Raw genomic sequence first — 72089 nt, 5'->3', positions numbered from 1 at the left:
ACCAGTGCAAATAAACGCCGCAGCAAAACAAGTCCAGAACTGAAACCACTTCAGAAGAGCTCAAGAAACAATATCCTGGGTACCCATAATGCTGGCAAGATGCTTAGAAAGCTTATTAACTTTCTCTTGTTTGGCGCTTAAATCCTCCAGCGCTTGCTGTTGCACCAGAAAGTATGCATCTGGATTCTGCAGGGACTTCCTCGGTCCTTCAGCTTCCTGTCGCAGCACATCTGATCGATGTCTTTCAACTTGAAGTTGAGACTCAAGAAGACGAACTAATTCAGGCAGCGAGTTCGAAGAGCTTGTGCCAGCAGTAGTGGCCAGTAACTCGAACACTACATCAAGATAGGACTTTTGGGTTCTCTCACTGTCATCAAGATAGTTTTTATCAACTTTCTTGGAGACCAACAGGGATGTCTCACTATCTCGAACCTTATCTGCATTACTTCCCTTACCATTGCATAACGGGGTACTGTTCTCCAATATTTTGTCCATATTCTAAAAGAGAAACAAGCAGACACATCACAGGCTTACCATGTTGTATATGAAACTCATTTTGGTAAATCAGTTCAGTAGTAAAGTGGACAGGATAACAGCATGAAACAAACATATATCTATGTACCATGGTCACTTTATGGTCTATATCATTCTAGTTTTTGTTGCCAAATCAAGATAGAGACACGGTTCAAATAATATTTGTTCAACACAAAGCAGAATAGACAGAATATAAGTGTGGGAAACTATAGAGCAATAACAACACTTGTAATGTGCATGACATGAGAACATAACTGTTTATTCAATTGAAACTGAAATCAACATAGAACTAGTTACAACAGCAAACCAGTTAAAGAAACAGGTTTAAAACATACGTGTTGCGCCATTGGAGTTTCAATTCCATCCCTCAAATTTGAAAATAGTTGGTATGAGTAAATACAGTGATGCAAGAGCAAAGGAGTATGAACCATAGCTACAGAACCTGACCTGAGAACAATTCTTCTTCTCCTTTAAGCGTTGAGTTGGGATTCGGAGTGGTGGTCCTCGTGCTTTGGGCACTGCAGTTCCCTTACTAACTGCTCGTGTTTGGCTGCTCTGTGGTGGAGACGGTGCTGTGTCAACTGGAACTGGGTTACTATCTGCTGGGATTGGGGTTAGAAGGGGTGTAGCTGGTTCTCTGTCCAACTGGGTAGGGGTACAATCTGCGAGAGTCTGGGTTATGTGTGGCGAGGCTGGTTCTTGGGAAAGTACAACCGTGGTTCTATCTACATCAACAGTTCTCTCTTGCTCCGCTAGCCTCCGCACCAACGGCCACTCCGACCCCGGCGCCCACCCTCCCTCCCTCCGCGTCGGCGGCCACTCCGGCCCCGGCGCCCACCCTCCCTCACTCCGGCGGCCCCCTCTCCCTGGCGTGCCTTCATGGCCTCCCAGGTCTCCCTTTCGGCGGCCTCGTCTGACTCGGCCTCTCCTTCCCCTCCTCCTCCCCAGTGGCCGGCGCTGCGCTCCATTGTCGTCGTCCCCGACGTGTTGGGCACTGCATTCGGGCCCATCGTCCAAGGAGGCGCCCCCCGCCTGCCGAGCCCTCCGGCCTCTGGCGGATCTGGGTAGAAATCCTGCCATGGCCGGAGCTCTGCCAGCGACCCGTACTGCCCCCCGCCGTGCCGGTCTCCGCCTGGTCGGGGCCCCGCCATTCTGCCCTCCTCCAGGCCGCCGCCGAGGTCGCGAATTTCGCCTGCCCTATACGGGTGCTGCTACAACTGTGGAGACACGCGGCACATCTCCGTCGACTGCACCAACCCGACTTGGTGCCTGCGGTGCAGCGGGGACGGACACATCGCGCGTGGGTGCGTGCACCCGCGCAGCTCCTCCCCGCTCGACCAGCGCTGCACGCCTCCTGCTTTGTGCCTGGGTCTAGCGGCCTGGCCTCCTCCACCACTGCCGCCGCCGCAGGCTGCGGCCGCGCCTCGCTCCGTCACCGTGCTGCTGCCCCCGCCACCCGGCCCCCTGCCAGCTGGCGCCGTCTGCTTGGAGCGTTCCTGGGCGCAGGTGGCCGGTGCGGTATCAGCTCAGGCCACGTCCGCGTCCGGCCAACTTTCGGTGGGGAGCGTGGCGGGTACATGCTTCTCGGTGCCATTCGACCCGTCTGTTTCGCCGCGCCAGGACGTGGACCAGGTGGCGGACTGTTGCTTCATGCGGCTTAGAGAAGACATTGACGTGCTAGAAGCAGAACTCGCACGGGCGGTCGATGTCACCGTGGCGGAGCCAAGGCCTCCGGTGGATCTCGCGGATGCAGCTCGTGCCCTGCATGTGGAGTTCGACCTCGGCCCCAAAGACATGTCGATCCGGTCATTCCATCCACAGGATTTCCTCGTCCTCTGCAAGTCCAAGGCCATAAGGGACAGGATGGTGGCTAAAGGTCACGCTGGCGCGCTGTGCTTCGCGCTCTCGTTGCGCCACTGGCTCTGGCAGGATTGGGCGACATGCATCGTCATGCCGTACCTTGTGCAGCTGCTGCTGGTGGGGGTCCCAGCCAATGCTAGGACCATGCACGCCGCGGATTCTGTTCTGAAGGACCTTGGCATGGTGGTCAAGGTGGCCGGCCGCATGATGAGGCGCAACGACATGGTTGGCTTCCGCGTCTGGCTGCGCACCAACGACCCGGCGCGCATTCGGCCGCCCCGCATCCTCGTGCTAGAAGAACCAAGGCAACGGGAAGAAGGAGTTGATGCTCTTTGGTACCCCATTGACATCATGCAAGAAGAAGGCCCAGTGCTGGTTTCGGAAGGATCTATGCCGCAGCCGCCACCGCCAGCGGACGATGATGTTTACATGGAGGATATGGCCCGGTATGGGGATCTCGGCCTGGGTGGAGCTGCGAGGCCGGGCGGATCCGGTGGCCAGAGACGTTGAGATGGGACCCCCAATGGCCCGGCTGCTGCATCTTCGACTCGGCCGCCGCCGGCGACGAGGGCTGCCGCTGGAGTTTTTCAAACAGATGCCCCTCAGCCGCCCTCTTTCGTGTGCATGGACCCTGGTCCTAGCTGCGTTGCAGTCGTCACAGCAGGAGTAGAGCCCAGCGAATCGGTGGATGGCGGTTCGGTCGCTGGACCAACTGTGGAGGGACACGTGGGGAGTTGTGAGCCGTGCAGCCAGCTGGCCTCGGTGCAAAGTGCGGCAACACCGGAGGAGATCCGACATCGCCTGTGTCGTCTTGCGCGTCTCGACAGCTGCGCAGCCAACATCAGAGCCCAGAGGCTTCAGGATTGGCATCCCCCCGCTCGATCGCCCAGCCGCAGCACTCTTTTGACCGGGGGGAAGACCGGACCATTGCAGCTGCTGCTGCAGTTGGTGGAAGCAGTGGGGCCGACAAGATACCCTTTTGTGATTGGGTGGTGCCGATTCTGGAGGAGGATATCACTCCAGCACCTGTGGGTGGCGATCGTGGTGGGACCGAGGATATTAGCACCCCGGCACTAGCGGACGAGGAATGTGGTGGGACCGAGGAGGCTGGTACGCTGGCACTACTGGATGAAGGTAGCGATGGGGCTGCATGGGATTCCCCCAACTCGCCAATGATGCCGCTCGGCTCGGCTGGGTGGACCCCGTAGCCATGCAAAAGGGAGCTGCTGCTCACGTAGACGTGGGAGATCACATGCAATCACATGAATGGGTATGTGTGAGCCTCTCGCCGGGTTCCACGCGCGGCACCCCCGCCCGGGTGGACCCTGCACCCCGCCCTAACCAAGAGAAGACGAGGAATGAGCCCCACACCTCGCATCTGCACCTGCTCTATGCAGACATTCGGTGCGCACTAACTCCAATCCTTCCCCAGCCACAAAGCAGAGCGCCACCACCAACAAAACAAAGGCCGCGGCAAAAAAGGACGGTGCCCAGCATCACGCCTCGCAGGAGTGCACGCCTCGCAAGGGGTCCGGCCAGGGAATCCAAGGCTTCCAAGCAACAACAAGTAATAATCCGAAAACTATGCCTGGCCAATGAGGCGGAAATCATAAGCAATGAGTCACTGGAGGCCTATGCAGAGCTCTTATCCAAGCCTTTGACGGAGGGACAAGTGGCGGCCATCCTTTCCCTATTCGGCTGGGACCCCTCCATCCTACCCGCTGCGGAGGTGGCCGAGGTGGAGTGATGAGACAGGTGTTGTCGTGCGGACTAGTGGGCCTTGTTTATGGCTACACAACCGCCGAAGCTACTGGTGTGGAACGTGCATGGATTGAACTCGCCGACGCGGAGGAGTGCCATCTTCCAAGTAGTCGCGTCTGCTAACCCTAGCATTGTGTGCTTCAAAGAAACAAAAGTGGAAAATGTATCTCCGGACCTGATCAGGCAATGCCTTGGCAATAAATTCGAGAACTACTACTACTTGCTTGCGGTGGGCATGCGGGGAGGCATCCTCATTGTGTGGGATCATATGGTAGTCACATTATCAAACCCACACACTACTACAAATACTCTGACAGCCTTGGTGCAACCGCATGGGGCCCCAGTGTGGTGGCTCACAGGCGTGTACGGGCCTCAAAGCGATGCCGCCAAAGTGGAATCCTTAGCCGAGCTAGAGGAGATTAGAGACCTGCACGCAGGGCCATGGGCGATCGTGGGAGATTTCAACTTACTCGCAAACCCGGAAGACAAGAGCAATGAGGCAATAAACCATCAGATGATCACATGTTTCAGAGCAAGGTTGAATAGGTTAGAGACCAAGGAGATGTACTTGCTTGGATGACGGTACACGTGGAGCAATGAGAGAAGGCTGCCAACCATGGAGAAGATCGACCATGTGTTCACTACAAACTCCTGGGAGGACTTGCACCGTCCTGCCTGCTTACGGCGCTTGGATCCGCAGTATCTGACCATTGCCCGCTCCTACTTGGCTTGGACGTTGTGTTTCACGTGGTTCGGCGCTTCCGTTTCGAGGCGTTCTGGCCAAAAGCGGAGGGGTTTTTGGATATCGTGGCAGAGGCATGCCACCCGGTTCCATCATCCAGAAATCCATTCAAAGTGTTGGATTGCAAGCTTCGGGCCACTGCCAAGAAATTGCAACGATGGAGCGAGCGATGGATTGGGAACATCAACATTCAAATCCTCATCGCGCATGAGATCATCTTCAGGCTTGATGGGGCAGCGGACAGTCGCATTCTTATGGACCACGAGCATGGGCTACGAGAAGTGCTAAAGAAGAAACTGCTAGGCCTAAGCTCTTTAGAGAGAACGATCTCCCGACAAAGATCTCGCATGCTCAAGCTCAAAGAAGGGGACGCCCACACTGGTTTTTTCCATCAGCATTCTTGTCATAGGCAACACAAGAACGCCATCCTCGCCTTGCAGCATAACGAGGAGATTGTCACAGGCCAAGACAACATTGCTAGAGTGGTCGACGCCCATTATGCACGCACCTTTGGCTCACCCCATCAGTGGACTCATGCGCTGGACTTGGATCAGCTTGATCTCCCAGCCTGGGACATGTCAAACCTGGAGACACCTTTCTTGCCGGAAGAAGTAGAGAAGATCATCAAGGCCATGCCGCTAGACAAAGCACCGGGCCCCGATGGCTTCATGGGCAGGTTCTACGCCACTTGTTGGCCGATCATCAAGGAGGATTTCATGCGAGCCTTGAACCAATTTTTCCATGGAGATATGCGAGGCTTGGCAGCCATTAACCGGGCAGTGGTAACCCTACTTCGAAGAGAGATGGGGCGATGGATCTTAAAGATTACATGCCAGTCATCCTAGTTCATGGGGCCATCATGATCTTTGACAAAATACTAGCAACAAGGCTGGCGGACGAGCTGCCGTTCTTGGTGGGCAACCATCAAAGTGCCTTCGTGCGGGGACGCGCTTTACACGACAATTTCATGCTCGTTCAGTGCACAGCAAGGGGATTACATGCGCTCAAGAACCCCACGATGCTGCTCAAGCTTGATATATCCAAGGCCATTGATACGGTGAAGTGGCCCTTCCTCCTGGAGGTAATGACGCGGCTGGGCTTTGGGAGAAGATGGATTGAGTGGGTATGTGGATTGCTTGCCACCTCGACGATGAAAATTGCAGTGAATGGTGTGCCAGGAGAGACGATATACAATGCATGTGGACTAAGGCAAGGGGATCCGATCTCCCCCATGCTCTTCATCCTTTGCATGGAGCCATTGCAAGCCTTGTTCAAGAAGGCCACACAGCAGGGCATCTTCGCCCCTCTGGCTAGAAGTGGAGTGCACCAGAGGCTGTCCATGTTTGCTGACGACGTCATGGTGTTCTTCAAGCCCACTGTAGAGGAAATACAGGCTTGCAGAGAGATCCTGGCACTATTTTGGCTGCTTCGGGCCTCGTGGTGAATCTAACTAAGAGCGTGGCACTTCCCATCCACTGCTCAATGGAGGAGTTGAAGGCAGCTTGCACCTCCCTGGCCTGCACAAGTGCATCGTTTCCGTGCAAGTACCTTGGCCTCCCGCTATCAATCAGAAAGGCCACCTCCACGCAGTTCCAATACATGGTGGAGCAGTTTGCTAGTCGCCTGCCCAACTGGAAGGCCGCTACCCTACCCAAAAGCGGGCGGCTCATCCTCATCCTCTCTGTGCTATGCGCAATCCCCATTCATGCCATGCTTGCCCTAAATATACCTCCGAAGACCCTCACCGCCCTGACCAAGACTTGTAGAGGTTTCCTCTGGTGTGGTAAGATGGAAGCGCGGGGAGGCAACTGCGCTGTGGCATGGGACTCGGTGTGTCTCCCTAGGTGGGTCGGAGGACTCTGCATACCAAACTTGAGGTGGTTGAACACCGCTATGATGGACAAATGGTCGTGGCTACAACAAACTGATCATACAAGACCTTGGGCTGAATTCCAGATAGCAATCCCAGCGGACTCAAGGGCACTCTTTCAGGCTGCGGCTACAGCTACGGTGGGAAATGGAGATGGCACACTCTTTTGGGAAGACAAGTGGATCAACGGCTACCGAATCCAGGACCTGGCACCCATGCTCTACTTCAAGGTACCAAGAAAAATGAGATCTACCCGAACGGTCGCAGAGGCACTCATAAACCACTCATGGGCATAGGACATCGGGCCAGAGCTCACGGCCGACATGCTCCGTCAGTTCCTGGATATATGGCAGAGAGTAGATGGGGTGGCCCTGCAAGAGGACGCGCAAGACAAGGTGCAGTGGGCATGGGAGAAGGATGGCATATTTTCGGCGCGCTCGGCATACGCGGCCAAGTTTTCGGGACTCGAGGTTGCACCAATGGCGGAATTCACATGGAAGTCACGGGCGCCCCTACAGCGTCGCTTCTTTGTTTGGCTAGCCATTAGGAACAGGTGTTGGACCTCTGACCGCCTTGCTCAAAGGGGACTCCCCCACCAAAGCTCGTGTCCACTGTGCGGCCAACACGACGAGACTATCACCCACATCATGATCGGATGTGCCTTTGCGAGAGAGGTCTGGGGCAAGGTGTGCCTGGCCTTGGGACGACCAGACCGCGCTCCAACAGCGACAGAGTCACTACCAGATTGGTGCATCTGGCAAGAGGAAATTGGGCAACACTAGAAGCTGGCTAGAAAAATATGCATCTTGGTCCTATGGGAGTTGTGGGCACACCATAATGCAGTGGTCTTTGATGGAGCGGCGCCATCCACACTCGCGGTGCTCAAGAGCATAGGAAGAGAGGCCAGTGCTTGGAAGCAGGAAGGACTACTGCGAGGGGAAGTTGAGGCGTTCTTCGTTGGCCTTGCATTGTGGGAGAGTAGCGAGTAGTCCTCATTAGCGAGATAGGCAGGTGGGCTGACCGTCGGGTCATTTGTACATAACATTGTAATATCAAGTGTGGAGGGTTTCTACCCTTTCCTTCTATAATATATGATACGCAAACTCGTGCGTATTCGAGAAAAAAATCTTTTCTGAAGACCGTGTTGTTACTCCTTTAGATACTGCCATCACCCTCTCCAATTCAAATGGCTGATAAACAAGAAAAGTAATTGAATGTACAGACATTGTATCAAGTCAGGTGCAATGGATAGTGGGGAATAAAAGAGGGCATGAAATAATTCACATTTATGCTGTCTAACCAAACAGGATAGCATGACACAATTTCACATATATGATGGCTAACTAAACAGGATAGCATGACACAATTTCACATTCTAATGGCTAACTAAAAAAGATGGAAAGACATAGTTCAAAATATGATGACTATGTAAACAGGATGACATGATATAACTATATAATGTGTTTATTAAATAGGTTGGCATGCCATAATTCACATACATGCCGCATATGGAAACATGATAGCATGATATAATTCACGGATAGAATGACATAATTCAAAATATGATGACTGTAAACACTAAACATGATGAGATGATATAACTATATGATGTCTTTATTAAATGGGTTGCCATGCCATAATTCAGATAGATGTTGTGTATGTAAACATGATGGCATGATATAATTCAAATATATGATTTCTATAGTAAGCAAGTAAGAAGATGGCAATCCATATATGATGTAAAAACTAAGCAATGCAAGACAACGTGCATGACATGGGTAATATAACCCTGCCAAGTTTGAGCATAGACCTCAGGGGGGAATAGGACTGGTCATTAGTCTCTGAATCCTCCTCTGAGGAGCTCTCTGTAACCAGCAAGATGTTTGCTTCAGTAGGTAGCATTGTTTGCTCTGAATACCTTGTTTCCACTCCAGATACTTCCATCACTGCTTCAAATGGCTGATGCACAGGAAGGGTAGTTGAATATACAAACGTTGTCGACAAATGGAACACGTAATACAAAAAAATGATAGCATGATATAATTCACATACATGATGATTGGATAAACAACATGGCATTGCATAATTCACATATATAATGCCTTTGCAACAAGATAGCATTCCATAATTCACATATATAATGTCTTGCAACAAGATGGCAATGCATAATTCACATATATGGTAATTAGACACTAAATAGGTGGCATTCACACAAAGCATGTCTAAACTAATCAAATGACATAGCAATGCAAGACACCATACGCACGATATGAGCAACATAACCCTGCCAAGTTAGAGCATACACCTCGGGGGGGAATAGGACTGGTCATCTGTCTCTGAATCCTCCTCTAAGGAGCTATCCATAACCAGCGAGATATGCGCTTCGTCAGATAGCATAGTCTGCTCTGAAGACCTTGTTTTCACTCCAGAATTTTCCATCACCGTGTCAAATGGCTGATGCACACGAAGAGTAGTTGAATGTACTAACATTGTTGACAAATGTAATACTCAACGAAAAAAAGGGTGCCCTGATATAATTCACATATAAGATGACTGGCTAAGCAGGATGGCATTGCAAAATTCACATATATGATGCCTGGCTAAACAAGATGGCGTTGCATAATTCACATAAACGATGAATAAACTAAACAGATGGCATTCACACAAAGCATGTCTAAACTAAGCAGATGACATATTTGATGTATAAAGTAAGCAATGCAAGGCACCATATGCATGATATAACCAACATCAGCATGCCAAGTTAGAGCGAAGACCTCAGGGAGTAAATAGGAGTGGTCTTCTCCTTCTGAATCCCCCTCAGAACAGATATCTTCCTCTCGATTACAATCCGAAATGGGTGGAGGGGGCTGCCTTTGCGCCTACCATGGAGCGACGTCTGCATGAAATTTTATTGCCACGCAAGGCTTGTCTCTTTTGCTCTACATGTTCAGTTCCATTGTGTACAATAACTGACATGCATAGGAATAAAACATAGTGAGATTATGTAAGGAGTGCATGCAGAAATCCAGAGTGATGGTAGCAACCTGTGGATAGACCCAAAACCAATGATAGCAGGAAGATAATGGCTTTAGTTAAAAAATACAGATAATGGCTTCTTTACTATTTGTTTCCCACCCAACATGAAACTCATAGTAGACACCAGAGATTAACCAGATAGTAGATAGATACTATTGATTGCGGCCCCGATATGTACCCCACAACCACTTAAAAACTCAAGTTTGACCATTAATTTCGAGCTGACTCAGAGTCTAATCGGTGAACAGGATGATAAAGTAGCATGTCATATTAAGCGATGCATAACGTAAGCAGACACGAAAGAGTGTGACCTCTCTTGTAGACCCGTGTAGTCCTCGAGGTCATCTTCTCGGTTGATGATGGTAATGCAGTTCTCATGGCTGTCACCGGTGGGGAAGAAGATCTGAGGCGGCGAAAGACAGTCTGGAGGCCGGATCCTTGCTGTGCTAGACCCTTCTGTCATTGGAGCAGCTGAGCTGGGGTGGATGATGGCCCAGTAGGAGCGGGACAAACCACACAAGGTTTTCTTTGACAACTATCTGTAAGAGAAGTAATTCTGTAAGGGCTCGTTTGAATTGGAGGATTCTAACAACGCAGGGATATGAAATACACAGTAATAGGATAGGAATGCACGTGCAAAACAGAGAATTTAAAAACACGGGATTTCTGCCAATCTGGGTGTTTGGTTCACAAGAATTGGAAGATCACAGGATGCTTGAAGCATGGTGAGATTAAGTGAAACCACAAGAAAATGTACGGTTATAATGCTATTATGCAACTATCTCTTAGTCATGTGCTTCATGAATAGGAATTTGAAAAGGAGGACAAGTGGGTATTAAAATTCCTACGGTTTTTCTTTCAAGGAGACACTAAAGGAACAAATCCTACAGTTTTCCTTTGCTCCATTCCTTTGAACCAAATGAATGAATAGTAGTACCATAGGAAACTTTCCAATTCCTATGTTTTTACTACACTTTTCCTTTCAAGCACTGGCGATTCTAGTAGGCAGGCTTGAGCAAGGAAAAGCCTACACTCAAAAAATATTTTTGTGCTACTTCTACTACTTTGGACCCAGGCCACTACCCTACTAGCTCCACTCCCAGGCACATCGACAAATGCACAGCTCAAACACGCAGAGATAAATAATGATGGCATTCAAGAGAGTCCATCACCGATAGCTAAGTTGCCTGGTACCTCACTGCTTGTCATATAGTAGGAGAAACTAATTGTATTTCACGTTACTACGTGTGCTCAGTGGACAATATATATAACATGTAGAGTAAAAAAGAGATGCAACAAGTGTACAACCTCTTTGGCGAAGCCATGTCGATCTCAGCGTGATTGGGTTGGTCGGTGAGGATGATCCGGCTGACTAGGCTGTCGGAGGAGGGGAAGAAGATCTTAGGCATCTTGAGATGGAGCCCGGGGTACTGCTCCGCTGTGATGGAGGGTTTCGTCATTGGAGCAGCTCCGATGAGTTGTACGATGCCGAGGCTGAAGCAGGACAAGAGAGACAACGTTAACCTGAGTGGAATTCTAATAGCATCTCCAATAGATGATGTAAAATACATAACCACAAAGTGCTAGATGTAAAATACATCAGCCACTCATCTCTGAACTTAATGTCGAAACTGAATTTAACTGTCGAAACTGAATTTTACTGTCGAAACTGAACGCACTAGTAGCAGAAAAGCAGTAGCAGCAGCGCATGCGAGAGCTGGGGCAGCTGGTCATGTAGCAGCATCAGGGTGAGGCTACACGTCAGTCGACTGAATTTTTCATCTCTGGTCAGTCGATTTTCCAGCCATTGGATACGAAACCAAGGGCCTGCAGTTCATCTTCAACCTCCACTCCCTTGAGCCGCCAGCCGCCACTGGCCAAACCGCTACCCGCCGCCGCCCGCGGCCGGCAGTGCGCCGCCCCGAAACCACTCCCCACCGCCGGTCCGCCACTGCCCCGGCCACCCCTCTAGGCCCCCCCGTGCGGAGCTTCTTCTCCGGGAATCCCCACGCCACCACCCCACCACCGCCGGCGACCACCGCCCCCACCCTGAACCCTAAGATAGATAGTGGGGTACCTCTCCGGCGAGCCCCCCTCCCCGTTGCGGCTGGTTCTTCCTTAACTCCGGCGAGCCCCCCCCCCCCCCCCCCACCCCCTGAAAATCGACTAACCCAAAAGTCGATTCAGTCGACTAAAGTGTAGCCAAATCGGAGCAGCATCGCAAGCAAGAGCAGGAGCGAGAGCATCAGCGTGAGCAAGAGCAAGAGCAATAGCAAGAGCAGACTAGGCAGTGGACCAAGAGCAAGAGCAGAGCAGCAGTGCGAGCGAGAGCTAAAGCAGCAGTAGCTCCTACTGATGTGGACTTCGCCACCGAGGGAGCGACGCCGTGGAGGAAGTGGCCGGTGACGCCACTGTGGATGGAGCCGCGCCATGTCGGCTCGGGACCGAGCGCCGGCAGCACCGTGAGATCGAATCAAGAAGAAAATGCGGCGATTAGTGTACAACCTCTTTGGTGGCACCGATTAGGCCTCAGCTTCATCTGAGGAAACGGTGATGATGCTGCTCTTCCGGTGGTGCAGGTGAAGACGGCGGTGTGGGAATGGAGGTGGCACGAAAGATGAGGGGAACGTCGGGGCAGCTCCTTGGAGTTGGAGGACAGGGTGGCTGAACTGGCAGGACGACGAGATCGACGACGGATCCTCATCCAATACGGTGGATGACGGACGTCGAGGTGTTGTTGTGGATGACGTCGTCAGGGAAGAGGCTCCGGCTGGGTGGCGAACGGAGGAGGGTGTGGGGCTTCGCGGGTTTTCGCGGCCTCGGTGTACGAATGGGTGTGCTGATGGGATGGGAGTGGGGAACCATGGCTTAGGGACGCGCTTGTCCAAAATGTGGGGTAAGTTACGAAAGTACCCCCATCGATTTGCGCTAGGCGGTTCTTTCGGTTCAGGGGTATCACGGGCATTTCGCATGTTGGGATTTCGCGGGAGGTGGGAGTTTTCACGCGCGTTGCAATTTTGGGCAAGGCACAGGTTGAGATGGAGGGAATTTTCGGAGCACAAGGAGACAAAGATATATCTTAAATATTTCGGGGTAACAAGGCGCGGGTTGAAATTTCCGAACAAGCCTAACGTGTACTATACCAAATCAATTCGCACTTCCGTCGACAAAAAAACAAAAAGAAATCAATTCGCACCACACAAGAGAGTCTAGTCTCGTGTACGGTACCAAATCAATTCGCACTACAAATGCCATTCAAAACTTTGAATTCAATGTTCAATTAAAATATTTCGCTACGTGTATAATGCATGCAACCTGGTAGTCAAATGAACGTTTTAGTGCATTCCAAACATATATACTACCGCTTCAATATGAACTAAATTTGAATTCGTTTCTCTATTTGAATAAGGCCTACAGTAATGATTGTTTTGAAGTCAAACCATTTTAATTTGTTTCTCTATTTTAATAAGATCTACAATCATCATTATTGTCAAGTTAAACCATCATTTGTGTATTATCTTCACAGCACACCACATGATTACTGTCGAGTTAGATATGAACTATGTGTACTATATGAACTCAAACTCGATTTTTTGAATCCACTTTATATTGATTTCAAATCACGGTACATTTAGAGCTCTAGCTAGATCTTCATAATCTAAACCATGTCTCATATGTATAATGTGTTTATCACATAATGTATGGTGCCCCGCCCCCTACGCCTACAAGTATTTAGATGTGAGTTGCAAACGCCACACATTACCACAAATTCAAATAAAATGTGAGATTGTTCGATATATAGTATTGTTTAGATTGTTCGATATTTAGTTGTAAGCTGCAAACGCCACACATTATCACAAATTCAAATAAAATGTGAGATTGTTCGATGTATATTATGGTTTAGATTGTTCGACATTTAGCTGCGAGTTGTAAACGCCATGCATTATCACATTATGTATAACATGTGCAAAACCACAACACGTGTATAACCGCTATATTCATGCATGCATATGTTTATAACACTATGATCTCCTATATAATATATAAATCCACTTTCATATCAAATTATGATCTTTGTTAGTCTCTTACACCCACACAATCCTCTAACCTTCGTAGCTAGCACTAACCTTCTCTCGTGCATGCACACGCCCTCCCCCTCCCTCGGCATTCTATCCATCGGGCACATTCATTTTTTTTCTTTAGGTCGTTCTCCCACAGTCTCCACAACTCCTTTCTGACACACACCGATCGATAAACCTCTCCAGCGATGTCTGCCTACAACATACACACACCTTCCATCTCCTCCTTTCTGTTTCCATGCCTCGTGTCTCTCATACGGTCCCACACACATGTAAACTCTTGCCCCTCTTTTCATCGATCTCACAATCGCACACTCCTCCCCCTATCTAGCTAGTAGCTCGGCCTCTCGCACCACCTCCTAGCTCCATTCTCTCTGTCTATCCGTCTCGCTGGGCCTTATTTGCCTCTAACAAATGGATGTACACTGACCGATCTCCCTCTATACATATAGCTAGCTAGGTCCTTATAACTCGTTTTCCCCACGCGTCGATCGATCTACCTCATTAGTAATGTCTCTCCCTTCCTCCGGCAAACAACAATTGATCTACCGATCTAGTTAGGTCTGCTTACCAAACACATGGTTCCCCTTCATCATCCTTGCATGCGTCTCGACACATCTATCACAAACAGGCACACACACAAACACATCCCCACTCTTATTGATAATATTGCAGTTCTACCCTCAGTTTGTCTAGTAGGCCTCTCCCACCATCTTCGAGAAGCAACTCCATCACCCATCCAGCACTCTACCCCTCTCCCTCCCTCTCTCTCCTCTATCTCTCTCTCTCTGTCCCAACCTATTTCCCGTCCTTCAATTATGTATGGATGTCGACCGATCTCCCTCAAGACATAGCTAGGTCTCTCCTTCTCAACACGTATACGAGTCGTTCTACCTCTCTAGTTAGGCCTCTGCCTCCCCCTCCCCCCCTCCCACACACACACCGATACATCGAGCGCTCTAGTCATGTCTCCCTGCCACACAAAAACTTGGCATGTGCCCTCTGACATTCCGGTAGGTCAGTCGCCCTATATCTTTGACTTGCACACACACAATTTTCGATGGCTCTCTTCATCGATCTCGCACCCACCCACTTGATCCTCTCTTCGACTCTATCGATATCTATGACCCCTCCCTCTCTTCTCGTGGATCGCCCCCTCTATATATGATATAGATAGGCCTCTATTTCACACACATTGCATGTGTCAAATTTTTGTTTGAGATGTCATCGACACATATTCCCACAAATACATTCAGGAAATCACACCCCCCCAAACAAAAAACACTCACGAATGCCACACGCCATCTGTCTAAGTTTGTATCTCTCTCACACACACCCACGTAGGTGGGGGACGTGCATGAAGAGAAGAGGTGCACGCACGGCGCACGTGCTCCCGTCTCTTTCCCAACCACACCCGCGCGGGTACACGATAGCTCATTTCTGTATGAAAAGGCAGCCCATGTGGTAATTTGACATGTGTACTGGTTGTCCACTTGATGGAGGATCGTCTACCACGGGTGAACAAACAAATTTCGACTTGACGCGTTATGTTAAAAAAGAGGCAAACCATGTGGGGCCTACCTTAGAGGCAAGACTCTATACACTCGAGATGCTCTGTGCGTATTACTTTTGATGTGTCCGTCAACTCGCAGAACGAGGAGAAGCTTGCTTAGTACACCGTCTCCCCCGCCCACGGGCGCGGTGGCTCGCAGGACGAGGTGAAGCTTGCTTACTACGCCTTACGCCTGCTCCCTCGCCCACACGCGCGGTGGCTCGCAAGACGAGGAGAAAATTTTACTACTCCCTCCATCCTCGTCCCTACCTTGGTTAGAGAGATTATCATATTCTTTGGAATATTCTCCAAACACTGATGTATATTCCTTTAGTAGATTTCAATATGAACTACTAGTACATACTCCAAACACTGATGTATATAGATGTATTTTAGAGTGTAGATTCACTCATTTTGCTCTGTATGTAGTCCATATTGAAACAGACGTAATTGTACGCACTCTCCCTCGCCCCTCGACCCTCGCCCATGTGGTGGACGTGCAGCAATTCATTCGGTCTCATATAGCCAGAACGATATATACTGCAGTACCATTATTGCTCGACTTCCCGAAGAGGCGAGAGCCAATCGCAAGGTTAATATTTTGGAGATGCCAAGCACAAGGTTTATAGGAGAACGAGTAGTAGTAGTACTAGTAGTACGTACCAGTGGTACGTACTGTACAAGGAAGAAGGCAACAAGATGTATGTTTTGCGTGACAGTCTCTTCTTACAGGACGTGCTAGACGTAGTGGACCTCATTGTTGCAATGGGACTACTCCCTATCATAGATGGCACGATTCAGAGTGGTGGGCAACGGGCATAATTCGGAGCTGCTTAGTCTTAAACCCCATGAAGAAGTCCCATCGAAAGGAATAGCCATCATCTACACGTGCTCCTATGTAAAATGAGTAAATGAGACAGAAAGAGAAAGAGACAAAGTAAAAAAAATCACCAGCCTTAGATCCAGCCTATTGTATCAGTGAATGATATTTCTATGTCATGATTGACATGGCTATATTATTAACCATGCTACGGAGGTAGAAGCAGATTTTTATTTATGCGCGGAGGTAGCAGCGGATGGATATTCAACGAGGAGTGAAATGATGGCTGCTTCCTCGGTCAAACATAGAGAAAGGTGGGCCTCGTGATTTCACGGCTTATTAGTCATTATTACTGCCTATACTCTGTGCCCATATATAATAACCGCATGGTAGTAGACTACCCACAGTGGGAGTAACATAGGTAGTAACATCACACATATCTAGATAAAGTAGATGATGTGGCAAGTAATAAATGAAGAAAGAGAGGAAAGTAGTAACATAGCTAGTTACTAGTAGTATGAGTAACATCACACATATCAAGGCAAGATGTGTCTATAGCCTAATAAATGAAGTGTTGCATGCTACCACACATATCTTACTCCCCACTATAGAGGTTAGTAACATAGACTAGTAACATGCCCATGTTACTAGTCTATGTTACTACCCATTGTGGCTAGTCGTACAGTAGTGGGCTATACTTTTAATAACCATGCTCGAAGAGAAGAGGTGCACGCACCCACGCACGTAGTGTACTAGTAGCACTCTTTGCATCTTTTGCGTCTTCCCCAACCACACATGTGACACGGTGGAGCTCATTTCTGTAAGGTGATGCAGCCCCCATGATAATTTGACGCGTCTAGTAGTAGTTACTCACTTATAAATAATGGAGGGTCGGGAACCACGCATGAACGGTGCCGCGTCATTTATAAATAAAGTTTTTTTCTTAAGCGGCACGTACGCAATATAAATAGGTTCATATGGAGAGAAAAGGAAACCGCTCCACTATATACATAGCCAGGACGAGCCTACACCGTTGCTTGCTGGGGTTGCTCTCTTCACACTCTCTCGCACAAAACGACTGCGGCCACATCTCTAACATCCCGGCGGATCACGTCCGCCGGGGGAAGGGTGGATGCTTAGTGTAGATGCGGTCGCCGTCGCCGACGGCGTAAACCCACTGTCAGCATGGCTCGATCAGGGGTCCCCACCGTTCTCTCTCACAAAGCCGGTGAGGTTGCCTTCGTCCCTTTCTCACTGACGCGATGTGGGCAGTTGTCGCCTCCCGCCGCCCTCCTCTAGGTTGAGCTACGTCCTGACATCCCTCAGGTACAACTTCCTTTACAGCCGGCTTGCACCACTGCTCCAGCTGCCCACATCACTCCATGTGGATATTTCTCTACTTCTTTGCCCCACACATACCTCTACTGGCTTCTACGTACTGTATTTGTGATGAGTTTATGTCTCATCAACTAGTCCCAGTAATCTTATTCTAATCACGCTTCTTCAATTTCTTTGCCACAGGAATGCTCATCTCCATTTTGGTGAAACTGCACAAAATGATCCAACGGTGAAAGGATTGCAAACTTCATTTCTTGGGAAGCTCCAACGTTGCCAGCAAATTAAAGCCTGGTTAGGGTTTACGGTTCAAGGGCTAGGGACTGCATGGATCGTTTTTTTCTTTAGTTGTCTCTGTTCCAAAATAAGTGTCAACTTTAGTAGTAGTACAACTTTGTCCTAAAGTTTGCATAAAGTTGAGACACTTATTTTGGAACGGAGGGAGTACATATTGTCTATGATCTGTCAATCATTGAGATGCAATAGCATGCATGTTAGTCTCCTTTGTATTTGATGAAATGTTGCAACAGGCAACCTTGGACGCAAGATACATGAAACAGAAGCTGGAAGCTTCATAGCATTGTTCAAATTTATCGCTGAGAAATTACAGTACATACTATACTAGTACTATGTAAAGAGTTAGGTGTCGCACGGTGTCCAGAAAATATGGTGATAGTGTGAGGTGGGCCATGTAATCACTGAGCATGCGTGTTTTCATTGCTTTCGCACTCCTCCGCTGTAAGAATGGAGAAAATTGTAATCTAGTAGTACCTCCTGTCGCCGAAAGCGTGCGACATCCAGCAGTCGTACCACCTCAGTAATAATGATCAATGAGCCGTCAAATCACATAGACCCAGCAGTAAGTTGGACGGACGAAGCAACCATCACTCTTGAATCCGCTTCTCCCTTCAACGCAGGCGCTAGTGAGAGGTCGTGTCCGCTCTGCCCGGGCATGAATGTCATGCCCAATATGCGATTCTATCCTAAAGGAACTTGAAGGTCCCACCAAGGATAGAACCGCATATTGACATGCTTTTGCAAGGTGGATATCATTACATCGATTCTTTGGAGCGTGACAATGAATGCGGCACCGATTCTTTAGGATAGAATCGCATATTGGGCGTGACAATGAATGCGGCACCGATTCTTTCGAGCGGCGCTGACTGTTTCGGGCGGGAAGCGCGCGGGCGATGGAGGGGCTTTGGGTGGGCCAGGTTGGTCAGGAGTGGGCGTTGCAGCTGTCCGCCTGTCCCGACTGGACGCCCGGAAACGAGAGGATGCACCGACTCTCGCGGCTAAATCGTACACTACACACCATCTCTCTGTAGGAGTAGGTCGATGTGTCGCTCTCTCTAACACACACATGCTGTTAAACACACACACACACACACACACACACACACGCACGCACACACACAGGTTCATAGAATAGGAATATCGTGCGAGTGCGAAGCCACAGGAAGTGAGATATAAATGGAGTACGTACAAGAAGAGAAGAGGTGACGAATATTCCATCAAACCTGGACTCAGGAGTAGTACTCCCTCCATCGAAGTGTTAAGTCATCTTACGAAAATCATATATTCCCAAAATGCTTAGGCGCCATCCATTAACTTCACATCTCAATCCCCTCCTGGCCTCGTTGCTAGCGAGTGTTGTTACTTAGGGAGCGTTTGGATCCTTAGCAAGAATAGTTTATAGCCTAGCCGGGCAAGGTTAGGCATTTGGAACTGTTAAAGTATGTTAGGTTTTATGGGCCAGCTAGCTTGGGTGGGCTAGAAAAACCTTGCTAGCTCAGGAGAGCCAGATCGGCTCGCTTCTGACGGCGAACTTCGTGCACGAAAAAATGGGCGACCCACTCATGACAACGATTTTCACGGGGAAAGGCTAGTAAGAAAAAGAACTAAACCGTTTGACCAGGCAAGGTTGGCAAAGCGAAAGCTGGCTAGCTGGGCTAGCCGAGCAATTTCCTTAGAGAATCTCCAATGTATGGAGGCAGTGCAGCCTCTAAGCTGGGCCCCACGTTAGTGCCTCTAAGCATGAATGAAAGTTCCACAGTGTATAAAGATTTTAACATGCCTCCAAGGTGGAGCCTACCATAAGCCTACAACAAATAAAAAATCCAAGTTACAACTTATCATCCGCGTGAATGCAGGTCTCTTTCCTCCTCTCTTCTTTTCTTCCATTTGTTTATTCACTTGGAGGCTGCCTCTAGTGTTGGAGGCGACGCTAAGCATAGAGGCGGACAAACTAAATCGTGCAGTGTATTGAGGCAGACTAGAAATCCTTAGAGGCGCAAAAACATCACATTGTGGATGCCCTTACTAAGGCTAGCTATAGTGGGAGTAACTTAGGTAGTAACATAGCACATCCCAAGAAAAAATTGTTTATGTGGCATGGAGTTAATGAGGAAAGAGATGCTTGTGGTAACATAATATGTTACTGTAACATAACACACCCCGAGGTAAAATGAGTCTATATCTCAATTAATGAATACTTGCATGTTACCATCCATATGTTACTACCCACTATGAAGGTAGTAACATAGACTAGTAACATATGCATGTTACTAGTCCAAGTTACTCACCACTATGACCAGCCTAAGCAATGTAACCAAATGCTCCTTACTCTGCCTTGTTATCTCCCCCAGAAACCCAATGCATGGAGCACAACTACGCGTTGATCGGTCAAGAAATCAAAGTCGGCTTGCATGCGAGTTAATACGTGGCCCTGCATGGTAGCTAAAATGACATCTCTTAGTTGTCGTGATTAAGTGTTGCATTTAGAGACAGAAATCAGGGCTTTGATTGGAGGAAGGACCGGTCAAGTTTCTCCTTCTCCTCCAATCTGCTTGCACCTTGGTCCCGCTGCACCTTCCAACGTGACTTATTACACCTAGACGGAGGGAGTAGTACGAGATACGGTGGCACACTGACTTAGGTAGAATAGAAGTGCCCAAAATTGTGTGCATGTTATAATAAGGATTCACTTAAAAAAGTATGTGAGAAAACAGAGGGATCAATTGGAAAGTTGTTCACGAGCAGTAGCGAGATGTGTGAGGTAAGATACACCGCTGGCGCTTTTAATTTTTCTTATTAATTTGTTTGTTTCACCCTCTGACTGGTGGGACCCAACATACTACATGGAGAGAGGTAAGGTGACTAAGGCTGCATTATTTTTGTACTACCAACACTGCTTTAAATCTCAAAAGACCTTACCACCAAAGCCACATGACACGATTATGATTCAAATCCCAATGACTCCCACGCAAAAAAAAACGGCATGCTTGTCACATAATGCAGGAATGTATAAAAGGTTATTTCCTCTCGTTAAACATAACGTGAGGGTGGTGTAGCTGGTTAGCCTGTTCGCTCATCAAACTAGAGGTCTCGGGTTCGATAACCACACTTGAGCATAATTTTGTTTTTGTTCGACTTCTTTCTTCCACCCAATGACAGGTAGGCCCCGCATGATAGAGAGAGAAAGTGATCTGGGGTGGTGCCAGGAGGAATCTTTGACTGGTCAAAATGGATGGATACGGAGCTCTACGATCTCGTAGTGACCGTATAATCACCTCATTACGTATACGCTGCAGCCTCGGCGCTTGTTTTCTAGGGTTTGCACTCTTCACGCTCTCTCTCCACTATATATATACACGCTATAGCCTCGGCGCTTGTAGTTGCTCTCTTCACACTCTCTCACCCTCTCCAGATCTAAACAAGACTTCGTTGGCCTCTCTCTCTCTCCCCCTCACTGTTGGTCAAAGAGCCGGCAGGATCCATCCGCCGGGAAGGGAAGGAGGCTTAACGCTGTCGCCGTCGGCGAGGGAGGGAATCCACTATCGGCGCAGCTGTTCTCTTTCACCCAGCGGCGGCACGGGAGGGCCTCCGACCCCTTCTTCCTCGCTGCCATACATAGTGTGGGCAGAACGGCCTCCGGTCACCCACCGAACCACACCCCAAAAACCTTAAGGTATAATTTACTTATTCCACATGCATTGCTCTAGCTGCATGTGGTCTTTTTCCGCTTCTGCACTCGAATCTAGGTGTTGGATCAAACAGGAAAGTAGTGGGGAAAGTTGTATAGTATGAATCTAGGACGTGGTTCAAAGAGGAAAGGAATGGGGGAAAGTAGTGGGGAAAGTTGTATAGCGTAAATCTAGGACGTGGTTTAAAAAGGAAAGGAAGGGGGGAAAGTAGTGGGGAAAATTGTATAGCATGAATCTAGGACGTGGTCCAAAGAGGAAAGGAAGAGGGGAAAGTAGTGGGGAAAGTTGTATAGCATGAATCTAGGACGTGGTTCAAAGAGGAAAGCAAGGGGGGAAAGTACTAGTACAGAGTGGCTATCCAGCACCTACGTTGGTCGAAAAGGGAAAACAATGACAAACGCAGTACGCACATCTGTAACAAACTGATCTTTTTGTTTTGGAGGACAAGGCTATAGAGTTTGAGCAGGACTAGATTTGTTGCGCTCATATAGGGAAAGGTGTCTAAAGATAACAAAACTGGGACCAACACAAATATGCTCCTTGGTTGTTTGTTCTTTGTTGCAACAGACTATGCATCACCCCTTCATACATCGGCGTATGCACATGGTGCTGGCGTCTCCACTGTCCCGTGCAACTCTTTAGCTGTTGTTAATCTAAGGCCCTGTTTGGTTAAAAAGTCCTAGGACTTTTTTTCGTCCCAACTAAAAAGTCCCTAGTCCCTACCTGCTTGGTTCCGGGGACAAACATGGACTAGAGGTTATTAAATGACATGCTAAAAGACCATGTTACCCCCAGTAATGAACTAATAGAGATAAGGTGCGATGCGGGGCAGGGGCAACTGTTGGAGAAAGTCCCAAAAAGACTCTCCCTCGGGGTCTTCTTTGTTTAGTCCCAAATGCCCACTTTAGTCCCTAAAAGTCCCTCCTGTTTGGTTTAGATGGGACTGAAAGGGATTTTTTTAGTCCCTACACCAAAATGTCCCTATAAACAAACACCCTCTAATAATCCCACTGGGAAATTGATGCAATGCCATAGTTAAAACCAAATTACATGTTTAACAAATTTTATTGTTAATATAATCTCTTTGTTAATATGAATCAATGCCACCGTTTGAGAAATGCCACTGTCTTGCTTTCTTTCCCATTTAGATAAGTTAGATGCTTCTTTTTGTTGGCTTCTATGTCATCCACCGTTATTGACCACTAGTTGTGTCCTTTGCACCTCTGTGTAAACAGGGTTATCTACTTCACCTCGTTGCTATTGTGACCTTTTGTTGCACTGCACAAAACACTTTTGTTTTAAGAGTGTTTTGTGCAGTTCAACCAAAATGTCACACCGACAATGTTGCTTGATTGCTTGATCTTAGTGGAATTGCACAAGAGGAGATCTTACTTCCTATCCGTGTTGGCAAATTTGGTTCAGATCTTCTTCTTGTGAGTTGTTTGAATTCCACGTGATGAGAGGTTAGTACTAGCCTTCTTTCACATGATTGTGCAGTGTGCTTTCATATGTTGTGCTACTTGTACGGTAATGTTGCTTGATTTTAGTGAACTGCACAAATGGAGACAAGACTTCCAATCTATCTGTGCACCGTAATATCCCGTTGAGGTAAGATATGGATATTTCACAACTGTTGGCCTGTATTTTGCCACTTTCATCAGAAAGTTAATGTCGTTGTTTAGTGCTATACTTGTGCTCCCTAATTGACATGCCAAATCTTACATTGAAGGCGAAGCTTGTCTGTTATTGAACCAAGTGATGAAGGGGAAGAACAAGCGGAATAAAAACAAAAATCAACTCCCGGTGATGTAATGAAGCACTAGAACTATGATGACACAAGTAATGATATAGTTTTGCATCTTAATTTATTGCTTTGGCTGGAACGAGCAATTGTTTTGCCACTGATTTGATGCCACTCTTAATGTAATATCTAATTATCTCTACTTGTGCAAACAGGGATCTTCTTTGAAGATACCATATATTTTAGTGGAACTGCACAAGAAGATGTTGGAAACATTAAACTAATCAAGGAGTATATAGTAAGCATGGCAACCACAGTAGATAACAACAGATGGTTCCGGAGAAGTGCTTGATCTGTATGCTCTACACAATAAGCCTCCTGACAAAGGTTGGTACTCGCCCACCGATTTCATCCATATGATTGAGCTTTGTCATCTCTATTGGTGTTTTGCTACTGTTTAGATATTGTCATGAGAAAGTGGTATTGTCCTTGAGAAGTGCTTCATCTGTGCTATTTTAAATATTTCCATTCCTTTTTTTCGAGCAAACAGGGATGCTAGCATTTAGTTGTACTCTTGTCTTTGCACAACAAGATCATCCCCCTCTGAAGAAGAATATTGAGTACGTGAAGTGACTAGTTACGATTATGCCAGGATGAAGAAGCCCGGTCTATCTTCTCATCAGAAGGAGCAGTTGAAGGATGGTTACATTACTCCCCACAAGACCAAACTAACTTCAGCTCAAAAGGACTGACAGATCTCCATCTTTTTTGCCGTGATGCACAAGTGCAATGTTGTTCTAGGATTCTTTCTGGTGAGTTCCATTTTTTTTTAAGTGTGCTTTACATGGACCATGTAGGTGCCTGTTTAAACTGTCAATTCATAGTACAGTTTGCTTTATACTAATAATTTTTTTGTATTTGTGCAAACAGGGGTGCTCAGCTTGATTTCAATGGGAACTGCACAAAATCTTCATTAATACATCGAATCATTCATTTCCACCACAAGAAAGGAGGTGCCGATATGTTCAAGGCGTTGCAACATATAAAGGCGAAATCATACAAGCTACGCGCGAATTTGGTTGATTTTGGTGGAACTGCACAAAAAGAACAGCTGGTTTATTTAGCACGAGGTGCCATGTCAATGTCCGAACTGATGGCAAACCCTGCCCATTCCACAATCGTAGGCATTTGATATTTTCGAATGGGAAAACCTTATCAAAGTTTGCTCATTGATGTACACAAAACAACACGCATTTGACATTTTGGAATGGGACAACCTTGTCAAATTTTGCTCATTGATGTTAGCAAGAAGACATGCGTTTGATATTTTCGAATGGGACGCCCTTTGCTGTCAGCAGCATCGTTTTATTTTTCTTTATTCTTCAGTTGTGAAGTAAATGTTGGCTCTGACATGTGAATTGCTGAGATGCATAATCGTCTATTGTTTTGAATGTTCTCTATGAATTGCCAGGCCTGTGTATTTGATTGCACTATACAGGAATGCTAAAAAGCTGTTCAAACTCTTTGTACTCCCTCTGTTCCTTTTTACTTCGCATATTAGATTTCTTTCAAGTCAGTTGATTTTACATTGTGAATGTTCATACTTTTTTTACAAGATTAGTCAAAGTAGAGATACTTTGACTGCAGACAAAACTTGTATGCGGACTAAAAAGGATGAAAGGGAGTACATGTGAAACTGCTGCAAACGAGGTGATCACCCTGGGAATAATGCTAGTACGTATTGTTTTGCATGTTCATCCAATGCCAGTGATACAAGAATTCGAACTAATCGAACTAAATTCATTCATACACGGTCGGATTTCATATAAACATGCCGGATTTCATTACATTTCATACATTCTTCAACTAAAAAGGGGTGCGCTGGAGGTATAATTAATTAACTGAAGCTACCAACCTATGTTCGGCTTAGCCGAACAGAAGCTTCTTCTCCAGCGGATTGAGCTTCAGTGACTTAACTGCAGGTGCAGTTGCATAACAGACATGTGGCCCAGATGCCTGTTGGGCACCAGCAGTTAAGTAACTGAAGCAGCGTCCTTCTCCAACATAGCTCTCCAAATCCACGTTGCCGCCAAGAAGCTAATCGGCCGTCAATGGTCAACCCGCCTAGCTTGGCTTCAACCGGAGGGTAGCAGCGGTGGCCTTACTTCGACCCGAGCGGCGGCGACCTACCGTGTTCTACTCTTCCTCGTTTTCTGTGTGGCGTGGCCTCGTTGGCAGCGGGGCGGGGCCTCGACGGAGCCGGCGATGTCCTCTGTCTCCTTGTCGGCGGGGCGGCGCCTCGGCGGAGCGGGGGAAATTCACCCCCTCGTTGCCGGCAGGGTGGGGCCTCGGCTGAGCCGGCGATGTCCTCTGCCTCGTTGTTGGCGGGGTGGGGCCTCGGCGAAATAGGGCCTCGCCGAAGCCGGCGGGGCGGGGCCTCGGCGGAGCTGGCGGTGTCCTCTGCCTTGTTGTTGGCGCCGCGGGGCCTCGGTGGAGCAGGGCCTCGTCGACGCCAGCGGAGCGGGGACTCGTCGGAGCCGGCATTGTCCTCTGCCTCGTCCTCGGTCTCGCCAAACAGCGCCTCGCCCACTTCATCGCCCTCTTTGTAGGCGGTCGCAGCCTCCGCCACCCGCATGCGGTACCGCCAGCGCTCGAGGCGGCCCTCGCGGGCGGAGTGGTACGAGTCAACTAGCGCCTCTTGCTCCGCCCGCTCCGCGACGATCTGCTCCTCTGCCTGTAGGTGCTCCAGGAGGAGATGGTGGTTGTAGGCGGCGTCGGCCTGCGCCTCCCGGAACTACTCCTGACACTTCTGCCTCACTGTGTCCATGTATTGAGCACGGGCCTCGCCGATGGTCATGGTGCAATGCACCGGCGAGGATGGCGCGGAGGAGGGGGTTGGCGCCAGATCGTCGACTACCATGTTCTCCATCGAGACGTCGTCGTCCTCCGGCTGCCTGCCGGCCAGCCAGTAGGCAGCAATGGCTGCCATCTCCTTGTGGTCCGTCGTTCGCCCATCCCGAAGAGCGCTGGAGCATGAGGAAGCCATGGTGGGCAGTAGTGATGTGGACAGGAGAAAGGGAACGGAGGTAGATCACCGAGAGTGGTCCCGAGTATTGTCACTCCGGGGTTGCTGGATCATAACGCGTAGTAGGTGACTATAACTTGCAAGATCGGATCTAGAACATAGATATAATGGTGATAACTTAAACGGTTCAGATCTGAAATCATGGCACCCGGGCCCAAAGTGACAAGCATTAAGCATGGAAAAGTCATAGCAACATCAATCTCGGAACATAATGGATACTAGGGATCAAGCCCTAACAAAACTAACTCGATTACATGATGAATCTCATCCAACTCCTCACCGACTAGCGAGCCTACGAACGAATTACTCACTCCCGGTGGGGAACATCATGGAATTGGCGATGGAGAAGGGTTGGTGATGACGAAGATCGAAGATCCCCCTCTCCGGAGCCCCGAACGGACTCTAGATCTGGCCTCACGATGAAGAACAGGAGACGCCGACGGCTCCATCTCGTGAAATGTGATAATTCTTTCTCCCTGATTTTTTTCTGGAAAAATAGGATTTTATAGCGTCGATTTCAGGGTCTGCGGGGCCACTAGGTGGGGACAACCCACCTGGGCGCGCCTGGAGGGGGTGGCGCGCCCTGGTGGGTTGTACCCACCCAGGTGCCCCCCTCCGGTGGTTCTTGGCTCCAGAAATTCTCTTTTATTATATAAAAAATCCTCGTAAAGTTTTGTTCCAATCCGAGAACTTTTATTTCTGCACAAAAACAACACCATGGTAGTTCTGCTGAAAACACCGTCAGTCCAGGTTAGTTTCGTTCAAATCATGCAAATTAGAGTCCAAAACAAGAGGGAAAGCGTTAGGAAAAGTAGATACGGCGGAGACGTATCAATACCTTGTTGTTTTTATATTTTCAGATTACAAAAACCTATATCTACCATCCATATTACACTTGTATCACCATCTCTTCGCCAAACTAGTGCACCTATACAATTTACCATTGTATTGGGTGTGTTGGGGACACAAGAGACTCTTTCTTATTTGGTTGCAGGGTTGTTTGAGAGAGACCATCTTCATCCTACGCCTCCCACGTGAAAGGATCGATATAGTTGACTAGAGGGGGGGTGAATAGGCAACTAACAATTTTTAGCTATTCTTTACCAAATTAAACTTTGCATCAAAATAGGTTGTCTAGATATGCAACTAAGTGAACAACCTATATGATGCAATGACAACAAGCACGCAAGCAAGTAAGAGATATAACCCGAGTAAACTTGCGAAAGTAAAGGAACAAGATAACCAAGAGTGGAGCCGGTGAAGACGAGGATGTGTTACCGAAGTTCCTTCCTTTTGAAGGGAAGTACGTCTCCGTTGGAGCGGTGTGGAGGCACAATGCTCCCCAAGAAGCCACTAGGGCCACCGTATTCTCCTCACGCCCTCACACAATGTGAGATGCCGTGATTCCACTATTGGTGCCCTTGAAGGCGGCGACCGGACCTTAACAAACTAGGTTGGGGCAATCTCCAGAACTTAATTGGAGGCTCCCAACGACACCACAAAGCTTCACCACAATGGACTATGGCTCCGCGGTGACCTCAACCGTCTAGGGTGCTCAAACACCCAAGAGTAACAAGATCCGCTAGGGATAAGTGGGGGGAATCAAATTTCTCTTGGTGGAAGTGTAGATCGTGGCCTTCTCAACCAATCCCGAGCAAATCAACAAGTTTGATTGGCTAGGGAGAGAGATCGGGCGAAAATGGAGCTTGGAGCAACAATGGAGCTTTTGGGGGAAAGAGGTGGGTCAACTTTGGGGAAGAAGACCCCCTTATATAGTGGGGGGAACAAACCAACCGTTACCCCACTTCTGCCTCGCAGAGAGCGGTACTACCGCTGTGCCAGCGGTACTACCGCTTGCCACTATAAGCGGTACTACCGCTCCTCCTCGCGGTACTACCGCTTGGCCCAAAGCGGTACTACCGCGGTGGGAGGGCGGTACTACCGCATACGAGTGGTACTACGGCCCCCCACAGCCGCGGCCAGTACCGTAAAACCCGACACGAAAAAAGAGCCCTCGAATCGAGGCGGTACTAGCACGAGACCACCGCGGTACTACGGCTGGGGGCTACTAGCGGTACTACTGCTCTGGAGCAGTACTACCGCTCCCAGAGCGGTACTACCGCTTGTGGCACCCAAGCGGTACTACCGCTCCGTCCCGCGGTACTACCGCTGGGACCAGAGTGAGCACACATTTGGGGGCTACCAGCGGTACTACTGCTCTGGGCGGTACTACCGCTCCAGAGCGGTACTACTGCTTGTAGCACCCAAGCGGTACTACCGCTCCGGCCCGCGGTACTACCGCTGGGACCAGAGAGGGCACACTGAGAAGAGAAACGAGCCCATCATCGAAACGGAAAGGCTCGGAGGGAGGGGCAAAGGAAGTGTACGTGATGATTCCGCCCTAGCCTTTCCAAAACGGACCCCGTCTTGATAGTACGGTGATCCCTATGAAACTAGTCCACCAAACTAATCCGAAAGGACTACACCGTCTTCGCTTCAAGCTCCGAGGGGAGGGAATGTCTCGTGCCAAAAGGATGAATCTCTGAAAAACACTCAATGCACACGATTAGTCCGCAAAAGCATTGTCATCAATCACCAAATCATCTTAGGGATAAATATGCCCTCACAATCTTCCCCTTTTTGGTGGACTGATGACAATACGGGATTTGCACAACTGGGAAAAGACAAAGGACATAAGCAAACCCCAAATCTCTAAAATATAGACGGGCTCCCCCTAGATGTGTGCCATCAAGATAAGTGCTTTGGACTGCACGACACACATACTAGGATCAACACTCCCCCTGTATTTTAGAGACCAACAACCTAAGCGAGATACAAGATAGTAGGATATATAACATAATGAAGCATATAACTCATGAGATATCAAATGACTAGAGACAAAGATAAAGATATGATAAGGATAGGGTAGCATATGTCTCACACCATATGACTTGAACTAAAGTCTCACTGAACACAAAACCAAGCAAAGCACAAGGTAGCACACAACGAAAGCATATGTCTCACACCATATGACTTGAACTAAAGTCTCACACCATATGACTTGAACTAAAGTCTCACTGAACACAAAACCAAGCAAAGCACAAGGTAGCACACAACGAAAGCACAAAGGCAAAGACACACTCGCAACACAACGACACAAATCCCTAAACTCTCTCCCCCTTTGGCACGAGACACCAAAAGGGGCAAAGAGCTAACCTACGGCTCCAGGTGAGAGCATGCTGAGGATCTCGAACATCAGGACTCTGCGTGATCATCTGCACTGCCGTCCTCGCCCGGAAACTGCTCGGCATTTGAGTCGGTCCACGGACAGTGCTGCTGGATCCATTCCTCCTCCTCAGTAATCTGACCCTCAGAGCCGCTGGTGACGGTCGCACCCATCTGACGCATAAGCTCCTTATGACGTCCCCTTGCCTTCTTCTCAGCCACATGAGTCATGTACTGACCGTGAGACTCCATGCAGAACAGCTTCTTCATCTTGTGTTTGAGCTTATTTGCCCAAGAGGGCTCTGCCGCAGAAGGCTCTGTCCCAGAAGGCACATAATCCTCATCATCATCACCGGCATCAGCCTCGTCCTCGATCTCCATGGCAGCAGCAGAAGATGGAACTCCAGATCTACCCCAATTGTCCTTCTTCCTCAGACGCTTGATCTCATGAGAGACCAACTCTCCAGTTTCCAGCTGCTCCTCAGGATAGGTATGTCTCCAGGCCCTCTCAATAAGCAACATAATGAACGGACCATAAATTGGGCACTTGCGCTCAGAAACAGCCGCCAGAAGTTCAGACCACATGACATGAGAGATGTCCAGGGACTCGCCAGTGTTTGCTTCCTTCTCACGCTGGCAGAAGAGAAGCATGTCCACAAGATAAGAGTGTACCATGTCCAGATTCCCAATACGAGGGAAGAGAGTCTCACGGAAGATACGGTGAAGGATGTCCAGATAGGCAGACAACTCATAGGTTTCCTTCCTGGTCTCAGGGTTGACCTTCCGAGTACAGTAGGGCCAGAGGGCTTGCTTGTGAGTGGAGGTAACATTTTGGTGAGGACGAAAACCGACTGGAGTCTCGAGCCCTTGATCTTCCACCTCAAGCAACCCCATGAAGGCCTGCCACTTGGCAGCTAGCACCTTCCCATTAGTCATCCAAGTCAGAGTTCTGTCTGCATCAGTTCCTAGGTGAACAGTGGCAAAGAACTGTGCCAGCAAATCTGCATCAAAGTCCTTGTTGAACTGCATGATCCTGAGAATGTTCAACTAAGAGCACATCTGAAGGGCATCACCAAAGTACTCAGGGTCCTTCTCCATAGCATCCGTGTTGATGGAATGAACATTGACAAAGAGGTTCTTCTTAGCCTTGATCACATCAAAGTATGTGGCATACTGAAACCGGTTCCAGAACGGGCGATTGACAAGGTTGGGTTCTTGGTCTTCCTCATATGGGTTGCGCCGATGCCTGTCCCAGAATTCCTTGCTAGACATCTCAGTCACCTTCTTGCCACTTGGCTTCGGTCAGCTGGCAATCTTCTTCTTGCGAGGAGGATTAGCACTTGAGGAAGCACCCCCTGCCGGCGGTGGAGCGCTGGAAGAACCACCTGCAGTCTCAGATGAGCGGTACCGCTTTGACGTTGAACGCCCGGGGTTGACACGGCGGACTTGCTGCTCAGGATGTTCATCACCTGGAACCAAATACACGGACACAAGAAACAACCAGAAGGAACGATCAAAACCAAATAAACACAACACAAATGGATCAACATGTGGTAGGAAACGATGGAACTGGGCATCCGGCGGTAGTACCGTGCCTGTACTGCGGCAGTACCGCACAAGCGGTAGTACCGTGCCCTCCCAGCGGTAGTACCGCTCCGGCGATAGTACTGCGCAATATGGGCGGTGGTACCGCCCGAGACGGGGCATGGAGGATCCCTACTGCCGTGGTCAGATCCGCCACTACCTGGGATGCCAAATTCAAAAATAAACCTACCAAACATCAATCCAAAGAGTCTAGTTGCCTTCTCCAACCTACTCAAGCCTAGATTTGGCCAAAAATCTAGAGATGCAACTACTACTGCCCCTAAAACGCGAGATCTGAAAACTAGACAAGAAGAGAAAAGGAACGGGGGCAATACCGGCATCCATGGCAAGAGGACGAGGTGGGGATCGACTCCACCGAAGGGAATGGAGAGGGACGGTCCGGAGACGGAGGGCCGCCGGAGCCCTCCCGCGGCGAGATGGCGCTGGAGAGAGAGGAAGAGGAACCAGGGTACGAAGCAAATGGGTATGGGGTGGAGGAAACCACCCCTGCCCACGACTTAACCCCTGGCCCCGCCCCTCAACGGTAGTACCGTGATGATGGGCGGTAGTACCGCTTAGCCACATAAGCGGTAGTACCGCTCCAGCGGTAGTACCGCGCCCTCACAACGGTAGTACCGCCCAGCGCAACTCAAACCAGACTCAACACTTATGGTGCAAAACGAAAGACGGGAAACAACGGCAAGAAGACCAACAAGAGCACTAGCAAGAGAACAAGAATCGCACGCCTCTATACGAGAGGGCGGTGGCCGAGGCCACCTATGTTTGAGTCATTTGGTATGGCACCGCGAAGAATTATCCTTGGGCCCATGACCAAAGCTCGTCTTCGTCTTTGAAGCACAAGTACCATAAAAAATGGCTAATGTGAAAGAGTGAGATCAGTTTATGCATTATGGGGGAGGGAGAGTTCATTGAGAGAACAATACTCCCCCTACGTCCATGCCTACACCTAGACAAGAATGCACAATGAATGTGAGGGGTGTGCAAAGGTTCAAACCACATTGCTCGAATCAATGATATTTAGCTCATGCCTTAACTCGCGAAATCTTGCTTCATCCAATGGCTTCGTGAAAATATCTGCAAGGTTATCATGAGTGTTGACATAGTTGAGCTCGATCTCCCCTCGCCTAATATGATCCCGGATGAAGTGATACCGAATCTCAATATGCTTTGTCTTGAAGTGTTGCACCGGGTTGAGAGAAATCTTGATAGCACTTTCATTGTCACACCAAAGAGGCACTTTGTCACAAATGACACCGTAATCCTTTAAAGTTTGCCTCATCCATAAGAGTTGTGCACAACAACTTCCGGCCGCCACATACTCCGCTTCGGTGGACGAGAAAGACACACAACTTTGCTTTTTAGAAGACCAACTTACCAAAGAGCAACCAAGAAATTGGCACCCTCCGGAAGTGGACTTCCTATCCACTTTGTCTCCCGCCCAATCGGAGTCCGAATAACCTACAAGCTTGAAGTTTGCTCCTCTTGGGTACCATAGGCCAAAGTTTGGGGTATGAGCCAAATATCGAAAGATTCGCTTGACCGCCACAAAGTGGCTTTCCTTAGGTGCGGCTTGAAACCGTGCACATATTCCCACACTCAACATGATATCCGGTCTAGATGCACAAAGGTAAAGCAAGGATCCAATCATGGAGCGATATACCTTTTGATCCACCGCTTTACCATTGGGATCAATGTCAAGTTGGCACTTGGTGGGCATTGGAGTGGAAGCCGGCTTGACATCACTTAGCTTGAATCTCTTTAGCATGTCTTGATTGTATTTGGCTTGGTTGATAAAGGTTCCTTCTCTTCTTTGTTTGATTTCGAATCCGAGAAAGAACTTCAACTCTCCCATCATAGACATCTTGAACTTTGAGGTCATGAGAGCGGCAAATTCTTCATTGAAGGCTTTGTTAGGGGAACCAAAAATAATATCATCAACATATAGTTGGCACACAAACAACTCCCCTTTGACCTTCTTAGTAAAAAGAGTGGGGTCGATGTTCCTGATTTCGAATCCACGATCTTGTAACAACTCCGTAAGATGCTCATACCACGCACGTGGGGCTTGTTTAAGGCCATAGAGCGCCTTGTGGAGTTGATACACATGATCGGGGAAATAGGGATCTTCGAACCCGGGGGGTTGTTTGACATATACCAACTCATTTATGGGACCATTAAGAAAAGCACTCTTCACATCCATTTGTTGCAATGTGAAATTATGATGAGAAGCATAAGCAATCAACAAACGAATAGATTCAAGGCGAGCGACGGGGGCAAAGGTTTCACCGTAGTCGATACCCTCGACTTGGGAGTAGCCTTGTGCCACCAAATGAGCCTTGTTGCGAACAATGATTCCATGAGCGTCTTGCTTGTTCTTGAATATCCACTTGGTTCCAATGACATTATGATTTCCGGTTGGCCTTGGCACTAACTTCCACACTTGGTTATGTTCGAAGTTGTTGAGTTCTTCATGCATGGCCGTTGAGCCAATCCGGGTCCTCGAGCGCTTCATAAACCTTTTGGGGTTCGACACAAGAAACAAACGCATGATGTTCACAATAGTTTGCTAATTGTCTACGAGTGCTTACCCCCTTTCTTAGGCTTCCAACCACATTCTCCATGAGATGACCTTTGGTGGTGAGCTTGGAAGCGATCTTAGCGGCACGACGCTCCAATTCCTCCTCGAAAGTGAAGTGAGGAGGGGTTACTTGATCATCTTGAGTGTCGTCTTGAGCTTGTTTTTGATCTTGAACTTGCTCGAGGGGAGGAACTTGACCTTGGGCATCATTTGGTGGATCACCACCATCTTGATCAGGTTGATCTTGCCCTTGATCTTGTTCATGAGGTTGAGGGCCTTCACTTTGTTCTTCGGAAGCGTGTGGGTCTTGGGTTGGTGATGGCTCCACTTGAGTGGAGCATTGTCCTTCTCCTTCGGCCACAAGGGGTTCCTCAATGGGCAGGATATATCCAACACCCATTCTTCTTATGGCTTGGGGAAGAATTTCATCACCTACATCACAAGTACCACTTTGCTCCACTTGGGAGCCGTTATTCTCATCAAACTCCACGTTACACGTCTCCTCAATAAGTCTCGTGGACTTATTGAGGACACGGTAAGCATGGGAGTTTGTAGCATAACCAACAAATATGCCCTCATGAGCTCTAGTCTCAAATTTAGACAAACGAACACCTTTCTTGAGAATGAAACACTTACACCCAAACACCCGAAAGTACTTGAGGTTGGGCTTGTTACCGGTGAGTATCTCATATGGAGTCTTGTTCAAGCCTTTGCGGAGATAGAGCCGATTTTAAGCATGACACGCGGTGTTGATGGCTTCGGCCCAAAAGTTGTATGGAGACTTGAACTCCGCCATCATGGTCCTTGCCGCATCCATCAACGTCCGGTTCTTCCTCTCCGTAACACCATTTTGTTGAGGGGTGTAATGTGCGGAATATTGATGCTTGATCCCCTCATCACTAAGAAACTCATCCAGGGTGTAGTTCTTGAACTCGGTGCCGTTGTCACTTCTTATAGTCAAGATCTTTGCATTGTGTTGACGTTGGGCTTCATTTGCAAAGTCAATGACTGTTTGTTGGGTCTCACTCTTCCTCTTGAAAAAATACACCCAAGTGTATCTAGAATAGTCATCCACAATTACCAAGCAATATTTTCTACCCCCAAGACTATCAAAGGATGGAGGCCCAAAGAGATCCAAATGAAGGAGCTCCAAGGGCCTCTTCGAGTAAATGAGAGTCGTGGGAGGGTGAGCCTTCTCATGAAGCTTTCCTTCGATACAAGCACTGCAAGCACGATCTTTAGCAAAACTAACGTTCGTTAGTCCACGGACATGGTCCCCCTTGAGAAGACTTTGCAAAGATCTCATATTGACATGGGCTAAACGGCGATGCCAAAGCCATCCCACGTCAACTTTAGCCATTAGGCATGTCGCGGTCTTAGTGGGTCGCTCCGAAAAGTTAATCACATAGAGACCGTTCTCGACATGCCCAACAAAGGCTACTTTAAGAGTCTTGCTCCACAAGAGGGCCACGGTATCAATATCAAAGAAAGTGGCAAAGCCCATGATAGCAAGTTGACGAACGGAAAGTAAATTGTATGCAAGGGACTCAACTAGCATGACCTTCTCGATCGTGAGATCATGAGAAATGACAACTTTGCCGAGTCCCAATACCTTAGAAGACGAGGCATCACCCCACTCGACATTGGTGGGCATAGATGGAATCTTGTGCACGTCCACCACCAAGTCCTTGCTTCCGGTCATATGATTTGTAGCTCCACTATCGAGCAACCATGATCCCCCACCGGAAGCAAACACCTACAGGAGATCAATGCTTGGTTTTAGGTACCCATTTTGTAATGGGTCCTTTGATGTTAGTAACAAGGGTCTTAGGAACCCAAATGGACCATTCAATATACTCATGAGGAGAACCAACAAATTTGGCATAAACATGCCCATCACTTGCACGACATAACACATAAGAAGGATTAAAGTCGCCGGCTTTGTTGGATGGGGTGGAATTGCCCTTCTTGATACCGTCACCCTTCGCATTGTTCTTCTTCTCCTTGGAAGTACCCTCTCCCTATTTCACAAAAGTTTGCTTGAGAGGGGGAGGTCGTTTGGTCTTGTCATTCTTCTTCTTGTTCTTGGGCTTGGGAACGAACCCAATCCCCTCCTTGGCTACAACTTCCTTTTGGTTTCTCAAAAGGTCGTTGAGGTTCTTCTCACCTTGTATGCATGACACAAGGCCTTTCTCAAGTTGCTCCTTCAACTTAGCATTCTCCTCAACAAGATGCACATGCTCACAACAAGGGTTAGTAGCATTTGCATTATCAATTAACACCATATGAGGAAAGGTGGCTTTCTCCTTAGTTAGCATTACTTGGAGTTGATGATGAGACTCCTTGAGGCTAGCATGAGCACCCTTCAAGACCTTGTGAGCCTTGTCGAGAATGTCAAACTCCTCTTTAAGTCTAGCAAGATCAACCCCAAGTTTTGCCTTCTCGGAGTTTAGCACACGAGACACAACAAGAGCATGATCAAGATCTTTCTTTAACTTAGCATGATCATCGTTGTATGACTCCTCAAGAGCCAAACGAAGACCACGCTCTTCGTCAAGAGCATTGGAAAGATCCGAAATCTCATCGGCATAGTCACGACTATGCCCCTCCATCTTAGAGATGGTATCTTCGTGAGCCTCGATCATGTCATTGGCTTCACCAAGTTGTTCCAAGAGAGCAACGAAGTGCTTCTTGGATTTACCCTTGAGTTTACCCATAAAGATCTCAAACTCATTTTCCTCCACATTTGTCCCCTCATGTTCATCAATGCTATCCGTCGAAGAAGGATGATTAATGATGGTAGTTTTGATGTTGGAGGTTACCTTATTGGTGGCTTTAGCCATGAGGCACTTGGCGGTGATGTTCTCATTGGGTGAGTCGAAGAGAGACACCCGTGGAGTCTTCGCAATGGCAACGGAGGCCATGGCAACCGACTCACCATCTTCATCATCGTCATCATCCTCATTGTACTCTTCTTGTACCACCAACGCCTTGGGAGGAGTCTTCTTGGTGAAGTTGCTCTTGTTGGGGAACGACTAGGCCTTGTCTTTTCTAATGAGCTTGCCACCATTGTCTTCCCTCTTCTCGTAAGGGCACTCCGCAACAAAGTGGCTCACATTGCCACAATTGAAGCAAGTCCTCATCCGTTGCTTGCCCTTTGCGCCACTTGAATTGCTCTTGTTGAAGTTTGGCCTTGTGTTCTTCTTGCTCCAAAATTGCCTTGAAGCAAGAGCCATGTGTTCATGATAGGCATACTTCGTATCTTCGAGGTTGCCCTCCTCTTCTTCCTCTTCATCCTCTTCCTCCATACTAACCTTGGCCTTTAAAGCAAGGTTGGGCTTCTTTACTCTTTGAGAACGAAGAACCGCATTGTCAGCGGTCTTGTCCAAGATGCTCATAGCAACAAATTCATCCAACACTTCACTTGATGATAAGGTGTGGAAGTCCGGCATTTGACGAATTACGGAGGACATGGCTTTGTGGTAGGGCATCATTGCCTTGAGGAATTTGCGCTTGATCCAATTGTCATCCGTGTCCTTACTTCCATGATCTCGGAGAGAGACCGCGAGTTTGGTTACCTCCGGAAAAGCTCACGAGGTTCTTCATCTTCTTTCATTGCAAACTCGCCGGCTTCATCTTGCACCACTTCATAGTTGGAGCGTTGAATGCTTGCGCTTCCCCGATAGAGGGAAACAACTTGGAGCCAAGCATCTTTGGCCACGGTGTAAGGCCGGAGATGAGGAAGATCTTCGGGTGGGATTGCTTCTTGGATGATGAAGAGAGCATTCTCATTGAATTGATGATCCACAACTTCTCTAGGAGTGAAGTTACTTCGGTCATGCGGATAAAAACCCTCTTCAATGATTCTCCAAAGGTTAGTGTTCACATGATTTAAATGACGCTTAAAACGATAGACCCAAGAATCAAAATCTACATTCTTCTCAATCTTAGGGGCCGGGCCGGCATGATTCAAATGAGTGGAACGGAGCGGTCCACCATAGACAGGTGGAGGTTCCACATGGGCAAAGATGTCGGTCCCATTTTTATCACTAGAACAAGGAGCTTTCTCGCTAGAAGCTTCCCCTTTGTCGGAGGTAGCATCCGTCACCATGTTAGCGGGATCACCCACTTTCAACGGTGCGGTGGTAAGTTTAAGCCCTTCTAAGAATTTATTCAACATGCTTTCGACCTTGGTCGTCATGGAGGTTTTCAATGTGTCCAACGCCACATTGAATTCCTCACGAGAGACCGCGGTTCCCCCATCTCCCGTAGACGAGACTGGATTCTCACCGGAGTGCTCCTCCACACCGTCTACGACGTCAACCATACTCTTTGGACGGTAAAGTCCTTAATAAAGAAACATGGCTCTAATACCAATTGAAAGGATCGATATAGTTGACTAGAGGGGGGGTGAATAGGCAACTAACAATTTTTAGCTTTTCTTTACCAAATTAAACTTTGCATCAAAATAGGTTGTCTAGATATGCAACTAAGTGAACAACCTATATGATGCAATGACAACAAGCAGGCAAGCAAGTAAGAGATATAACCCGAGTAAACTTGCGAAAGTAAAGGAACGAGATAACCAAGAGTGGAGCCGGTGAAGACGAGGATGTGTTACCGAAGTTCCTTCCTTTTGAAGAGAAGTACGTCTCCGTTGGAGCGGTGTGGAGGCACAATGCTCCCCAAGAAGCCACTAGGGCCACCGTATTCTCCTCACGCCCTCACACAATGCGAGATGCCGTGATTCCACTATTGGTGCCCTTGAAGGCGGCGACCGGACCTTAACAAACTAGGTTGGGGCAATCTCCACAACTTAATTGGAGGCTCCCAACGACACCACAAAGCTTCATCACAATGGACTATGGCTCCGCGGTGACCTCAACCATCTAGGGTGCTCAAACACCCAAGAGTAACAAGATCCGCTAGGGATAAGTGGGGGGAATCAAATTTCTCTTGGTGGAAGTGTAGATCGTGGCCTTCTCAACCAATCCCGAGCAAATCAACAAGTTTGATTGGCTAGGGAGAGAGATCGGGCGAAAATGGAGCTTGGAGCAACAATGGAGCTTTTGGGGGAAAGAGGTGGGTTAACTTTGGGGAAGAAGACCCCCTTATATAGTGGGGGGAACAAACCAACCGTTACCCCACTTCTGCCCCGCAGAGAGCGGTACTACCGCTGTGCCAGCGGTACTACCGCTTGCCACTATAAGCGGTACTACCACTCCTCCTCGCGGTACTACCGCTTGGCCCACAGCGGTACTACCGCGGTGGGAGGGCGGTACTACCGCATACGAGCGGTACTACGGCCCCCCACAGCCGCGGCCAGTACCGTAAAACCCGACACGAAAAAAGAGCCCTCGAATCGAGGCGGTACTAGCACGAGACCACCGCGGTACTACGGCTGGGGGCTACTAGCGGTACTACTGCTCTGGAGCGGTACTACCGCTCCGTCCCGCGGTACTACCGCTGGGACCAGAGTGAGCACACAGTTGGGGGCTACCAGCGGTACTACTGCTCTGGGCGGTACTACCGCTTGTAGCACCCAAGCGGTACTACCGCTCCGGCCCGCGGTACTACCGCTGGGACCAGAGAGGGCACACTGAGAAGAGAAACGAGCCCATCATCGAAACGGAAAGGCTCGGAGGGAGGGGCAAAGGAAGTGTACGTGATGATTCCGCCCTAGCCTTTCCAAAACGAACCCCCTCTTGATAGTACGGTGATCCCTATGAAACTAGTCCACCAAACTAATCCGGAAGGACTACACCGTCTTCGCTTCAAGCTCCGAGGGGAGGGAATCGTCTCGTGCCAAAAGGATGAATCTCTGAAAAACACTCAATGCACAGGATTAGTCCGCAAAAGCATTGTCATCAATCACCAAAACATCTTAGGGATAAATATGCCCTTACACCACGGATAGATAAACCTTAGGTCATCCACTTGAGGGAAAATTGCTACTGTCCTACGAAACTCTACGTTTGGAGGCCCAACACGAGTCTACAAGAAGAAGGTTGCGTAGTAGACATCATTCTCATACAAACTTTGTATATAAATGTTGGTCATTTTCATGTCTACTTCTAGTATGGATACTTTGCTGCCATGTCTACCCTAGTTATGCTACTGATATGTTGATGTGAAGTAAGCATGACAATGTTATTGTTTTTCACACCGCTAATTTTCACGAAGTCCTGAACTCTATAATAACACTTTGTGTTTTGTGAAAATCATAGTAAATTAACCTTGATACCTATGAACTTGAACCCTACATAAATTGTGTTATATTTTAACCTTACTGTAGCTACATGTCAAGTTTGTGCATATTTACATATTGTAGCATGTTGTTTTGTTGCTTGCAAAGTGGTATAACATTAATATAATATTGACAAGTTTCATTGTGTTAAGATACATATATTTGCAACTCTACAACTAATGTATGCATGTGTGCCAAATGCAATACTACAATACTATTGTCATCCTTGATTCGAACTCACTTGATTGTATAAATGGTTGAAGATCACATCATCCAATATTGACCTATCTACCATAAACCCTAGAAAACCGAAGAAGAATGAGACAGGGGAGGGGATTGGGAACAACGTGACGGCAGAGGGGGTTGAGGATGATGGAGAGAGGCAGCGGGCCTGGCGCCGACGGGGGAAGGCGCGGTGAGGACCGGCCGTAGAGAGGTCCCCCACCACCACAGAGGACGACATCGGGCTTGGGGAAGGCGTGTTGAGGACCGGTGGTGGGGGAAAGGGCAGACTCGTGTGGGGGCGGCGAGAGAGAGTGCAGAAGGAGAGTGAGGGGAGGGCCGGCAGCGAGAGAGAGTGGAGAGGAAGAGTGAGGGGGTGAGTGAGGACCAACGCGCGCGGAAGAGGATAAGTGGGCCCACGCTACTGCTACCTTACAACCTGCAGCGCGGGTAGATGGCAAGTGCTACTGGTAAGTGAGGCCCATAGGACGGGTACACGACCCACGCTACTGCTACATGGTTAGTTGCAGTGCAGGTAGTATACCCAACACTGCTACTATTGTTATGTGATATGGCCCACTTAGCAGCAGTGAGTGTTGTGTCACCCCGCTCTGATACTAAAATGTACCTGTAGCGTTGGTCCTTGGCCCGCGCTACTACTACTTAACAATAGCGTGGGGCACTTACCCTACACTACTGCTAAGCATCTACCTATAAGGTATTTCCTAGTAGTGTGATGTAGAAGTCCTCTGTGGTCGACTCCCCCTCCGACAGAGTACCGGAATAGGCCTCCAGATGGGATCGCGGAAGAACAGAGACTTGCGGTGGCGGAAACATTCTTTCGATTCGTGCTCTATTTTTTTAATATTTAGGAATTTATGGCGCTGGAATTAGGTCAGACGGAGCCACGAGGGAATCACAAGGCATCAGGGCGCACCCAGTTGCCTTGCCGTCTCCTTGTAGGTCTTCTGGTCCCTCCCTGGAGTTTCTAGGGTCTCTTATGTCCAGAAAAAAATCATCAAAAAGTTTCGTCGTGTTTGGACCCTGTTTGGTACAAATTTTCTGTAAAACAAAAAATGGCAACTCGCACTAGGCAGTGAGTTAACAGGTTAATTCCCAAAAAAGATATAAAATTGCATATAAAGTATCTAAGGTTGATAAAATAACAGCATGAAATAATAAAAAAAATTATAGCTAAGTTGGAGATGTATCAACATCCCCAAGCTTAATTCATGCTCCTCCTCGAGTAGGTAAATTATAAAAATAAATTTTTTGATGTTGAATGCTACCTAGCATGTTTATCATGTAATCTATTTATGGTCACACCAATAATTTTATTGTAGGTAACATGGCAATTTAATTTTTCAGAACATGGCATTTTTATTTTGTAGATCGTGGAAACTTTTCTTAAATTTGCCATGCTTTTGAGAAACCACCCCGCCTTAGTTTGCCATGCATCTATTACAATTTTTCAAAACTTGCCAGGATTAAAAAAACACATTTTTTTTGCAAAACTGCCATGTGATCGTTAGATAAATTTTCATATTTTGTCATATTCCTAAATAACAATGTTTTTGGGTTTTTAGCATTTATACCACAGGTTATGTCACACTACTCGATTTTGCCACTAGGAATTCCAAGTGCTCAAAAATGCCATCGCTTCGTTAGACTCATGCTAAAAAATGCCACTAGACACCATTACTGTCAGCTCAAATCTCGTTTTCCATGTTATAATGACCAAAATACCTATGGACCAGCATGTCAGCTCTCTCTCTATCTCACTAGAATAAAGTGTGGGTCCCACTTGATCCCAACGGTGTTCTTATTTTCCTCTTAAGATTATTTGCTTGCTTACTCCTGACAAGTGGGTCCCACAATTATCATTGTGATATAGAGAGAACTGACATGTGGGTCTAGGGGTATTTTTGTCATATAACATGGTCAACGGGTTTGACCAATTAATAACAATGTCTAATGTCATTTTTTAGCAAACATATAATGGACCGATGGCATTTTTTAGATATCTAATGGCATTTTTGAGCAAGCATCTCACGGAACGATGGCATTTTTGAGCAGTTATAACTTCTAATGGCAAAACTGAGTAGCGGACATAACTAGTGGCATAAATGATGAAAACCCTTTTTTTCTTTCAGTTGTCCCATGCAACTACATTCACTTTAAAATGCGCCATTTCTATGTTATATAGCATGTCAAATTTTATTTGTGTTTTGAAGATGGCTTTTTAGTACTTGAATCTTGAAAATGGCCAAACATTTGAGAGAACGGCAATTCTTCTTATCTTAGAACTGTTCAGAGCATGGTAATTTTTCTTATTTCAGAGCATGGAAATTTTGTTTGCCATTTTTTAGGGGTTGACATTTTAATTATGTACATCATGGCAATTTTGTGTTGTTAGCTATTAAAAACGAGGTCCTACATGATTTTTTACCCTTTCCTACTTGTTTACACAAGGTAATGCTGATTGGGCCTAGAAGCTTAGCAAAGGGCCTATCTGGCCATTTAGTTCACATAGGGCGCGCCCCGACTGGGCTTGCCAATTTGTGCAGTAGCGGCTCGGCTACCGTAGCACCTGTTATTTTTACGTTTTTCAAAAAACATAAAAAAAATGTTAGATTATTCAATAGGGAAACACCAAGTATTTTTTTGGAAATGTGATTATTTTTTGAAATTTTGAACACTGTTTTAAACAGGAATGTTTTTAGAAAATATTTTTTTTTTGCAAATCGTAACTATTTTCTTGAAAAAGAACTCTTTTTAAAACAACGAATTTTTTATCTTTTCTGAAAAAATGAACAAAATATTAAGATTTTTTAAATAGAATTCGCAACCATTTTTTTAAATCACGAATAAATTTCAATCATTCTAAAAAGCAAACTTAATTTGATTTTTAGTTCTTTTTGGAAATGCAAACAATTTTTTAATCAAGTGAACAAAATTCAGTTTTTTTTAAATCCAAACAAAATTTTAAAATCTGTTTTAAATTCATATTTTTTAAAAAAATAAACGGAAAGGAGAAGAAAAATATAAAAACCAAAAAGGAAAAGGTAAACAAAAAGTAAAAATGAAAATGAAAGAAAAATAGGTACATAAAACCTTCTAGAAGGTCCAAAAACCAGCAAAAACCTTCTGGAAGATTCCCAAACACGTAACCAAAACAACCTCTGCTTAGCGCTGAAAATAGGCCTGCCCACTCGCATGTTCTCTGCGAAGGTTCGACGGTTCGATGCACCAGGCATCATTCAGAAATTTCCTTATAACGTTTGCAGTGGGAGGCCTCTTGTAGCAAACCTCTGTATATTCAGCTCCATAAATACAAGAACTATTCCATTTTTGTGTAAGCTTTGGCCAACTCCTATTTAGCGCTTCAGACACTGTTTAAAGGCAAAACTGTACAAGGCGCACACCCTCTCTCCCTCCATAGATACTGTATGGGCCGGACCGTATATGACATTAGTAGGAGTTGCCCTTTCCCAGTTCCGGGAAGCTCCCAGAAGCTTCCTGGCTTGATTTTGGGAATCTTTTGTCCGGTTTCCTTTTTAGTTTTTTGGGCCGGTTTTGTTATTTTTTGATTCATTTTATTCTATTTTTTTCTTTTTATTTTCTATTTTTGTTTCTCAGTTTTTTTCCTTTTATTTTCTCAAATGCATGAAACTTTTTTAGTCCGAACACTTTTTCAAATACATGAACTTTTCTAAAACTTGTGAACCTTTTTTGCATAACCCGCGAACTTTTAAAATCCACAAACATTTTTTTTAATTTGTGAACTTTTTTTCGAAATTGATGAACATTTTTAAAGTTCCCAAAATTTTAAGACATTTCATGAACTTTTTCTTAATTTATTGAAGCTTTTTTAAAATTATAAATATTTATTAGATTCGTCTGAATTCCCGAGATTTTGTCAAGTTTTGTGATTTTTTTTCAAATTCATTAACTTTTTAAAAACTTTGTGAACTTTCTCTAATATCATGAATTTTTTATTGCATGATTGTTTATCAAATTCATGATTTTTTTAGTTTCTCAATTTTTGAATTGTATGAACTTTTCGAAGAGTCAATGGGCACTATGCCCCCGGTCAATGGTCAATAGTGAGCTGGCTAAGGCTCTCTTTGATTCATAGGATTCTCAAAACGCAGGAATATGAAAAATACAGGATTAAAGTGGCATGCCCACTTGAATCCTATGAGATTGGCATAGAGTGTTTGGTTCGACAGGAAAAATAAAGGAATTGTAAAAGGAGGTTATAGTGGATACTACATTTTCAATAGTACACATGATCTCTTAGGAAAAAATTCTGTAGGATTCAATCGTATGAATCAAAGTAACGTAGAAAAAAAATTATAAGGACTCTAACCCTTCAGTATGAATCAAACTAACGTAGAAAAAAAATTTATAAAGACTCTAACCCTTCAAAAATCCTATGAAGTTCCTTTAATCAAAGAGCCCTTAACTGGGAACCTTGTGAACCAAGTAAACCAAGGAAATAAAAAGGCGAACAAACCATGAAACCTTTTTTTGGGCGAGCGAACTAGGAATTGAGGTAGCGCTCAACTTTTTTATTTGACCGGCCCATTAGCAGGAGGTGTTCCCCAACTGGCGCATAAGGTTTCTCTCTCAAAAAAAAAACTGGCGCATAAGGTGTCTATGTGTTTGTCGCCCCAGCTTCTCGTGCTTTTTATAGAACACGGTACAAACGCAGGCGCTCATATATACGCACATGCACTTATCCCTATAAACAAATACATGGAGCCCTACCCCTATGAGCACTTTGGAAAGACTGGGCCGACATACCATTTTTAGATTGACGAAGTCACCGTAGGAACGTCTCCTCTCACTGAACGCGTACCGTCAGAAATCCTGAAATAAATCCAGTATAATGTGAGCATCATGACTTAATCCTTATGGGATTGGGATACCACTGCCTCCTAACCATTCAAACTTTCCATTTCTTAGCAGTTGATGGTGCTGAGATAAGACTTTCCATTTTTTGGCAGCTAATCGTGGCGAGAGAAGACTTTCCGAACTTGTACAGTGCCGATCACATCCACAATGGAGACGCACACGCATGCACAAGCCTTAATTATCCCCACGCGCACTCTTGGCACACCTAGCCTTTAAATGCAATGTTTATCCCTACCCTAATTAGCAATTAACCACTCCCATTTAATCAGTTCAACTCCTACGCGCGCGTTATGTATGGGCGCTCCTTGATCCGACGGCCCACAGGAGCGTTGGCGACGAGCATCCATCGATCCGACCGTCTGTCGAGGAGCGATACGTGCCGAAACTCGGATTTGGATGACGACGATCGCTTCCTTTTCCACCTTCCTCACCCATCCAGTCTGACCACCAGGGGTTCAGAATTCTGGCGTTGCGCCCACGGAAACCTTTAGTGCCATGCATATCCCGCAATTCTCTCTCTGTCCGTTCTCCTTTCCATTTCCACCGCCGTTATCCATCCAGCCCATCACCCCCTGGCTCCTCGCGATCTTCTTGCACATATAAGCAGGACCAAGATGGCCTGCTCCTCTTCCACCTGTGGCGATAGCACACTGCGCATTTTGTTGCCTACTTGGTTCATGTGTTGTTAGGCCAGGGCTTCATGGGCGAGTTCCGTGTAGGCGGACGACGTCGAGGAGGTGAAGACGTTGTCCCCGGCGCCGCCGACGCCGAGTCGATGGTGGCCAGCTTGGATTCCGGCGCGTCCAGCGGATCGCTGTGCTCGTCGATCATGTCGAGCCTGACAGACGACGACGACGACGCAGAGTCCTCCCTGGTGGCGGGTGATCCTACGCCGTCGCCGCCGTCGGACGCAATGCGGCTGGACGGGGGAGGCGGCGGGCCTCTCTACGAGCTGTCGCCGCTGCTGGCGCACCTTCCCGTCAGGTGCGTGGACCGACGTCCAAACCCACAGCATACTTGTTCCCAACCCAACCAAATCAAAACTGACAAAATAAACAATTAACTTCTCACAGGACAGGGCTGTCAAAGTACTACAAAGGGAAGTCCCAGTCCTTCACATCTCTTTCCGACGTCAAATGCTTGCAAGATCTCGCAAAGAAGACCACCGCCCACACCGGCAGGAAGGCGAGCCGTTCGTCGATTTCGCTTCACGTTCCAGGGCCTCGCAGCAAGACGATAACGAAGAAGACGGCGCCGAGGGGCTCATCGGGCCGGGAGCCGTCAAGAGCATGGAGCAGGGGCTTTCCGCACAGAAGCGGTAAACCACCTGCGTACCAGAGCAAGAAAGAGCTGTGCAGCAGAGATTTCTGCTAGCTAAAGAAAGGCAATGCAAGGTTTTGTAACATGGGGCGAGATAATGTTTCTGCTAGCTAAAGGCACCGGAGGCAGAAAGAGTACCCCCAGATTCCATGTCTTCGTCTGCCAGTAGAGATTTCTGCAACTGAAGTTCTTGGGAGCATGTTTTGCTTCTATTTTCATCCGTGACCAATATTAGTGATAACTGCATATGCTCGGTGATTCTGAGGACAACTTGCTGAGACTGTCCTGACAACACAAACCCATTATTGTAATAAACAGAGTCTATGTGACCCAGCACAATGCATATTCAGACATTTGGTTAGTTAGCAGTGTCTGAATATACAACGTTTGGCACTTTCAGTTAGCAGTAATCAACAAAGCTTAATGTAGTCCAGCACAATGTGATGTTTATTTAACTGAAATCTCATCTGTAGATCTCAGTACAACTTGTGGTGCAATTTTTGAACTTGTATCACCAATCCTCTCGGGCACAACACACAAACCATGCACTTCTGAGCAATATATCCATAGACATCAGTGGCAAATTCACTGGTACCCAACCAGCGACTGACGTGATTGATTCAAGAATTCTTTACAAATTAAGGCCGCCAACTTAAACAACTTTGGGAGTGGGGCCATAAAAATGGTTGTAGTGTTGTACAAGAAGAATAGCTATTTTCTCCAGCGCCGCCAATAGAATCAACTGATGAAGTACATTGGATTTGGAAGCTTAAAGGATCTCGTTGCCATTGGCAATCCTATCAGGTCACTCCATTGATCCCCAGAGTTTCCAAGTATCTTGAATCCTTCCGCTTCCATTGCAGCTCGCCTCTCTGATTTGTACTGCACAGCGGTCTTGCCAATATCAGAGATTTGCCTGCAGCATGTGTATACTTCCGATTAATACAAACTGGCTATGGTACAAAATGGAGTAATTCTTTTTAATGCCTGTACTTTCCTTTTGTGTACAGTGAGAGCACAAGCACAAGTAAAAAATGGGAAAAGAAAACTTAGATAAAACTAGATGGTTACACTGTAGACTGTACGACCTCTCTTTTTCATAGCCGCATTATATGCAACTCAAAGTCGGAGAAAGATGGTATACAGCCTAACTTCAAAATGATCCACTAACAATTCTAAATAATAAAAAAATCATTACAATGGCAATATAGAAAATCAAAGTACAGCAGAGTTCTATGTTTGATAGAATTTTGGCAACACTCCTTACATTGAACATCATTCAACACATTGCTAGAAGTTAAATTGTGACACAATTCACTGGGAGCTTTCTATGGACTAGCAAAGTAACAATCATCCGCGTGCAGTGCACATTTACCGCAATATATGTTGTACTAGAAATTATAATAATGCATGGGTCAAACTATATTTACAATGTAAGTACTCATTATTGAAGTTACTTTATATCATGTAAACCAATCATAGGAAGAAAGAATAAGCATTAAACCTACACTAAATCATGAGCTATGTACCTAGAATTAACATGTCGATACTTGATTGGTTAGGGGATTTATTATTTTGAACCAGCTACAAAATATACCATTATTGGAGGAGAGATTAGGAGGTAGGATTCCAGCTAATTCTTAAGTCCTTGGATCTGGTGATTACATATTATGAACAAGACAAATGGCTAAGATTGTTTGGATCAAACTCTAACTAGTACTCCCTCTGTCCCAAAATAAGTGTCTCAACTTTAGTATAACTTTGTACTATAGTTAGCTGGAATAACAAGTTGACTTAATAACAAGTTGTTTTCGGGGAAGCCTCCTGAAGTTCATACCATACTGAGTGACCATCTCCAAGGATATTATTTGGAAACTAGGGTCTTCCAGAAACTTCTTGGATCCAAGCAAGATGGCGTCTTATGCAAAAAGATAGTCATTTGATACATGAGTTGCAGCAGGCAAATACCTCAGTATGAGTTTTTCCCATGAATGGTAGCCCGCAAACAAGAGATTTTCCTCTGTAGCATTTCGCTGCAATTCACTTCGCCCAGTCAAGAGGATAATATGGAAACCAAGTCCTTGCAGTTCATTGTACAGTTTCAAGCTAGATGGTAATGCAGGTGCTTTCGCTATGTCTACCCATGCATCAAATGAGGTCTCGTTGAATTCCTGTAATCTGCAAAATCAGTGGAGCTGTGAAAAAATGATGTAGCAATTTTTATCAATAGAAACTACAAAGTAGAATATCCTTAATATTATCGCATCATCTGCCCTTTTGGAAAATTTGGAAATTAAGAAATGATACATGTTTCAATCATACTCCTTGGATATTACTGTAGGTTCTACAGCCCACACTAACCCGGTTGCTAAGAAACTGGAGATTGCTTCACCATGACTTCGAATTGCTGGTGATGGACATTGAGAATTTTGAGCAGAAAGATAAGGCGCCGCTGATGTTTGGGTGGCTCTGAAGAAGAAAAGAGGAATAAATGTGGAGATCGTTGCTTCGAAAAGGAAAGGAGGGGATATAATCTTGCTGTCTGCAGCATGCGTTTGCTAGAAGAGCCAGAAAGTCGAGCCAGATTGCTGTGAAATCCAACACTTAATTTAATAGGCTTAGATGTTGATAATTTTGTTGCTAAAATGTGGTTTCCAGTTAGTTATTTGAGCCCTGTTTTCTTTTTCAAACAAAATGCAGATAACCCTACTATAGTTTGTTTCTTGCAATGAAGGTGTAGCTCGGGCAATGATGTTCATGCCCTTCAGGTGAAACAAGATTGCAAACGGAAGAAATGTGATTATGCTGTCCTTCCGTAAGAGACAAATCTGCAAACGCTCAAGAGAACAGGCTACCAGTCAGGTGCTGTTTTGTCAGGCTTCAGACAAATTTACACCTATAAACTTAAGAACACAAGCTATCAAACAATACTTGAGACGAAAGATCTAAAACCTACTCACAAATTCTTAAGGTAGTTATGGGTTCACACAAATTCTCATAGAATCCAATGAATTGCCAATCTCAAATGCAGGAGCCAATAACAGCGACTGATTAATCCGAGCACGCACAATCAATGTAATCGGAGAAAACAGAGCCGGGGTCGGGGGTCAATTACCCCCATCCGCTGACGGCGTAGTAGGGTGCGTTGGAGAGCAGCGTCTCGTCGACGTCGAACACCCACGCCGGCATGGCTCCCCCCACGCCCGACGCGAATGCCTGCGCAGCGAAGGCGAGGGATTCGGCGGCCGCGACGGCGGAGTCGGACGCGTAGCGCTCGCCCTCCATGTACGCGCGCACGGACGCCCCGCAGCGCGCCGGCACGGTGCGCCAGGGACCCGCGTTGGCCGTCTCCACCGACAGCCTCCAGCTGTCGCAGAAGAGCGCGTCCGCGTCGGAGACGCCCGAGGACACGGCGGTGGGGAAGTCCGTGACCTGGCGGAGGACGGGCTCGGCGCCGGCGACGACGACCGCCGCGGCGGCCGCGAGAACGAGGAGGATGTGACGCATTGTGGGCGGCGATTGGCTAGGTATCGGGCTCCGCCCCGGTTCGGGCTTCGCCGTCGGCGATGGGATGGCTTTGCTCGATTTGGCGATTACCGGAGAGGTTGGACGGGCGCAAGGTGCCCCATGGGAATCTTTGGCTAGTATTGGCGTGTCGCCGTTGGGGCACCGTGACTGAATTTCGAGGGACCCGCAAGGCCGCAACTTGTCCGTTTGACGGAGGATGGCCCCCACAGGTTTCGAGGCCCAGTTGTCAGTCACGTTTAGATTATCTCAATAATTCCTTCGTCCCTTGCACAGTTTTCTTTTCGGAATTGTTAGAGCATTTTGCAAATCCGTCCTCTTATACGTCGACAGCGCTCTACACACATAAATAAAAATTATTCGTTAAAAAATACATAACCCGAACATAAAATTTGTTCACGGTGCTTAATTGAAACATAAAGAATAGTTCAGTGATTTCTAGTGTGGATCCACATATGCTCTACAAGATTATTGAGAAGTTCCATATGCCCCAGTTGATCTCGAAGTTGTCGATGCATTTCAAGAAAATCGACAACACGCTTCGCTTGTTCCGCGAGACGGACTTGAACTTGTCCGGAGGAGTTGCACGTACCGGGGCGGCTTCCGGTGCCAGCGAACTTGTCCGATGGCGGCATGCTCGGCGGCGTTGTGGGTTGGGCCTCCGGTGACTGCGTTGTGGGTTGGGTATGACGGCAGAGCTACGATGGCATATGTGTGGACGAGGCAGAAAAGAGGAAAGGAAGAGGGCAGATCGGGGACGTCTTCAAGAGATTTGGCTCGGGGCCCTGTCGTCAGTCTGACGTGACGGACGCATCCTCGTCCCCATATACATTTTGAGGCTTCGGAAATATGCCCTAGAGGCAATAATAAAGTTGTTATTTTATATTTCCTTATATCATGATAAATGTTTATTATTCATGCTAGAATTGTATTAACCGGAAACTTGACACATGTGTGGATACATAGACAAAACACCGTGTCCCTAGTAAACCTCTACTAGACTAGCTCGTTAATCAAAGATGGTTAAGTTTCCTAACCATAGACATGTGTTGTCATTTGATGAACGGGATCACATCATTAGGAGAATGATGTGATGGACAAGACCCATGCGTTAGCATAGCATATTGATCGTTCAGTTTTATTGCTATTGCTTTCTTCACGTCATATACATATTCCTTTGACTATGAGATTATGCAACTTCCGGATACCGGAGGAATAACTTGTGTGCTATCAAACGTCACAACGTAACTGGGTGATTATAAAGATGCTCTACAGGTATCTCCGAAAGTGTTTGTTGGGTTGGCATAGATCGAGATTAGGATTTGTCACTCCGAGTATCCGAGAGGTATCTCTGGGCCCTCTCAGTAATATACATCATAAGAAGCCTTGCAAGCAAAGTGACTAATGAGTTAGTTGCAGGATGATGTATTACGGAATGAGTAAAAAGACTTGCTGGTAACGAGATTGAACTAGGTATGAAGATACCGACGATCGAATCTCGGGCAAGTAACATACCGATGGACAAAGGGAATAACGTATGTTGTCATAACAGTTCGATCGATAAATATCTTCGTAGAATACGTAGGAGCCAATATGAGCATCCAGGTTCCGCTATTTTTTATTGACTGTAGAAGTGTCTCGGTCATGTCTACATAGTTCTCGAACCCGTAGGGTCTGCATGCTTAACGTTCGATGACAATTTTGTATTATATGAGTTATGTGATTTGGTGACCGAATGTTGTTCGAAGTCCCGGATGAGATCACGGACATGACGAGGAGTCTCGAAATGGTCGAGAGGTAAAGATTGATATATAGGACGATGGTATTCGGACACCGGAAGTGTTCCGGAGGGTACCGGGTGAGGGAGTCCTGGACTAAGGGGTCCTCGGGCGTCCGACCTATTAGCCATGGGCCGGACTGATGAGCCGTGAAGATACAAAGACCGAAGACTCTACCCGTGTCCGGATGGGACTCTCCTTGGCGTGGAAGGCAAGCTTGGTGATCAAATATGTAGATTCCTTTCTCTGTAACCGACCTTGTGTAACCCTAGATCCTCCCGGTGTCTATATAAACCGGAGGACATAGTCCAGAGGAGGGAGACTCATTACCATAGTCATACAGGCTAGACTTTTAGGGTTTAGCCATTACGATCTCGTGGTAGATCAACTCTTGTAATACTCATATTCATCAAGATCAATCAAGCAGGAAGTAGGGTATTACCTCCATAGAGAGGGCCCGAACCTGGGTAAACATTGTGTCCCCTGTCTCCTGTTACCATCGACCTTAGACGCACAGTTCGAGACCCCCTACCCGAGATCCGCCGGTTTTGACACCGACATTGGTGCTTTCATTGAGAGTTCCACTGTGTCGTCCTCAGAAGGTTGATGGCTCCTTCAATCATAAACAACGATGTTGTCCAAGGGGAAACCTTCCTCCCTGGACAAATCTTCATGTTCGGCGGCTTCGCACTGCGGGCCAACTCGCTTGGCCATCTGGAGCAGATCGATAGCTACGCCTGGCCATCAGGTCAGATTCGGGAGCTTGAACTACGTCGCGGACATCCACGGAAACTTGATCTTCGATGGATTCTAGACCGCGGCAGTCGCTCCCCGTCGCCACGATGAACATGACTTAAATCTGCCATCGGACTACACTCAGGAAATCGCACCTGTAACCGCTCTGGCCTTAGATCTGGAGCGGATCGCGCCATCCAAGGACGGGAAGTTCAACCCCGCCTCGGAGGCCGCAGACTCTGCGGCGTTAGAGCCGCACACAGACCTAACCTCAGGAGAGGCCTGTGTCATCGGAACCCCGGACTCGTTTCCGACCATAAGTTTCGAGCCATGTGCGTTCGCATATTCGATCGCCGAATTCAGCGCCGCGGACATCTTCCGACACTCACCTTTAGGCGATGTGCTAAACTCGTTAAAGAATCTATCTCTAGCGGAGGACTCTCAGCCGAATTATATCCGGTTTGAGCTGGAGGCGGATGATGGAGAATTTTGTTTCCCACCCACCGCCCACTTCATAGCCACTGTCGAAGACCTAACCGACACGCTCGATTACGACTCCGAAGACATCGATGGTATGGACGACGATGCCGGAGACGAGGAGGCCCAAAACCCGCCGTTCACTGGACGATGGACGGCCACTTCCTCATATGACGTATACATGGTAGATGCGCCAAAAAATAATAGCGGCGATGACAAGGAAAACCCAGCGAAGGAGGACCCTCCTAAGACACAACCAAAGCGCTGGCGTTAGCGGCGGCGCTCTAAATCGCGCCGCAGCAGAGACAGCAACACCGGCACAGGAGACGACAACACTCCGGATGGTGCCGAAGACACAGAAGAACCCGACGAACAAACGGCCGAACAAGACAATCGGGAAGATGGGCAAGTTAGCCCCAATGAACAGGCCATAGACGAAGACTCGGAGGATGGTAGTTATCATCCGCTCTCCGAGGAGGAGGTGAGCCTCGGCAACGAGGATTTTATCATGCCTGAGGAACCCCTCGAGCAGGAGCGCTTTAAGCTTCAGTTAATAGCCACTGCGAGGAGCCTGAAAAAGAAGCAGGGCAGGTTCAAGCTGATCAAGACCTGCTCAATGACAGATGGACCGACATCCTGGAAGCCGAGGAATACGGCCTTAAGCGCCCAGCCAAAAGTTACCCGAAGCGCAAATTGCTACCTCAGTTCGATGACGAGGCAGCAGCACCCGCACCAGCATCACGCAGCGGACCGACCACTGCGTGGTCGGGATAAAACAACAACTCAAGCCGAACACCAGACTGCCCCACCTCGCCGTAAAGGCAGGGATAAGACAGCTCGGGGTTATACATATGACCTTCGCCAAGACCTGGACAGTAGAGCAGGACATACAAGATCGATCTACGGATCGCGAGGATGTGCCCTGACACGCGAGGACGGCTATCTATTCGGACGCGACAAACCTAGTCACGCCCGAGCCGAAAACCGCAAACGGACTCCATCGGAGCTACGTCACGATGCGGCCCGATATAGAGGTGCCGCACACCCTCTTTGCTTCACTGACGAAGTAATGGATCATGAATTCCCAGAAGGGTTCAAACCCGTAAACATCGAATCATACGATGGAACAACTGATCCCGCGGTATGGATCAAGGATTTTATTCTCCACATCCACATGGCCCGCGGGGATGATCTTCACGCCATCAAATACCTCCCACTAAAACTCAAAGGGCCAGCTTGGCACTGGCTAAACAGTCTGCCTGAAAATTCTATTGGCAGCTGGGAGGACTTGGAGGAAGCTTTCCTTGACAACTTCCAAGGTACTTATGCCCGGCCACCAGACGCCGATGACTTAAGTCACATGGTCCAACAGCCTGGAGAGTCAGCCAGGAAATTCTGGACTAGGTTCCTAACTAAAAGGAACTAGATCGTCGACTGTCCGGATGCCGAAGCCCTAGCGGCCTTTAAGCATAGCATCCGTGACGAATGGCTAGCCCGCCACCTCGGCTAGGAAAAGCCAAAATCCATGGCAGCCCTCACGGCACTCATGACCCGCTTCTGTGCGGGAGAGGATAGTTGGCTGGCCCGTAGCAAAAATACAGCAAGTGACACGGGCACCCCCGAGGCCAAAAATAGCAACGGCAAGCTCCGACGCAGCAGACACAAACGCCGAAGTAATGGTGACAACACCGAGGACACGACAGTCAATGCCGGATTCAGTGGTTCCAAGTCCGGTCAGCGGAAGAAGCCATATAAAAGAAACAATCGGGGACCATCCAGCTTGGACCGCATACTCAATCGTCCGTGCCAAATCCATGGCACCCCTGATAAACCAGCCAATCATACCAACAGAGATTGTTGCGTTTTCAAACAGGCCGGCAAATTAAATGCCGAGAACAAAGAAAAGGGATCGCAAAGCGAGGACGATGACGAGGAGCCCCGGCAACCGAACACAGGGGGACAAAAGAAGTCCCCCCAGGTCAAAACGGTGAACATGATATATGCTACACACATCCCCAAGAGGGAGCGCAAGCGCGTGCTCAGGGACGTCTATGCGATAGAGCCAGTCGCCCCAAAATTTAATCCATGGTCGGCATGCCCGATCACTTTTGATCGACGGGACCATCCGACCAGTATTCGTCATGGCGGTTCAGCCGCATTGGTCCTTGACCCAATAATTAACGGATTCCACCTGACGCGAGTCCTTATGGACGGCGGCAGCAGCCTGAACCTGCTCTATCAGGATACAGTGCGCAAAATGGGCATTAACCCATCACGGATCAAGCCCACAAAAACTACCTTCAAAGGAGTCATACCAGGTGTAGAGGCCCGCTGCACGAGCTCAATTACGCTAGAGGTTGTCTTCGGATCTCCGGACAACTTCCAAAGCGAAGAGTTAATCTTCGATATCGTTCCTTTTCGCAGCGGCTATCACGCACTGCTCGGACGAACCGCATTTGCTCGATTCAATGCGGTGCCTCATTATGCTTACCTCAAGCTCAAGATGCCCGGGCCACGCGATGTCATAACAGTCAATGGAAACACGGAACATTCCCTCCGTACCGAGGAACACACCGTGGCCTTAGCAGCAGAAGTACACAGCGGCCTTTTCAAGCAGAACCTCAATTCAGCGGCCAAGCTCCCGGACACTGTCAAGAGGGTCCGGACTATTCTGCAGTGTGACAGCTCGGCTCGTCAAGAGCTCGATTAGCAATTTGGCCTCCGTCCCAGCCCCACTAAAGTGGCGGCATTTGTACCGCGCATACATAACTACGCACTCAAGATACCATGGGCATAGATGGAGGCATAACTAGCTTGTGATCCGCAATACGGCTTGACTGCTCCTGGACACACATACTTTCACTGTTTCTCTTCCCCCTTTTTAGCCCTCTTTTCCACAGACTTTCCCCGATGGCCTGATCACCGGTCCTGTCAAAGGATAAACACACCAAGATGACAAGAAGCGCAAGCGTACAGGGGAATTTCTAGGTGTTTTCTCTAACGACCACTCTACCTGTTTTCAGGACCCACACGCAACTCTCCCTTGGTTGTGGCATGTCAAATTGCACGTTGCTTATCGCACTATTTGTATCAATGCGTTTTGACGTATTAATAAAATTGCAATGAAAACAGTTTGCGGCCCAAATTCTGCGGCCCTAGCTCATTACCTTATCAAGTAGCACCCGTACACTTTGGTACGTTACCATTTGCCAGGGGCTCCATGGCGCCCCACACTACGGTAACAAAGTCCGAACACTTTTTTACAGTACGGTTCGGCACCCCGAATTTAGCATTATATACATTGGCTCCGAATCATGTCTTTGGTCAATAGTTGGGTTGCCCGGCTCCTGTGCTTGATACCTTATGTTCCGCTATATCGGCTAAGGTAGTAAAGGGAGAACTACTGCGATTGTGCCCTGGTTCACCCGATGGAGCACCTCAGTAGAGAAAGCCGAAAACTGACTGTCATGATGCGGCGAGAGCCGGTCAGCTCTTCGGAGGTCTCAAATCGTTGGAGATTTTTTCCGCATTACGCAAGGGATCGGTACTTACCCGATCAGGCGCTTATTGCACTCTAGTTCGGATACTAGGGGTTGTGCCAACATTTTTATTGTCAAACTCCTATGGCTAAGTGAGGGCGTTAAAGCCGCATAGTCCGATTGCCTGGTTCGTTGCTCTAAACAACTCCTTCAAGGACCATATAATTGGATCAAGAGTGTTTAGATTCCATCCCAAACACCCCCGTATTACCTACATGGGGGCTGAAGCCGACGACTGGCCAACTCTCAGATTTAATAAAAACGGCCGCACAGGAGGTAAAAATCTAACACAAAGCATTATATTACATAAACTGTCTTTGTTTCATAATACAGGGCGAGACAAAATATGAAAGTATTCATTCAAAGATCACGTCTTTCGCACACTGCTCCGCAACAATGCTCCTAGCCCTCAGGCGGCCCTCGGTCGCTAGCTTGACGGCGTCCATCTTCGCCCACCACATAGGTGAAGGCCAGGCGCGCACCCTCGATGCAGACCGACCGCTTGACGACGTCCAGCCGAGGACAGGCACTCACCAGCCGCTTCACGAGGCCAAAGTAGCTGCTGGGTATAGCTTCGGCAGGCCACAGCTAGATTATCAAATCCTTCATGGCCAGTTCGGCCACCCTATGCAGCTCGACTAGCTGTTTCAGCTGATTGGTGAAGGGCACTGGATGTTCTGGCGCAAGGTACTGCGACCAGAATAGCTTCTCCGTCGAGCTCCCTTCTTCGGCTCGGAAGAACTCCGCAGCGTCTGACACGCTGCGCAGCAGGTCCGCGAACGCCCCTCGGGAACTCCGAATTCGGGTTAGTAAGAAATACTTCTTCTTCACATACTTGCTTTGCATACTAAACACCTTACCCGCCGCGATCTTCTTGGCCTCCTGGATCTCCTGGAGGGCGCCTTGGGCTTCAACCCGGGCCTCTTCCACATTTTGGCGAGCCTTGGCGAGTTCGGTCTCTCGAACCGAAACATTGCCCTCCAAGGCATCGCACTTTTTCACCGCGTCCTGGAGCTCTTACTGGACCTCGTTGAGCCTGGCCTTGAGCTTTCTGTGGGCAGCTTGCTCCTTGGCAGCTTTCTCCTCGGCCTCGGCCAGGGCCTCTTTAAGGGCCTCGACCTCGGTTGTCGCTCCTACACAAATCATGACATTATAGTCAATACACATCATTTATTCTTTCCGAATATATAACGAGTCATTGCATACCTTGCTGCTCTTCCAGCTGCTTCCTCGCTTGGCCGAGCTCTCCCTCGGCCCGCTCCAGCCTCTGCTTTAGTCCGGAGACTTCGGCAGTGTGTGAGGTTGCGGCCAGCAACGATGCCTGCTCATTCATATGCGACACATTTTAGATAGTTCCCAGTGAAAAATAATTGATCCACTGTCCGGCTTTTCTTTCCGAACACCGGACAGTGTCTCAGGGGCTACTGTCGATATTGGGGCTTTTCTCTTTTTGCGTCGCTTACCTCAAAACCTGTCAGCAGGCTGCTGCAGGCTTCGGTTAGTCCGCTCTTGGTGGACTGAACCCTTTCAATTACCGTTCCCATAAGAACACGGTGCTCATCCACAATGGAAGTGCCTTGCAGCGCTTCCAGGAGATTATCCGGTGCCCCTGGTTGGACAGGGGTCACCGGCGGAATAGGCATACCCCCCTCTTTTGAAGGAAGTTGCACACTGGATTCCAGAGCCGTATTGGTCTCCAAAATCATATTCGGCTAAGGGCCGAACTGAATACGGCCCTCATCACCTGTCCCCATGGGGATTTGCTCCCCCTGGTGTCCGGCAACGGAGGTTTCGCCTTCTGGCGCCTCCTGAACCCCCCTGGCCTGGGAAGGTCCTTCGGGACAGCACCTCGGCGTCGCCCTTGGCCTTGGGAGAATAAGCGACCGGCGGTGAATCACTGGCCATCGCCCTCGAGTCTAGCGAACCCCTTGATGAGGATCGCTGGGAGCTGTCATGGGCCGTACTACAATGGCATAATTAACCATATCAATACAATGAAGAGGGGAGGCCGGATATATGGACATATATGAGTTTTGACACTTACGATGCAGCCAGGGGCTTGGGTCGGGGGCGTCGCTCCGGACTGCTGTCGACATCCCACATGGAGTTATCCATAAGGGAGCCCTTCCCCTTCTTGGACATCTCCGCCTCCAGATTCATGGAGGCCGCCCTCTTCTTCTTTCCCTCATCAGGGGGAGGGTTGTTCTCCTCCTCCTCTTCGTCGTCGTCGTCCCCCGCGGTGGAGGAAAGGGTCTCTTTGTCTTTGGACGTCACGTCCGAAGCACCCTTGCAACGGGGGCCACCTTTGGCCCCCTTGGCCTTCTTCTTGGCCTTCTTTTCCGGCGGCTGATAGGGCGCCGGAACCAGCATCTTCACTAGGAGCGGGATGACTGGCTCTTCGGGCAGCGGAGCCGAACTCTGGATCCGCTCCGTTCTCTCCGTCCACACCTGAAACAATACAGCAAAAGATTAGGCATCCTCCTTGAACAGACAAGTAGAAGGTATGCCTTGAGAAAAGGAGAACTTACCACATTGGCGGGATGGGTGTGATCATGCCCACGGTCCGAATCTATGACCGGCGGCTTCTCGTTGCCCTTGAAGAGCAACTTCCAGGCATCTTCGTGAGTAGTTCCGAAGAGCCCCCCCCAGGGTCTGGTGCTTCTCCGGATCCAATTCCCATAAAGGGAAGCTTCGGCTTTGGCAGGGGAGAATCTGGCAAACTAGCATAACCTGGATCACGTCGACGAGCTTGATGTTCTTGTTCACCATGCTTTGAACGCGCATCTGCAGCGCCGTCAGCTCATCCGACAAAGACCAATTTGGGTCTTTCTCCATCCAGGAGGTCAGCCGCATTGGAGCCCCGGACTTAAATTCGGGAGCGGCGACCCAAGTGGCACCGTGTGGCTCTGTGATATAAAACCACACCTTCTGCCACTCCTTGACAGTCTCCACGAACGTGCCTTGGGGCCATGTGACGTTGGGCATCTTGCTCACCATGGCTCCCCCGCACTCCGCGTGTTGTCCATCCACCACCTTCGGCTTCACATTGAAGATTTTGAGCCATAGTCCGAAGTGGGGCTGGACGCGGAGAAAGGCCTCACACACGACAATAAATGCTGAGATGTTGAGGAAGGAGTTCGGGGCTAGGTCATGGAAATCTAGCCCGTAATAGAACATCAGCCCGCGGACAAAAGGGTGGAGTGGAAACCCTAGCCCGCAGACGAATGAGGGAGGAACACCACCCTCTCGTTGGGATTCGGTGTGGGGACGACTTGTCCCTTGGCCGGAAGACGGTGGGCGATCTCCTTCGCCAGATACCCGGCCTCCCGGAGCTCGGCGACGTCCTTCGCCGGTGACGGAAGAGGCCATCCACTTGCGTTGACCTCCGGATTCGGACATGGTCGAGAGCTTGCTCGGAATGGAAAAGAAGATGGGAACTTGGGCGCTGGAGCTCGAGAATGGAAGGACAGAGAGGAAGAGAAGGCGTGGGTGAAGAAAGGGAACCTTTATCTCCTTATAAAGGCAGTAAATATCTAACGCCTCCCCACTCGCCTTAAAACTCGCCTATTCCCAAGGGTTGTGTAAACGGCACGGTTGGGTTACCCACGCCCGTATTGATGAGAATCAAGCAATAAGGGGACACGATCTCTGCTTCGACAAGACGTGCCAATGGAAACCGCGTCTCGACACGTGGAGCGGCAGACGAAAAACGGTTCGAAATTATGACCGAGCGGACGTGATGTCATGTTGCAAAAAGTTGTCAGCGGATTGGACTCATGGAATATTATATTCTCTGCGGTTGTGTGTGGTGTGTGTGTTACAAGTCCGGACACGATCATTATATTCGAAGACTATCTTGGAGTTTGGAAGGAGGAACCCGCCTTGCAATGCCGAAGATAGATCTATGCGCCAGATACCTTGTCATTGAAGCCAGGTTCAGGGGCTACTGAGGGAGTCCTGGACTAAGGGGTCCTCGGGCGTCCGGCTTGTTAGCCATGAGCCGCACCGATGGGCCGTGAAGATACAAAGACCGAAGACTCTACCCGTGTCCGGATGGGACTCTCCTTGGCGTGGAAGGCAAGCTTGGTGATCAAATATGTAGATTCCTTTCTCTATAACCGACCTTGTGTAACCCTAGATCCTCCCGGTGTCTATATAAACCGGAGGACTTAGTCCGGAGGAGGGAGACTCATTACCATAGTCATACAGGCTAGACTTTTAGGGTTTAGCCATTACGATCTCTTGGTAAATCAACTCTTGTAATACTCATATTCATCAAGATCAATCAAGCAGGAAGTAGGGTATTACCTCCATAGAGAGGGACCAAACCTGGGTAAACATTGTGTTCCTGTCTCCTGTTACCATCGACCTTAGACGCACAGTTCGGGACCCCCTACCCGAGATCAGCCGGTTTTGACACCGACACCGGGTACATATCGGGTCAACGGAAGGGGTTCCGGGCAACCCCGGCAAAAGATATGGGCCTTATGGGCCAAGAGGGGAAACACACCAGCCACAAGGGGCTGGTGCGCCCCCCATATGGGCCGGACTAAGTGGAGAAGGAAAAGGGGAGGAGGAAAGGAAAGAGAGGGAATAGGATTCCCCCTTCCTCCCCCTCTCCCCTCTTTCCTTCCTCCTTCTGTATACAAGGAAGGGGGGAGGCCGAATTGGAGGAGGCTCTGAGGAAGTCCTGGACTAGGGGGTCCTCGGGCGTCCGACCTGTTGTACATGGGTCGGACTGATGGGCTGTGAAGAAACAAAGACCGAAGACTCTACCCGTGTCCGGATAGGACTCTCCTTGGCGTGGAAGGCAAGCTTGGCGGCCAAATACAAAGATTCCTTTCTCTGTAACCGACCTCATGTAACCCTAGATCTCTCCGGTGTCTATATAAACCGGAGGGTTTAGTCCGTAGAGGCAACATATATGCAATTATAGTCAAACATGCTAGACTTCTAGGGTTTTAGCCATTACGATCTCGTGGTAGATCAACTCTTGTAATACTCATATTCATCAAGATCAATCAAGCCGGAACTAGGGTATTACCTCCATAGAGAGAGCCCAAACCTGTGTAAACATTGTGTCCCCTGTCTCCTGCTACCATCAACCTTAGACGCATAGTTCGGGACCCCCTACCCGAGATCCGCCGGTTTTGACACCGACATTGGGGCTTTCATTGAGAGTTCCACTGTGCCGTCCCAAAAGGTTTGATGGCTCCTTCTAACGTCAACAACGATGTTGTCCAAGGGGAAACCTTCCTCCCTGGACAGATCTTCGTGTTTGGTGGCTTCGCACTGCGGGCCAACTCGCTTGGCCATCTGGAGCAGATCGATAGCTACGCCCCTGGCCATCAGGTCAGATTCGGGAGCTTGAACTACGTTGCGGACATTCGTGGAGACTTCATCTTCGACGGATTTGAGACCACGGCAGTCGTCCCCTTCACCACGATGAACATGACTTAAATCTGTCATCGGTCTATGTTCAGGAAATTGCGCCTATAACTACTCCGGCCTTTGATCCGGAGCAGATCGCGACATCCGAGGACGGGAAGCTCAACCCCGCCATGGAAGCCGCAGACTCCGCGGCGTTGGAGCCGCACATAGACCTAAGCTCGGGTGATATCTGTGTCTCTGGAACCTCGGACTCATTTCTGGCCATAAGTTCCGAACCGTGTGTGTTCGCGCATGTCGAGCTGGATCGGTCATCGATCGTTGAATTCAGCGCCGCGGACATCTTCCGACACTCGCCTTTAGGCAACGTGTTAAACTCATTAAAAAATCTATTCTTAGCGGAGGGCTCACAGCCGAACTATGTCCAGTTCGAACTGGAGGCTGATGACGGGGAATTTCGCTTCCCACCCGCCACCCACTACATAGCCACTGTCGAGGACTTGACCGACATGCTCGATTATGGCTCCGAAGGCATCGACGGTATGGACGACGATGCAGATGAGGAGCATGGCCAAAACCCGTCGTTTACTGTGCGCTGGACGGCCACTTCTTCACATGACATATACATGGTGGATACACCTAAAGAAACTAACAACGACGACAAAGAGGATCCAATTACGGATAAACCTCCTGAGACACAGCCCAGACGCCGGCGTCAGCGGCGCCGCTCTAAGTCACGTCGTGCAAAAGACAGCAATACCGACACCAGAGAAAACAATACTCCGGAAGATGCCGAAGACAATGAAGACCCTGTTGGGGCAATCTCTGAACAGGATGAACGGGAAGACGAGCACGTTAGCCCTGATGAACAGGCCATAAACGAAGACTCTAAGGATAGTAATTATCTTCCGCTCTCCGAGGATGAGGAGAGCCTCGGCGACGAGGATTACATCGTGCCTGAGGAACCTCTCGAGCAGGAGCGCTTTAAACGCCGGCTAATAGCCACTGCAAGGAGCCTGAAAAAGAAGCAGCAGCAGCTTCAAGCTGACCAAGATCTGCTCAATGATAGATGGACCGAAGTCCTGGCCGCCGAGGAATACTGCCTTAGTGGCCCAGCCAAAAATTACCCGAAGCGCAAATTGCTACCTCAGTTCGGTGATGAGGCGCCGGAGCCCATACCATCATCACACAATGTGGGTAATCAACCACAACATGGTTAGGACAGAGCGGCAACTCAAGCCGAACACCAGCCCGCCCCACCTCACCGTAAAAGCAGAGATAAAACAGCTCAGGGTTATACATATGACCTTCGACAGGGCCTGGACAGCAGATCAAGACATACTAGATCGATCTACGGATCATGAGGACGTGCCCCGACGCGCGGCGACGACTATCTACTCGGACGCGACAAGCCTAGTCACGTCTGGGCCCAAAACCGCAGACGGACTCCATCGGAGCTACGTCGCAGTGTGTCCCAATATAGAGGCGCCGCACATCCTGTTTGCTTCACAGACAAAGTAATGGAGCACGAATTCCTAGATAGGTTTAAGCCCATGTATATCGAATCATACGACGGAACAACTGATCCCGCGGTATGGATTGAGGATTTCCTCCTCCATATCCACATGCCCCGCGGAGACGACCTTCATGCCATCAAATACCTGCCACTAAAGCTCAAAGGACCAGATCGGTACTGGTTAAATAGTCTGTCGGAAAACTCTATTGGCAGCTGGGAGGACTTGGAAGACGCCTTCCGTGACAACTTCCAAGGAACGTATGTCAGGCCACCGGATGTCGATGACTTGAGTCACATTGTCCAGCAGCCCGGAGAGTCAGCCTGGAAGCTCTGGACTAGGTTCTTAGTTAAAAAGAACCAAATCGTCGACTGTCCGGATGCGGAAGCCCTAGCGGCCTTCAAACACATCGTCCGGGATGAGTGGCTCGCCCGCCACCTCGGTCAAGAAAAACCTAAATCCATGTCAGCCCTTACCGCTCTAATGACCCGCTTTTGCGCGGGAGAAGACAGCTAGCTCGCTCGTAGAAGCAACAGCCCGAGCGATCCGGGCACTTCTGAAGTCCGAGACGGCAATGGCAAGCCACGACGCAGTAAACACAAACGCCGCAATGATAATGAAAGAACGCATGACACATCGATCAACGCTGGATTCAGCGGACCCAAACCCGGTCAATGGAAAAAGCCATTCAAGGCAAACAGAGACGGACCATCCAATTTAGACAAGATATTGGATCGGCCCTGCCAGATTCATGGCCACCCCGATAAATCAGTAATCATACCAACAGAAGTTGTTGGGTCTTCAAGCAGGCCGGCAAGCTCAAGGCCGAACACAAGGGGAGGAGGCCGTCTGATGATAGCGACGACGAAGAGACTCACCAACCAAATACCGGGGGTCAGAAGCAATTTCCCCCCGAAGTAAAAATAGTGAACGTGGTATACGTGACACACAACCCCACAAGAGAGTAGGAGAAGCACTCCCTCTAGCCTAGGGATCATACTACGGCAATCTCAGCCGAAGTACAAGGCGGTCTTATTAAACCGCATACCTTGTCGGCCATTAAGCCACCGGTGTCGGGCGGTAGGTGTGACATATGCCAACGGGTGGCTTATCATGGTGGGTGCCAGTAAGACGTCGCCGGTGCCTGGAAATGGGATGAGGCGAAGACATGCACGCCGGCGAATCTTACCCAGGTTCGGGGCTCTCCGAGGAGATAACACCCCTAGTCCTGCTCTGCGGGGCCTCCGCATGATCACTAGATCAGAAAGGGTAGCTACAAACGCTCCTAGAGCTGTTGGGTTCAAGGGAGAAGAATAACAAGGCTAGCTCTTGCTTCCCTCTCTCTATGGTGTGTGTGTAACTCTAAGAAGCCAACCCTTTGCATGGGTGCCCCGGGGGGTTTATATAGGCCTACCCCCGGGGGTACAATTGTAATCCGGCTGGGCGCTGGTCCCAGCCGTCAGTGTCTACGCTCGCCGGCTTCTCCGCCGGTCGTTGGGGCCCGCCGACTGGTGGGTCCCGCCGGCTGCCGGCCTCTTGGTCGACAGGCCGGCCCCACCGCCTAGGGTCTTGTCGGCGGCTGCTTACTGTAGCCTCGCCCCTGATGACGAGGGCTCCGTCGAGGTAAGCGTGGCTACAGTGTGCCGCCTCGAGGGCTCTCACTGTCACCTTACCTCGTCTTGTCTCCTTAATGTGGCACATGCTTCGAGGGAGGGGGTAGCCGGCTTCTGGGGGCCGGCTACGCCCTTGGCCGACTGGGGGAGGACGGGCTGCCTTCGTGCCTCTCTCTGGCTGAAGGGGCCCGCCGCCCGTGGGCCGTACTGGCGTCTGTCGTGGGTGACGTTGAGGCCAACATGGCTACAGTGCCGAGCCGGACGGGAGATGGCCGTCCCGTACGGCGTCCTATGGCCATGCCTGCCTCGGGCTTCGGGGGTAGCGGGCCGCACTGTGGCCACACCCCGTCTTGTCACCATTATGTGGGTGTAGTTTTGGTGGGTGCGGTCTTGGCCGGCTTCTTGGAGTCGGCGTTCTTCGTGGCCGGCTCTGGGGAGGCGGCGTTCTTCATGGCCGGCTCTGGGGAGTCGGCATCCTCTATGGCCGGCTTCCTGGAGTCGGCCACCCCGTGGTTATTTTGGGGGGAGGTTGCTGAGGCTGGGTCACCTTCTGAGAGTCGGCTTCAGAGGTAGCCGGCCGGGGAAGGCGGCCCAATGCTTGAAATGCTTGAAGGCTCAAATGGCCTGATAATTTTTTGGAAGAGCCAGGGGCAGTCGGTTAGGCTACCCGTGGCTATTTACTCCGACGGTAGTCCCCGAAGCTGATTGGGCTTCGAGGTTGGGTGGGAGTCGAGAAGCTCAATCAGCTTCCTATCTTGACAAGCCAGCAGCTGGGAGCCGGCTTTGGTTGGGCGCGCCGTCTCCGCCAAAATTTTTGGAGTCGGAGGGCGGGAGCTCGCCAGCGCGTGCACTGGGCCGCGGGCCGGCCACTTGCCGCCTGCGAACCACGTGGCCTCTCTTGGCCAAAAAGCCTGCCAGCCCACGCGCGCGACGGGATGTCGCCGCAGGGCGGGGGCCCGCCACGCCCACGCCCGGGCCCAGGCGTGGATTCTCTGCAGCCCGAAACCGCTCGCACGTCTCCCTGCGGCAGTTTCGGCACGCTTTTAGGGCGTAATAACCGCGAGGCGTGGGGGGAGTGGGTGCAGTTAATCCCACGTCTCGCCCCACGTCCAGCCTCCCCGGCTTCACCTTGCGAAGCTATAAGTAGGGGAGGGGGGAGAGCGGCAGGCTCTCGCACGCTCCTCCTCTTTCCACCATCTTCTTCCTCCCGCCCTTTCTTGCACCAGCGCCTCGCCGCCGCGCTCTTCCACCACTCGTTCCTCCGCCGTCGCGCTCGTTTTCGCCATGCCTCCCGCCACGGAGCAGTACGGCGGGGATTGGGACGGCTCCAACGTCCACGAGGATCACGTCGAATTCCTCCGCAAGACACGGCGGCTGCCCGGCGCGGACAAGGTGGAGGTCCGTCTCGCGCCGGCAAAGGAGATTACGCCGGAGCCGCGGGAGGGCGAGCGGGTGGTCTTCCGCTCGCATTTCTTGCGCGGCATCGGCCTGCCCGTGAGCGCCTTCTTCCGCTCTTGGCTCGAGTTCTACCAGCTCCAGCCGCACCACCTCACCCCGAACGCGGTGGTGCTGCTGTCTGCCTTCGTCACCTTGTGCGAAGGCTACCTCGGCGTCCTCCCTACCCTCGAGCTCTGGGGGGGGGGGGGGGTTCTTCCAGTCCAAGCTGGGCACGCGCACGCAAGGCGTGCCGGCTCAGAGTGGCGCCTTCATCGCGATGCGGAGGGTGGCCGCCGACAACCCCTTCCCCGTCATCACGCTGATCCAGTCGGTGAAGTTATGGCAAAAGTCGTACTTCTACGTCAGGAACGTCGCCCCGCAGGGCGACTACGTCAATCTGCCGGCTTACGTAGCCGGCTCACCGGCGGGCAGGCGACCCCAGTGGTCCTACCGGGCCGTGACGCTGACGCCGGCTGGAACCGCAGCTGTCGCCCGAGTGCGAGCGATGACCTAGTCGGAGGGCTTGTCGGGGTCCGACCTGCTGGCCGCCTTCGTCACGCGCCGGTACTCCCAGTCCAGAGCCGCCCTCATCTGATCTGTCAGATGAGCGGCCAGCTCGATCCAAGCCGGATGTGTACCAAGGACATGCCGCACGACGAGGTGGCCTATATGGTGAACTACCTCGCGAACTGCAAACTCTCTGCAGAGTGGCAGTTCGGCAAGGAGCCATATAGCCGAGCCAATCCGCCGCCCACGGTATGTTCTCCTTGTCTCTTCTTCTTCTCTCAGTTTTGTCGCCGAGTTCCTTTGGCCGACTCTGACTAGTCGGCTTGTCTTCGACAGAGCCCTCTTCTTCGGCCTGCCGGCGGGTCGGACGCGGAGCGCCGATTCGTCCCCGACCGGACGGAGCATGATCTGGAGGACCCCGACTGGGGGCGGCTGCTATGGACGACAACACCGAGTCGGGCGGTGGCCGAGCCGGCGGCGAAGCAGGCGGCTCCGGGCATGGAGTCAGCTTCGACGACTGGCCGGACGACGACGAGGCCGAAGTCGTCCCGCGCCGTCAGCCGGCGTCTGGCCGCGGCGCGGGTTCCTCCGCTGCACCGCCTGCTCGGGGCGGCGGGCAAAAGCGTCGTGCCGCGCAGGGTTTGTTCGGCAGTCGGATGAAGAAGCCCCGAGGCGGGGCAGCGGCGACTAGGCGGGAGGAGGCGGCCGCGAAGGCGGCTCGCTTCCGCAAGACGGTGAAGCAACCGCAAACGGTGTGGGTGTAAGTTCAAACTCCTTCGTGTACTCTTTTTTCTTTTCTCTTGTGGCTCCTGAATCCTTGTCTTTTTCTCCAAACAACCAGAGCTCCATTGTCGCTCGAGCGGGCGGCTGCCGCCTCCGTCGTTGAGTCGCCGAGGGGATCTGGGAGCACCACTCGTCGCGTGGACCCCCGAGCCGACCTTCAGGCGGCGACGGAACGGAACACGCGGGAGGTGCGGGAGGAGCGGGAGGCACGGAAGGCGGCCGCCGCCCAGGCGGCGCAGGAGGAGGAGGCGGCGAAGGCGCGCGCCGACGCCGCAGCCAAGGCCCAAGCGGAGGCTGCAGCTGCGGTGATGGCGGAGGGGGCCTTGTTGGTCACCCCACTACGCGTCGCAGCGCCCGGGGCCCCGGAGCCCCCGCCAGAAGAAGCCGGCGGTGACCAGCCAGGGCTGGAGAGGGACGACGACGTCGTCATCCTGGAGAGGGCGCCGGTGCCGACCCCGCCGGCTGGGGCGGCTCAAGGCGGCTGGCCTAATCTGCCGCCTGCGCAGTCGGCGGGGGGCGAGCCGGCCGCGAGGACTGAGCTGGCGGTCCGGATGCCGCCGAGCCAGCGCGCGGGGAAGGCTGCGTCAGAGCCACAGAAGGCTGCGTCGGAGCCGCAGCCGGCCGCGGGCTCCAGCTCGTCGGCCCAGGACGTGGAGGTGGCCAGCGCCACCTCGGGGTGGACGCCGGGCGGAGGGACGGCCGTGATGAACGTGGCCGCGCAGGACGTCCGGACCCGGCTCCAGGCCCAGGCTACGGCGCTGAGGCAATATACCGATGAATTCCTTGCGACGCGGGCGGCCATCTGGGTTAGTCTTCTTATCTTGCTTCTTCTTGATCTTGGTTTCTTCCGTGGGGGCGCGTCAGCGCACCCACTGGGTGTAGCCCCCGAGTTCCGAGTCGGCTGCTGAGCAGGCGGCTTGGAACTTCTTAGTGGATTTGGCTTTTGCTATTCTTGTTCTTACTTCGATCTTCTGCCTGTCTTGCAGGACTACCACAATCTTCGCGCGGCTGCCTTCAACTCCCAGGCTCAGGAGCTGACCCAGAAGACCGCCGACCTAACTGAGAGCCGAGGTAAGTGCTTTGTTCTTTATCTCACGTGGGGGCGCCTCAGCGCACCCACTGGGTGTAGTCCCCGAGATTCGGGCCGACTGCTGAGCAGTCGGGTCGGATCTTCCTTGACGACTTCCTCTTATTGTTTCTTCTTTTTCTGCCGTCCTGCAGCGGCCAACGCCGGCCTGAGGGCATTGCTGGGAGAGTCTCAGACTGCTCTTCGTGCCAAGGAGGCCGAGCTTGCCGCCTTGGTGCAGGAACGCGACCGCTTGGCCAAGAGGTTGGCCGACCAGGAGGAGGGCCACAAGGCGGCTCTGAAGGCGGTGCAGGACCGCGAGGCCACCCTCCAGGCCGAGTACGAGACAGAAGCGGCTGGCTGGGCTAAAGCAAGGCAGACTCTGATCAATGGCTATGGTCAGATCGAAGATCTGGTTGACGGTAAGCCGCCTACTTCTTCGTCCTTTCTCGCCGTCTGCCGCTTTTGGCTCCTTTTCTGACTTGGTGTTTTCTCTTCATTCTCTTTCTTTCTTGCGCAGAGTACTTCCCTGGCTACTCTACCGCCGCCAACCAGATCATCGAGGCCCGCCGCCAAGCGCGAAGGAAGGCTGGCTTCGAGATTGCACCAAGCGCTGGCCGTTCGCTGGAGGAGCAGCTCTTGGCGATCCAGGCCCGTCTCCAGCCGGCTCACCGACTGCTCTGCCGGCTTCAGCGTGCCGGGGCGTAGGTATTGGCCGCCCTCTGGCCCGGCGAAGTGGTTCCCCGCACCCCCAGTCGGACTGCCGACTGGCTAGAGGTGGCGGTCGGTCGCTTTGAAGCCTGGAAGGCCTCGGCGGCTCGGTCCGGCGCCAGGCGGGCGCTAGAGTTCGTCAAGGCCTGGTACCCCGGCCTGAGTCTGGACCAGCTGGCTACCTGGCGGCAGCAAGCCGACACGGAGCTGGAGCCGGCGCGACCGGCTATCATCCGGCGGGCTTCGACGATCGCCGACTACACCGACACCAGTGTCTTCGCCCCTGACGTAGATGACAACGGCGTCGCCCAGCCGGAGGAGTGGTTCGGGCTGAACCTGGCAGACGGTGAAGACTCGGCGGAGGAGATTGACTCCAGTGACGAGGGCGAGGAGGAGGAGGAGGAGGGTGAAGACGCCGAGCCGGATGGTGGAGCGGCCGACCAGCCTCAGCCTGACCGCGCCTCCAGCACCACGTCACGCGCGGGTGCGTCGCCTGCCACCGGTGGTAACCAAGCCGAGACCCGCCAGCCGGCCACTCCTTCAGCCGGCGATGCCATCTCCACCGACCAGCCTGGCTCCCGCACCACGCCTTAGTCTAGTCTGCTATCTTTTATTTTCCTGTCTTGTCACTTTTTGAACAATATTCTGTTAAGTCTGCACAATTCCACCCACTGGGGGTGTATTCGAACTTATGTCTTATTGCCGGCCTGTTAGGGGCTTTATATGTAGATATGACTTATGCATGCGTTTGGCTTTTCCTCGTTCTTTGCTTTTCATCCTTCTGCTGTTTCCTTTGCCGCCCTCCCTTGGTTGCCGCCTCCCCAGTCAGACAGTTGCTCTGCAATCTGTGGCTGGAAGAGTGCTTGGCCAATTGGGAGGGCAAGTACTCTAGCTTTGTTGGATTAGAGCTAAGTGTTTAGGAAGCCGGCCAGCCGGCTGTTCTGACAGCCGGCAAGCGTGGTTGGAGGCCGTCTTTTTGCTATATAAGTTCGTTAGTCCTTAGCCGTTTTTCATGTGGGCATCCTTTCTGCCTTATCTCTTGCTAGTCGGACAGTCGGTTCTTCGAGCTGCGACTTTCAACAAGAGAGGACCTGGGAGCCGGCACACTACTTGTCTGACTTCAGGTAGAACTTTTAATATAGCTCAAGGCGGCCAGTCCCCGGGCCGACTAGTCGAACCCGGTGCCAGACAAGAAATCAAATGTAATAATACATTCATGGATATGACACTCGTCATTCATAGATAAATAAAGGCAGTCCCCGAGTACTGTTCGGGGGGCCTGTTGTTTCATACTTAATACAAAAGGGTAGCATGATACATACTGCTTTCAACTGTAAAATGTTCTCAGGAGGTTCGCGTTCCATGGTCGCTCCGACTCCTTGCCGGAGTCATCTCTCTTGCGTGCTCTTGGTTTCTGCGCGTCGATCAAGTAGTAGGAGTCGTTGCCTAGTGCCTTGCTGATGACGAAGGGGCCTTCCCAAGGGGCCGAGAGCTTGTGCTGGCCGGCTGTTCGCTGGATCAGCCGAAGCACAAGGTCGCCCTCTTGGAAGGATCTTGGCTTGACCTTGCGGTTGTGGTAGCGGCGCAGCCCTTGCTGGTAGATGGCGGACCGGCTGAGTGCTAACAGCCGGCCTTCTTCTAGTAGGTCGACGCCGTCTTCTCTTGCTTCCTTGGCCTCCGCCTCCGTGTACATGGTGACCCGAGGCGAGTCGAACTCGATGTCTGTTGGGATGACAGCCTCGGCACCATATACAAGGAAGAACGGAGTGAAGCCGGTTGACTTGTTGGGTGTAGTGCGCAGACTCCAGAGGACAGCTGGCAGCTCATCGAGCCAGCAGCCGGCCGATCGTTCCAGCGGTACAACCAGTCGGGGCTTGATGCCGGAGAGGATGAGTCCATTTGCTCGCTCGACCTGGCCGTTTGACTGCGGGTGGGCAACGGACGCTAAGTCCAGTCGGATGCCCTGCGTCGCGCAGAAATGTGCCAGTGCTCCTTTGGCAAAGTTCGTGTCGTTGTCGGTGATGTTGCTGTGCGGCACGCCGTACCGAGTAGTGATGTCAGTGATGAATGTCACGGCAGTCGGCCCGTTCAGCTTCTTGATCGGCTTCGCTTTGATCCACTTTGTGAACTTGTCCACGGCGACAAGCAGATGTGTTAAGCCGCCGCGGGCTGTCTTGAAAGGGCCCACCATGTCCAGTCCCCAGACGGCAAAGGGCCAAGTAAGGGGAATGGTCTTGAGTGCAGAAGCCGGCAGGTGTTGCTTGGAACTGAAGACTTGGCATCCTCTACATCTCTTGACTATCTCTTTGGCATCTTCCAAGGCAGTCGGCCAGAAGAAGCCGTGGCGGAAAGCCTTGGCCACAAGTGATCTTGAGGCTGCGTGGTGGCCGCATTCGCCTTGGTGAATATCCTTGAGGATTGCCACTCCTTTTTCTGGCTCGACACAACGCTGGAAGACTCCAGTGACGCTGCGCTTCACAAGCTCTCTGTTGATTATT

The 72089-nt window shown here is 49.7% G+C and overlaps 2 protein-coding genes across 3 annotated transcripts; one reads left to right on the top strand and one right to left on the bottom strand.

The window, feature by feature from the left end:
• The first annotated feature begins 45766 nt into the window (after window positions 1-45766).
• On the top strand, window positions 45767-46990 carry LOC109745513 (uncharacterized). Its single transcript, XM_020304644.4, has 2 exons — window positions 45767-46182; window positions 46272-46990. Exons 1-2 carry the CDS (start codon window positions 45899-45901, stop codon window positions 46570-46572), a joined length of 585 nt encoding a protein of 194 aa, XP_020160233.1. The 5' UTR covers window positions 45767-45898; the 3' UTR covers window positions 46573-46990.
• Window positions 46991-47067: 77 nt separating this feature from the next.
• LOC109745512 (acid phosphatase 1) lies at window positions 47068-50184 on the bottom strand. Of its 2 annotated transcripts, XM_020304642.4 has the most exons (4): window positions 49634-50184; window positions 48880-48987; window positions 48487-48696; window positions 47068-47434 (listed from the first exon to the last, which is right to left on the bottom strand). In XM_020304642.4, exons 1-4 carry the CDS (start codon window positions 50023-50025, stop codon window positions 47257-47259), a joined length of 888 nt encoding a protein of 295 aa, XP_020160231.1. In that variant the 5' UTR covers window positions 50026-50184; the 3' UTR covers window positions 47068-47256. The 2 variants fall into 2 exon arrangements, with proteins under 2 accessions (XP_020160231.1, XP_020160232.1); XM_020304643.4 differs by lacking the exon at window positions 48880-48987 and having other exon boundaries at window positions 49634-50171.
• Between the last annotated feature and the right edge of the window lie 21905 nt (window positions 50185-72089).

The sequence above is a fragment of the Aegilops tauschii genome, chromosome 7 (genome assembly GCF_002575655.3).
Source record: "Aegilops tauschii subsp. strangulata cultivar AL8/78 chromosome 7, Aet v6.0, whole genome shotgun sequence".
NCBI lineage: Eukaryota > Viridiplantae > Streptophyta > Magnoliopsida > Poales > Poaceae > Aegilops > Aegilops tauschii.
Note: the sequence above shows the minus strand (reverse complement) of the source record. Positions and strands in the feature narration are given on the sequence as shown.

What these genes read in the sequence shown, in the direction of transcription:
- LOC109745513 (XM_020304644.4), top strand. Translation starts at nt 45,899, where the DNA reads ATGGGCGAGTTCCGTGTAGGCGGACGACGTCGAGGAGGTGAAGACGTT. An exon ending in CTGGCGCACCTTCCCGTCAG is followed by an intron (nt 46,183 to 46,271) that starts GTGCGTGGACCG and finishes AACTTCTCACAG; the next exon opens with GACAGGGCTGTCAAAGTACT.
- LOC109745512 (XM_020304642.4), bottom strand. Translation starts at nt 50,025, where the DNA reads ATGCGTCACATCCTCCTCGTTCTCGCGGCCGCCGCGGCGGTCGTCGTC. An exon ending in TCCAGTTTCTTAGCAACCGG is followed by an intron (nt 48,697 to 48,879) that starts GTTAGTGTGGGC and finishes CTGATTTTGCAG; the next exon opens with ATTACAGGAATTCAACGAGA. An exon ending in TGGGAAAAACTCATACTGAG is followed by an intron (nt 47,435 to 48,486) that starts GTATTTGCCTGC and finishes CACATGCTGCAG; the next exon opens with GCAAATCTCTGATATTGGCA.